This window comes from Equus przewalskii, chromosome 3 (genome assembly GCF_037783145.1).
Source record: "Equus przewalskii isolate Varuska chromosome 3, EquPr2, whole genome shotgun sequence".
NCBI classification, from domain to species: domain Eukaryota; kingdom Metazoa; phylum Chordata; class Mammalia; order Perissodactyla; family Equidae; genus Equus; species Equus przewalskii.
This window is the reverse complement of record NC_091833.1, coordinates 49,920,933-49,993,021: the sequence shown is the minus strand read 5'-3', so window position 1 is coordinate 49,993,021 and position 72,089 is coordinate 49,920,933. Positions and strand designations below refer to the sequence as shown.

Genomic DNA, 72,089 nt, shown 5'->3' with positions numbered 1-72,089 from the left:
GCTATATTCCTAGCTCCTATGAGAGTGCCTCCGAGTAGGTAAGGTGTTCATTAACTGTATTTGAATGCACATTGTTAAACATGGTCACCCAAAATCTAATTTCCAAAGCCAATTGGCCTGTTTCATTTTTAATTTTACTACTTGGCATTTAGAGCTACAGACTTCTTCTTTTATGATATTTTCCCTTCTCTAGTAACGGGTTCTCTTCCTGCCTGACCAGTCCTCATTGGTTTCTTTTCTGGGTTCTTATTCTTCTTAAACACAGGTGTGTCCTGACGTTGTCCGTGAGTCTATATCCTCCCCTTTACAACCTTATGCACACACCTGTGTTTTAATTACCATCAGATCTCTTCAGTCTTGCTATCTCTCCAGTGTCCTACAAGACAGGATTTCTTGGATCTTCCACAAGCATTTCATCCTCAATAAACCCAATCTAAACTTGTTAATTGAGACTCGCATTTCCTGATTTTCTCTTATCTTTGTGAATAACATCATTATTCACACAATTGCCCAAGCTGGAAACCTGCAGATTATTCTCAATTACGTTTTTTTCTTTAACCTTCCCTATCAATCTAATTGATCGCATAGTCACACCAGTTTTACATTCTATATTATATAATACGTTGTACCACCATTGCCATGAGCTGCTGCCAGAGAGGTCTTTCTAAAAGCCAAGTGTGATGGTGTCATTTCCTTATTTAACATCTTTGAATGGCTCAATTTGCATAGCTTTCAAAGCCCCTGCCTTCCAGTCCCTCTTCTTTCCTTAACTGTCGTGGTACATCTTCTTTGCTGAATTACGGATGTTGCCCAAATTCGCCACACATTTCTCAACTTTGTGCCTTTCCACAGGCTGTGCTCTGTGCTTGAAGCACTGCTGCTCACTTTGTGCTTTTCCGTGGACTATTTCCTGTATTTGAAGCACATTCTCCTCTTCACTCAGCAAACTCTCATCCATCTTTCAAAATTCATCTTAGTCATCTCTTCTATGAAATTTCCCCTGAATTTCTTTTTCAAGGAAAGCAAAGTGCTCTTTTTGTTTACTCCTATAGTATTGCAGATTATATTGGGACTGGTGTTTCCATATATGTCTTTCCTTCTAGACTTTTAAGGCAATAATTATGTCTTCCCCATCATTGTATTCCCACTACCCAACACACTACTTGACCTATAATGGATGATCGATTAATGTCAGAGTAAAGAAAGAAGAAAGGAAAAACCACATACTTAGGAAACCTATTGTGCCAGCTCAGCCTCCACTCAAAAAGCTTCTTAAAGAGTACAAATTGGAAATAAAAGGAAAAGAGCAACAGAATATTTGTAACAATGATTTCTTTACAAGATTTCTTTTGTTAAATCATGGCTCTTCCTTGTAAATCCTCGGTCTACCTCTTGTAAACACAGGATGGCCATTTGGTCAGCCATATGTCTTAGTTGGTTTCTTAACTTTCTTGGATGCGGGTAAACCTACCCTCCATCATTCATTGATGATCAAAGCATATGGATTTGTCCTTAGTTCAGCAACATCAAATCTCCACCCACCAAGTTATTCTATGGGATCATAAGAATATCAACTTGAATTCTCTGCTAATTCTTAACAGTGGATGCGTAGTTCATTAGTTCTTTATAGGTGTTCCAATTTTACTCTCCCCTCCGACAAGACCACACATATTCTGTGAACTTTGACTACATGATTTGACCTTCATAGAATAGCTTTTACTGAATACATTTAGGAAAGTTACATGAAATAGTTATATGAGATGACACTCACTATCGTATTTATTGTAGAGAAGGTTGTGAAGGACATAATCTCCCGTAGTCTCCCTTATGTTGATCCGTGAGAAATTGCTCTCAGTTTTCATTACTAGGAAATGCTGTGTCTCCTGGGCAACTGATTTATTTTAAGCTCATCCACTCTGTGAATCCTGTAACCAGTAATGTTTCTCCCTCTTTTCAGCTACCAGAAAGTTTAGAGACATACTTGTGGCCCAGCTTCAATAAGTGCATAGTAGTTTATGACTTTCCATTGGCTTTATTTGATTTTCCTATCCTTATTTCCCCTTCACTCAGATTGGCTCATCTATTTATTTTTTTCTCATTTGTGTATTTTTATAAGCTGTCTCAAATCCTTTCATAGTAGCAAGACAGGGCTAAACTAAATTAAATAAAAATACAATTATCTCATTAGGCGTTTGTAGTTCTTTTAGGTGAGAAATAATCCCTTACATACTTCAAGGTGAGTATAGATTTCCTCAGCAGCCAGCTATTGCAAAGCAGATAAGGTAGATATTTTTTTATTTGGAGTGTCAAGGACCCCAACCTCTTCTCAATTAATTATTCCCAGAATTTTGATATTTTGCCTTCAAGAAGAATGATCATAAAATGACTTGGTAAAACATGTAAAGAACAGCCATGTTCTTTACCAGCTCTCTCACAAGTCATGCTGTAACAGCCACATTACCCAGATGTCACTGAGCTCATCCACTCTGATTGCCACCATGCTGTGAGGACAGTGTGGATTGTGACACTGGATGGCCCTTTGCAGTCTGGTGGAAATTCACTGTAACCATGCGAGATGCACCATAGCAAGTTGTTCTTCAGTTATTAGACTGCTATGGTTTTTTAAAAAAGATGAATGCTCATAAAGCAAATGCTTTGACAAAAATTCCATAGTTTGGATGCTTCCGGTGTTTAGATTCCTGGATAAATGATCCTCTACTATACTTCTACAACTAATGAAATAACATTTATTATACATGCAGTATTCTAGGTTCATTGTACATTATTATAAATTTTTAAATTTAATCATCACAATGACTCGATGAGATAGTATCATTTTCTTTATTACAGATTAAGAAATTGTGCTTCAGAGAGGCACGGGATTTACTTTCCTGTTACCCATTAACCAAAGGATAATGACTTGGGTATTAAATTTCAGGAGAGGTAACTCCAGAGATCAGCTCCTTTCCACAACAGCACATTATTTCTCTCCATTCATTCAGGCTCCTTTTCTCCTTTTGGCATAATCCTGGACAATGGGAATATTATGTGTGTGAGTGTATGTGCTTGCACACTCACTCTCACATGGGCACTCAGGGATATTTTGTACAGTGAATCAGTCCCCAGCAGGTAGCAGATAGCTCACTCACTCAAAAGAGTTTAACTGAAAAAGACTCTAGTAAAGAGATTACTTACAAAGGCATACATAGGGCAAAAGATTCCAAAAGGATGGTGAGGTATCCAGGGACTGGCAATAGTGAGACACGTTTGTCACTCTTTGGTCTGAAGGGTCCAAGAGGGGGAATATTGTTACCAGAGCCTAGTGGGGTGCTGGGCCATTTGCTTATGTAATTTGTTTGCTCTTTATGGACTTGCTTACCCCTGGTCTCATACACCATTTCTTGTAATAACAGAATAATGCTGTACAAGTTCAACTTTATGGTTTGTGGAAGAGATAACATCCAGTTCACGACAGGAAGATCAGGTTACGTAGTTGCTTGGTGTGCCAGGCTTAGGCATTGTATCTCTACCAGTCCTAGGGGCAAACCAGAACCTTCTTTTCAAAGATGCTAGCATTGCCTTTACCAGTGAATATCTTGGGGAAGAAGGGTCCACCAGTCCATCTGGAGGGTATCATTAGAGAGTGAGTGAGCAGATTGAACATAATAGGTTCGTTCCAATATTTTCACATCCTTAAGACTTGCATTCCTTTCTCTACAGTATGCCAGACACATTCTGGCATCTCAGCCATATTAGCTATAGGCTACCATTGAGTCAAGCTTCTTTTAACCACTCAGCAAATTGTTGGCACAAATGCCAAGTGCTTGAAGCAACACATTAAATCCCAAATCTCAGGGATGTGCACCCATATCGATGAATTTGGCCCAATCAATGTATATTTCATTCTCCTTGTTCTGACACTCTTGGAATCCACTTGCATGCAAGGTCTCTAGAATTGCCACTAAAATTAGTAGTCCTGATAAATTCCCTGCAAAAGATCCTGCAATTTCTTTCGTGTCTATGCTTTCTCTTCCTGGAGCAGACCTTTTCTGTTCACACTCTACAGGGATCTACTATGGATCTGGAATCAGCGGGGAGAAATAGGGTGGATCCTGAGGGGAATTGGTACCCTTTCTTGAAAGAAAATGCAGTAGGTGAAATCTTTTAAATTATTTTATGCAGAGGAAGTCTGTTCCCTTACAGAAAATGAAAGGCTGCTTCAGTTGGCAAGGAAAATTCAGACAGACTTGGGGATTTTAGAGTTCTCGGCATGATCTGTTTCTGCCAAAAATCCTCATACTGTTTCAGAGTTCCATTTCTTCCTAACCATGGCACTTACCTTAGCATAACTTGATGAGATTGCTTATTTAACTGTTTTTGCAACTCTGCAACCTATGCAATCAGGTCTTGGGTAAGATCTTAACCACGTCTTTCTTACAGGTACATGAAACAAGGATTTTCTTTAAGGATGTCGTAGAGGCATTCTGAGTCTCCCCTCAGTCTTTGACTTGGATGTTTAAGGCTTAAGTTTATCTTCTTTTTAAAGGTCTCCAAGGCAGTCAGAAGTGGCTATATCACGCCCATGGTTTGTCATCCTCATTGTAGTGATAACAGTAAATGTCCAGCTGCTTGCTCTCCCATGCCTTGTTCTCTTGTCCCTTGTCCCGTGCTGCAACTGGAGATAATCTGCATTAGCATAGTGCCTTTGCATGCCATAGCATACCTACAGCATACTTCCTCTTGTTAAAGAGATTATCTGGGGCATCGGGAACCCATCCAAAATCTACACTGAGGGTGTATTTCCTCAGGTCATGCCAATCAGTAGCCAATCACCAATCACTGTGTCAGTTTGTTTTCAAGGAGGAAACAGATGGCACCCTTAAAAAGATGCCCTGAAGAGAACTAATGAAAGGAGTTTTTACAGAGGTATGGGCAAGGGTACAGTACAACAAGGGATGGTGAAGCAGTTAAGTTTTTGTAACAATGAGAAGCTGTTCCATTCATAGACCTGAAGGGTCAAGAGGATGGAATAGTGTTGCCAAGCCTGGGAAGAGGTTGAGTTCTGGGAAGAGAGGCTGTCTGACATGGGCTGCCTGATGGCTTTTGGCAACTACTGCCATAACCACAAGAAGGCAGGGAGAGAGTAGGCAGGTTATTACCCTGACCTCTCTCTTCTCACCATCAATCTCTGATCTGTTGCTTCCCATTGATCAAAACCAGATGGTAAGGGAGCAAGGACTGATGCAGAGACTATCAGTTATAGGCAACTCATCTCTCTTCCACTTCCAGGTAAAAGAAAATGGAGAACATGGCTGCCTGAAATATTTTGCTAAGGCAAAGACTTCCATTACATGTAGTATGCATTTCTTATGCAGTCATGTGCCACGTAACTGCATTTTGATCAACAATGGACTGCCTCTATGACAGTGGTCCCATAGGATTAGTACCTTATAGCAAAAGTGTGTAGTAGGCTAGACCATCTAGGTTTGTGTAAGTACACTCTGTGATGTCCACACAACTACTGCGTTAAAAATCTGCAAAATTAACAGATTAATACGATCTTGAAGGATGACACAGAATGGGGAGGTGGGATGAAGGAAGTATATATTCTAAAGCTCTAGGGGAAAATATATTTTAAAATGAGATTTGATCATATTACAACTCTGAATTAAATAGTCTGACTACAATTTGGCCTTTTAACTTTAGCTTCCTTAAGGGGAAATCTGAGGAGAACATTTGCATATAAGTAATTACTTGAAAATGATGTTTTGACAAGCATAAATGAATATAAAACAACTTGAAAGGTTTCACATTGCACTTAAAATGCCCATGTGTTTAAGGAAGTTAAGATCTACTAGTTGGGGGAAAACATGTTTTGAATTGGATTCATGTTGGAAAGACTTCAAGGTCTCCCTCTGTAATCCAACAAAACCACTTGTAACAATAGTAGTTACAACAGCTTATTGCAAGTACCTCTTTAAGTCTCTCATCTAAGTATAGATCCATGCTGTTTTCCTTTAACCTTGACCGATACGTTTGGATGAGTGGACAGAAAGATTGACTTGGAAAAGATGAAAGAGAAAATACGTATCTGCGATGGCCAAGGGCCTCCGACAGACGAGGAGGGCATGAATTTCTCTTTCATATTTCACTTTGTACTTCCACTTTATAAAGATTACACCTATAAACAAATAAAGTAACGTCTATGAAAAGGACAGGTCACTTGGGAAACTCATGAATTGCATTTTGTTTTATCATCCAATACTTGAATATTTGTGGCATTACTTAAAACACTGACATTACCCTACCCAGTTATAAAATAAAAACACTGAGCATAAAAAATGTATACTTGAAACTCTGACAAACTTACTGTGACCTTTTTCCCTTCATTTAAGGTAATTAAGCCCTAAAACTTTCAAAATCAATTTAAAATTCTCACATATTCCAACGGCCTTAACACTTCTAACGTTGTATCCAAGGCCAGTCCTTTATGGTTTGAGTTTATTTATAAACATTTTCACATATTATTATCTGTCCAGATATATTTTTACAACTTTTAAAGAAAATCTTGGTTGAGAAAGAATAACAAAAGCAAGACTGAAGTTTGACAAATTTTTTATTGGACTTTACGTAGAGTGAGTGCGCATCTCTTTAGTGTACGGTTTGATGAGATTTGAGAAATATGTACACACATATGACCAACACTGCTATTAAGACAGAGCATATTTCCATCACTCCAGAAAACTCTCTTGAGGCCCTTCCCAGTTGACTGTCAACCACAAGAGGCAGTTGCTCTTCTGATTTCTATCACCACAAATTAGTTTTGCCTATTTTAGAACTTCATATTAATTGAATCATACAGTATACTCTTTTGTATCTTTTTTTTACTCAGTATAACGTTTCTGAAATTCATCTATATTCTTGCATATGTCAGTAGTGCATTTCTTTTCAATGCTGAGTAGTATTCAAATATATGAATATTCCACTATGTGTTCATCCATTTTTCTGTTGTGGAGTATTTGAGATGTTTCCATTTTTTTGTTATTGTGAATAAAACAATCAATAAAAATAGTTTTGGACACACGCAGGTATATGCTGGATCTGGCTCGCACTGACTTACTAGAGTGGATAGTGTACATTTCTTCCTAACTCTGTGTTCAGCGATATTATGTTGGTGGCTTAAAAGTGGCCAAGATAGGAGTATGTATACCACAGAAATAGGCAATGCTACAAGTCAGGGCTTCTAAAATTCTTTATTTTTATTAATTATTTAATTTATTTTAGAGCTAGTGGCTAAACATTTACCAGTGTATTACTGGACATTTATTTCCTTTCTCTGAGTAGAGACCTAGGGATGGAATTGCTGAGTCATATGTTCAAGTTTATAAGTTGATAGTTTTTCAAAGTGGTTGTACCATTTTACACTGTCTCCAACAATGTATGAGACTTATAATTGCTCCCCATGCTTGCCAGCATTGGGTGGTGTCATTCTAGTAGGTGTGTAGTGGTATCTCATTAATTCACATTTTACCAATGACTGTTGAGCATTTTTTCTGTACATTTTGGCCAGCGTTTTATCTTCTTTTGGCAACTCTCTGTTCAAGTAATTGCCCATTAATGTATTGGATTGTTTGTATTATTGAGTTGTAACACTTCTATATATATATGTATACATGTAAGATTTCTATATATACATATATATATATTCTGGATACAAATCCTTATCATATATGTGTCTTGTGAATATTTTTTATCTTTTCGTATTTTAACACTATCGTTTGATGATAGTAAATCTTGAAATCAAGTAGTATAAGTCCTCTAATTTTGTTTTTCTGTTACAAGATTGTTTGAACTAATCTAGGTCGTTTACATTTTCATATATGGTTTAGAGTCAGTTGGCACTTTACTTGAGATGGCATTGCCTCTATACTGGGGAGAGCTGACACCAGCACTTTGCATCTGCTTGAAGTCTACATTTTGTAATCCATAAACATGGAATAGCTCTCTGATTTTTAAGACCTTTAATTTCTCTCAGCAGTTTCATAGTTTTTAGCCAAGAAGTTTTCTTTTTTTTTTTTTTTTGGAATTTTAAACATTATTTTTATTATTGCTGTTTTTAGAAGAAAAATGATCCCAAATTTTCTTTTAAGTTTTTTATAACAAGTAAAGTGAAAATATAAAGTTTATTTTTCCTTAGTCTTCCTTTATTTAATCATTTCTATAACATGTAATACCTAGATTTGCCAAATCAACTATGTAATCATCTCTTCCTTCTATTTTTATCAATATATTATCTGAAAACTAAGATAATATCAGAAAATAGTCACTTGTTGAATGAATGAAAGAATCATGAACGAATGAAGATGACTTGAATATACATATATTTCAATGAGAATTTTTAAAGAAAATACAAGATTCTAAGGAATGAAGCCATATGCAGCTAGTATATTAGATAACAAATACTCTTGAAATAGGATAAGAAACTTTATATATTGGAGAATGGTATCAAGACAAAAATATTTTAATAGATTAAAATAAGTAGTTTAATAAAGGAGATACCTTTCAGATCTAAATATGAAACTCTGCACTCAAGGTCAAAAACTCTGTTATATAATGCAGACCTAAGTATGTTGATATTGTTAGGAGGTGGTTGATGAAAACCATATATAAGTGTGCTGTATGGACTTAGACACTTCACTGATAGTTAGTCCTTATGAATAGAAGCATTGCCAATCAAAGGAGAGGGTATTCCTTGTGGATTCTGCAGTGGCATGCTGTGTTAAAATGCGAGAATCACTTGTTAAGAGGGATATTGAAAAATCAAACTGTATTCTGATGATACCTAGGTTGATGGAATAGATCTGAAAACCCTTACACGACAATAAATTGGAGTCTAGAGGGTGTTATGCTGAAAAGGGAAAACTGTGCAATGGACATGTGCGTTCAAATTCTTTAATAGCTGTTACATGGATGCAGATTAAGTTCAGTTTACTCTATTACTCAGAACCATCGAACTTTTAAAGAGTAGTTTCAGCTCAACCAAAGTTAATTTTTTTAGTCAAATAAATTATCTAAACATGATGAAACCTCAATTGTAATTGGTGGAGGAGCCTCCTGATTTGAGTGGAAGGTTGACAGATGACTCTGTCAGCCATTCATTTAACAAATATTTATTAATACCTACAATGTGCTAGATGTTGAAATTTTTTTTTTAAAAAATATCACTGATCATTAATGGTATGTAAATCTAGATTTTAATCTATAAAGAAAATGTTTCTTATAGCCATTTGCTACACATAAATTTTATAATAAACTTGTGATAATTATTATATTACATATGTACAATGGTGTTGAGTGTATACCTGTCTGCAGTTCTGCAGTGGAGTCAGTAATCTGAAAATACTGACATCACAAGACAGGACTTCATTACATTTTATTTATTTATTTTTATTATTTCTTATTTAATCTTCTTCCAACTTTATTGAAGAATGACAAATATAATTGTATATATTAAAAAGCATACAACATGATGATTTGAGATATATATATATATACAGTGTGGAATAATTACTAAGATCGAGATAATTACATCTATCACTTCACGTAATTGGCTCTTTTTTTGGTGTGGGGAGAATGTTAAGACCACCTCTCAGCAATTTCAAGCATATGATCCCGTATGATTAACTGTAGTCACCGTGCTGCACAATAGATTCTCAGAACTATTCTTCCCATGAATGGAAGTTTGTACCCTTTGACCTACATCTCTCCATTTTCCCCTCCCCCCAGCCCCTGATAACCTCCATTCTATCCTGTTTCTATGAAACTGGGTTTTTTTTAGGTTCCACATATAAGTGATACCATATAGTGTTTGTCTTTCTCTGTCTGGATTATTTTACTGAACATAATGCCCTCTAGATTCATCCCATCTTGTTGTAAATGGCAGGATTTCCTTTTTTATGGATGAATAATATTCCATTGTGTATATATACACAACACATTTTCTTCATCTATTCATCCATCAAAGGACACTTAGGTTGTTTCTATATCTTGGCTGTTGTGACTAATGCTGCCATGAACATGGTTAGTGCAGATATCTCTTCAAGATAGTGATTTCGATTCCTTCAGATATACCCAGATGCAGAATTGCTGGGTCATATGGTAGTTCTATTTTTACTTTTTTGGGGGAACCGCCATACTGTTTTCCATAATGGCTGTACCAATTCCCACTACAGTGTATAAGGGTTGCCTTTTCTTCACATTCTTGCTAAACACTTACCTCTTGTCTTTTTGATAGTAGTCATCTTAACAGGCCTGAAGTGATATCTTAGTGTGATTTTGATTTGCATGTCCCTGATGATTATTGAGGTTGAGCATGTTTTCATGTACCTGTTGGTCCTTTGTATGTTTTCCTTGGAAAAATGTCTATTCAAGTCCTTTGCCCATTTTTAAATTGGGTTATTTGCTTTTCTGCTGTTGATTTGTATAAATTCTTTATATATTTTGGATATTAACCCCTTATCAGATATATAGTTTGCAAATATTTTCTCCTATTCTGTAGGTTGCTTTTTCAATTTATTCATTGTTTCCTTTGCTGTGCAGGAAAAAAACCTACAAGCTCTCTTTATGATGTAGTCCTACCTGTTTATTTTAGCTTTTATTGCCTGTGCTTTTGGGGTCTTATCCAAGAAATCATTGCCAAGACTGATGTCAAGCAGCTTACCTCTGTGTTTTCTTCTAGGAGTTTTATGGTTTCAGGTCTAACATTTAAGTCTTGAATCCAGCTTGCGGCTGCTTCAAAGCTTCTGTCAGGCATCTCTGACATACCTTTCTGTGTAAGATAGGGATCTAGTTTCGTTCTTTTGCATGTGGATATCCAGTTTTCCCAGCACCATTTATTGAAGAGACTATCCTTTCCCCATCACATATTCTTGGTGATTTTGTGAAGAATTAGTTGATCATATATATATGGGTTTATTTCTGGGCTCTCTGTTTTATTCCACTGGTCCATGTGCCTGTTTTTATGCCAGTACCATAATGTTTTGATTACAAGCTTTTTTGTAATGTTTGTAATGTTTGATTTCAAGCTTTGTAATATAGCTTGAAATCAGGAAGTGTGATGCCTCCAGTTTCTTTCTCAAGACTGCTTTGGCTATTGGGGTCTTTTGTGGTTTCATACAAATTTTAGAATTGCTTGTTCTATTTCTGTGAAAAATGCCATTAAAATTTTGATAGAGATTTTGGTTGAATCTGTAGATTGCTTTGGGTAGTATGGACATTTAACAATATTGATTCTTTCAATCCATGAACGCAGAATATCTTTCCATTTATTTGTGTCTTCTTCAATTTCTTTCATCAATGTCTTATAGTTTTCAGCGTACAGGTCTTTCACTTCCTTGGTTAAATTCATTCCCCAGTACTTTATTATTTTTGATGCTATTGTAAATGGTATACTTTGTCTGATATCAATATAGCCATTCCAGCCTTCTTATGGTTAGTGTTTCATGGTATATCTTTTTTCTATCTTTTTACTTTTAACCTACCTATATCTTTATATTTGAAGAGAATCTCTTGAAAACAGCATAAAGTTGGATTTTGCTTCTCTGCCTTTTGATTGGCTGTTTAGTATCTTTACATCTAGCATAAATACTGATATGGTTAGGTGTAAGTCTACCACTTTACTACTTGTTTTCTATTGCTCCATCTATCCTTTCTCTTTTTCTGTCTTTTCCTGCCTCCTTTTTAATTAAATGAGTATTTCTTAGTATTACATTTCATCTCCTCTTTTGGCTTATTATCTCATTGTGTTATTTCTTTAGTGGTTCCTTTAGGGATTACAATATACCTCCTTAACCTATTATAGTATGCCTTGAATTGGTCGTACAACGCTTCACGTGTAATGTAAAAAGCATACGTAAGTCAACTTCCATTCATCCTCTGCTCTCCTTTGTGTTGTCATCTGTCTTACTTCTAAACATTATAAATTCCATAGCACATTATTACTTATGTTTCAAATAGCCAACAGCTTTTTTAAAAAATTAAGGAAGTGGAAAAATGTCTAATGTTCTTTATACATTCATGTAGATTTGAGTTTCTGTCTGGTATAATTTCCCTTTAACCTGAATAAGTTCGTTTAACAATTCTTACAGTGCAGGTCATTACTTTTATTATCTGAAAATATCTTTATTGGGTTTAAGTTTTCAAGAAAAATTTTGCTGGGTTTAAATTGTAAATTCATAGTTTATTTCTTCTTCTTGTTTATTATTTTGTCTTATTTTAAAACTGCTTTGCCATTGTTCTCTAACTTGTACTGTTTCTCATGAGAATGCAGTGGTTATTCTATTGTTACTTTCCTATGTGTAATATGTCTTATTCTTCTGGATGTTTTGAAAATTTTACTTTTAATTTGGTTTAAAGCAATTGTGCTATGATATGCCTTGATGTGGTTTTCTTTGTGTTTATCCTGTTTGTGGTTTATTCCTCCATCATGACCAGAATGAGAAGCTGGGATTTTCAAAGCTAAAGTTTTAAATATTCAGTTCCTCCCCAGAAGATGAATAGATGTCCTCCGGGACATTAGCTGTTTGGTGATGGACAATGTTTCCTGTGGGTTTTTATTTTTCATTAAATTTCGGCATTTCTTTGACTATTACTTCTTTTAATGTATTTTTTTTTTCCTGCCAAAATCTCTCTTCTCTGGGACTTCTATTCCACATATGTTAGATGACTTTATAATACTCTGCATGTCGCTGGAGCTCTGTTCATTTTTTTGTCATCTTTTTTCTTTCTGTGCATCAGTTTGCATAGTTTCTATTTACCTGTCTTCAAGATCTTTTGTTTTGCAGTATCCAAATTACTGTTAAGCCCAATTTGGCAAATATTTTAAAATTTCAGATATGTTTTCCTTGTACAATTTTCATTTGCTTTCCTCTCTCTCTTTTAGTTTCCATTTATTTGCTCATATCCCCATCTGTTCAGTAATTTATTCATCTTTGTCTTCAGATTTTTGACCATATTTATCAGAGCTGCCTGAAGCCTTTGTCTGCTAGTTCCAACATGTCTGTCATCTCTGGATCTGTTTCTATTGTCTTTTCCCTCCTATTTTGGTCATATATTTCTGATTCTTCATGTGCTTAGTAATTTTTTATCTTCGTACCAGACAATGGAATGTTATATTGTTGAGATTCTGGACTTGTCTTCCTATCAAGAATGTTGAGTTTTATTCTGGCAGAGAATGAATTTCCTGGCAGCTCAGGGTTTCTCCTGAGGTGTGGGTTTAAGCTTTGTTAGCGTGGGTCTAGAGTACCCCTTAGGCTAGGCCCAGTATAGGCCTACTCCTTACTCATGACTCTTCTGGGGCCTCAACCCTGGGTTGTTGGCACTCTACTGTCTCCCAGCACTGTGTATTCTTTGGTGTTTTCATTCAGCTCACAGTCCTGAAGTAGCTGCTCTTTGCTAGGCCTTTCTGAGTTTGACCATATGCACACAGAGGTACTCAGTCAAAGATTCAAGAGGACACTGATGCAGATTCCTGGGGCTCTTTCTCTTCTAAGCTCCCTTATTTCTGGTACTTTGAGATGTGAATTCCAGCTCCTTCAGTAGTCCCAGGCTTAAATCTCTGTTTCCTATGGCTGGCAAGACTACTGCCCTCTGTTCAGGCTCCATTTCCCTGGGCCACAATTGGACATTGCTCTCAGGTAGTCAACCAGAGTGAATGTGGTGTTTGTGCTTCATGTCTCTTGAGGATCACAGCCCTTAGCTCTCTGTTGACCAAGGCCTGAAAAGAGCTACTTCATATGTTTTTTTCCAGTTTCATAGTTGTTAACAATGGGAGAGTAACTCTAATACATATATAAGTCTATTCCTTCAAATGTGGCTAAAGCCAGAAATTGGGAGTTTCAAAACAGCTCTTTGCTTGCTTGGTAAATGATTGAATATCTTCCAAGACCTTATTGGGTGACTAGACAATATCTTTCAATCACAGAAACATATTTATTGAGCTGTTTCTTGTGCCAGGCCTCATACTAAATGCTTACATATATTTTCTCATTTAATCTTGCCAATAAATCAAGAAAGTATGGGTATTCCTGCTAACTCCATTTTAGAGATGAAAAAAATAAAATTTAGAGTGTAACAAAGACTTGCCCAAGAATCCATATCTGATGAATGGTAGAACTAGGAATTGAATAATAAATCCAGAGAAAACTCTCGAAAACCATGCTAGCTTGATTATTTGATTCCTAAACAAACTGCTTATATAACTAAAGTTGTCCTTTCAATGAAAGTTGCTTATTTGCAATCTCTTTGGGCCCATCACCTTCAAAAAGCCTAGTGATTGTATGTAATAGTTTCAAAAACATCTTTACTATACCTCTAAATATTCAAGAATGGGGAAACTGAAAGTCCTGTAATTGATTTTTTTAAAAAGGGAAATAAATTGATTTCCTTAAACCGGAATAGAAAGGAGGGAAGATCAGTGTGGTTTATTATTTGTCAAAAAATGCAAATGTGTATTTTTTAAAATTAATAGACTCTACTTTTTAGAACACTTTTATATTTACAGCAAAACTGAGCATAAAATACAGAGAATTCCTGCATAGCCTCTCCCGCCACATAGGCAGCCTTCCCACCATCAGCATCCTGCATCACGATGGTACATTCGTTAGAATCGATGAGCCAACATGGACACATCATCATCACCCGAGGTCCATAGCTTACATTTGGGTTCACTCTTTGTGTTGTACATTTCATGAGTTTTGACAAATGTAGAATAACATGTATCTAGCATTATAGTATCATATTTTTCTAAATTAGTAAAAAAACAAAGACAAGTAGCCCGATGCCTAAGCTCGTTGAAGGCTCACTTTTACCTTACAATAGGATCATTGTGGGAACTCAGTTATGAAGCAAAACAGTAACAGTGACTGCAGTCTTTGACAGAGGTGATTACAAAACAGGAAATTGTGTGGAAACACTCACTAAATGTTGAACAGGTTGTCAGTGAGACACACTATTCTTATTACTACATGCTCCGGCTTCCAGTAACTTTTTCCATTATTAAAAAGGAGCAAACCAGCAGACAATAGGCTTTCTTCACTGCTGGGCCCAATGGCTTCTTGTTTTGTCTTGTTGTTTTATGCATCATCCTCTCCAGACTTACTCCTCTATTATTTTCTATCTCAATATGTGCTGTTACTAGTAACCCCAACTTGCCGTGGTGAAATAGTAGAATCATATTTTCCTTCTCCCTCTCTTTTGCCCTCTGTATATGTTTGATTACCAAGGGGTGTGGACCTTGTCTTCAATTCAGCCCTTTTGTCCCTCTCATACCCCCTTAATTCAGGCCATGAGCTGCTCTCACTGCTGTAGTAGACAATTAACCATTTTCCCCACCAGTGAACTCTACTATTTCTATTCCTTCCCCAGACTAGTGTTAGTAAGAATGTAGGTTCAGGTTATTTGAGCAGGACATGAAAAACAGTGGTCTACAAGACAGAGTCTTTCTGTTTCCCATAAATTCCTGGCTGATATGGGAACGCCACTCTACAAAGTTCCCAGAGGTCTGGAGTCTTTCTGTCCCCTGGATCTATAAGCCCTCAGGTTGTCCTCATCTGCATCATGTGAAACAGCTTACTACCTTGCTCTAACTTTAGTTTGTGGGAAGGGAAGAGCACACCCTTGCTTTAAAGGCATGAGCCATAAGCAGCACACATGACTCAAATTCCGGAGTGTAGTCATTTGCCCACACTGGGCTACGATGGAGGCTGGGACCTGGACTTTATTCTGGGTGCCCATGGATCCAGCTACATTCAGGAGTTCTATTACTATAAGAGAAAGGAGAAGAGATGTTAAATGCAATTAGTAATCTCTACCATAACACTCTTGCTAAATAATGGATATAAACCTTAGTCTACAGACTCAGCAAAATACTACATTTTATTCTTCATTTAAATTACACGCCAAGCCTCCATCTGGTTGGGCTTGTGAAAAATTCATCCTCACTCATTCTCAGCACCCACTTCCCTGGCCAGATTTACACCCAGTGTTTAGGGTCTTATGTAGTCCCAAAGCTTGGGGAGTTCTCTCAGATTGTCAGTCATGAGGTCACCCTAGTTTCTGCTAAGATTGTGGCCCCAGCCTGTAGAGATCCTTCAGTTTGATGCCCTGCTGTGCACTCCTTGCCTCACCTGCACAAGGTATCCAATGCAACTGCAGCCCCAAACCCAGGACCCAGCGTCCCAGGTGCAACATATGGCCATTCATTCTGTACTGCTCTCAAACCATCAGTCTCACTCTACTTCTCCAATCTGGGAGAGAAACTTCTTTTTAGCCTGGGGAAAATCTCTCTATCTGATTATCTAAGAGGCACCCTCCCCAAACCCTATGCTCTCAGTGGATTTAAGATTTTGAAAACAAAAGCCAGGAAACCATGCCCCAAGCCTTCTTCAAGACAAGGAAGACGTGCACCTTTTATCTACCTGAACAGGGGAAGAGAAAAGGGGAATCTGTGGGTGAAAACATGAATTAATAACTAAAAGAAAAAGCTCACTAGAGTTATTTTCCTAAAATCAAATTGAATCACGTCCTTGCACTGATTATAATTCTCCATTGTCCCCTGACTCCATCTCCCCAACCCGCTGACATCCTAGCCAACATCTTAATCCCCCTCCACTCAACATCATAGCTCCTCAGCAGGAGGATGTGCGCCTCGCAATTTGAATTCAAAATGCGTTTATAGACTCATCTCATACAAGGTTGAAACTTCCCTATTTTGCCTTGACTCATTTTTGTGCCTTTTATACTTTTGATTCCCTCAGGTTGATACTTCCTACACAGCCTGCTTTCCAAAGCTCCATCATGAAAATTCCTGCTCACTGTTGAAGACTGGCTAAAGTGCTGTTTCCTCTGGAAAGCTTCCCCTAGCACTCTAGGCATCTTAGGGACTTCTTAGGTACCTGAGCCTCTACAGGGCACTCATGCACAGTGGAAGGCTCTCAGGAACTGGGACCACCCCTCCCCCCCCCCTTCTACACTCCCACTGTCCTTTGGTCTGAGCTTCATTAAGAATACACATTGTTAAATGTCTGTTTCATGTACCAGATTGTGATTCCCTCCAGGGCAAGATGATATCTCATTCCTAGATCTAAGCTTGCTTAACAATATACTTGGCACATGAAAGGTGATCAAAGATGCTGTGCTAGGTTCTTAGGGCTGCTGTAACAAATCACTGCAAACTGGGTACACCAACAGAAATGCATTTTCTCACAGTTCTGGAGGCCAGAAGTCTGAAACCGAGGCATTCCCTCTGGACACTAGAGGAGATCCTTGCTGGCTTCTTTCAGCTTCTTGTGGCTCCTAGAGTTCCTTGGCTTGTGTCTGCATCACTCCAATCTCTGTCTCCATGTTCACATGGCCTTCTCCTCTTCTCTCTCCCCATGTCTTCTCTTCTGTCTTTTATAAGGACACTTGTCACTGGATTTAGGGCTCATTCAGGTAATCCAGGATGATATGTTAAAACCTTTTTCCCAATTAGGGCCACATTCATGGGTTTTGGGTGGACATATCTTTTTTTTGAGGGGGGCACAATTCTACCCACTAAAAATTCTTTTTAAAATTAATGAGTAAATGAATGAAAGGGAAAAAATGAACTCTATATGGGTATGTGTTCATATGCACAAAAGATAAAGATAAGAAATATTGCTTTGTTTTTACATTTTTATTTGTTACCTTCTATTTGGAATTTCATTTTGCAGATAATCCATCATTCTTGTTGCTCAGAACTCTGTTGACAGAACTCTGTTACGTTAAATAAGGAGACACAAGTGGGAAATCTATGCAATCATTCTAACTATACTACTTCCTTTTCTGACATGACTATTTTTTTTTCAAAAAAGTATGTTTTAAAAATCTATTTCTTATTTGGCCTTCTTTCTGTCTCCTAGAGTAAGACATAAATTAAGAGACTACTACACAAATAGAACAAGGGTTTTCAAATAGGCATTTCTACATATAGCACCTTACTCTTGGTCCCTCAAAACAAAGTCCACTTTAAGAAACAGGGCTCGCAGACTGCAGCTGTTTCTTCTTGTAGAGAGTTATATTTGTATATTTTTGCAAACAGAACAGGTTGGGAAGTTACAGACCTAGAAAAACATAATAAAAACATCCAGAATCACTTTCTGTTTGGTTTTAATATAGTCATTTTCTCCTTCCACTTTCAATGACTGAAAGATTTAATTTGAGTAATATGCCACAGGAATGTGGTTTCAAGGAGGAGCAATGTCCAAATATCCACCTCTCTCTTCCTCCCTTGAAAAAAAAGCATAATTTACTACAATATACATTGTGAGACTTTGAGATGTTTCCTTCTTTCTGCTGGCATTTGTGTCCTTTCTTATTTCAATAAATAAATACAAAATATATTAAAATTTAATTATAGTTCCCAAAAGAGGACTGTGAGCAAAATACAAGTGTTCTTTTGACGTGTTTCAAAACAATAGCACCACCAAATTTTGTTAGGAAAATAATTTAAATATTTAATATGTGTTTAGCTTTTGTCCATCAATTTATTTTTTCAATATAATTATCTCCTCAGAATGCATATTGAATTTTTCCTAAGAAGCTCATAGATCTTTATAAAGAGCAAATGGAAAACATGGAGCATTGAACTCCAAGCCTTGATTGTGGGGAGACATGGGCGGCGAGGGCATTAGAACACGACAGTCAGTCCTAAGAAGGCAGCAGGCTGGGGAGGGAGGCGTCTGTAATTGCCATAGACTGACTCCCTCCATTCCATTCTGAGCAGCAGGAATGGGCCCAAATCACCTTCTCTCCTAAAAGTTGTGCATTGTCCCTTTACACAATAGTGCCTCCCCTTTTGTCTTCAAGTCTGCCCTGGTTCTTCTTTTAAACTCAAGAATGACAACCCATCTGCTGCCACTTCTTCCCTTAGTGCTCATGGCCTACATATCACTAATTGATCACAATATTCTTTATTATTGAGCCTTTTGCTCAGGCAGCCATTTGCTCACTCAGAAATTGTCCAAGAGACAAAAATGTCACCATTCTTGCTCTAATTCATGAGATGTGGTCCTTAGTCCCTGCCTAGCTTTTGCCAAACTCCTTGCCCAGAGAGGCTGTATCGTGCTTCCTGTCTTCCTGCTAAGAATCACAGTGCCACCACCTGTCTGGCTTGGAGTAGTGCCTGCTGCATGGATTCCCCTGTACTCTCACCTGCTTGCCAGCTTGGAGTCCTTGGGATAGAGACCCACCTGGATCAGGTCAGAGACTACCTGCCTGGACCGGGTCCACAGTTACCTGCCTGGACCACATCTGAGATTACCACATCTTTTAACTACTATGTCCTGGATTTCATTGTCGGGGTAAACCCTTGCATCTGTGTGCCTTTTTGCTGCTCATGGCCTCCCTGCCCTGGCTTCTGCAATAGTCGCAGTAACTGGGACTCCTGAGATCAAGACACATTTTGTTCCAAGAGGATTTTGCCCCCAAACCCAAATATCAGTCTCAGTTGTTTTCTTTGCTATATTCATTTTTGTTAGGATTAAATGCAGTAACTCTTATGAGGCATTTAGCATCGTTCCTAGCATCTAATAATCACTCAATAAATATCAGCTGCTGTAAGTTCTGTTATCATCATAATCATCATCCCTTCTATCAGGATCTCCATCTCAATTCCAGAGAGGCTTCTTCTCAAACCATTAGGAACAGGCTTCAAGTCTCAGAGACCCTCTGGCCATGAATGGACCTGGGGGCAACCATACCTAACAAGCACTCAAATTGGAGCCCACAGCAAGCAATAGCGCTCGCTGCCGTTTACTGAGCTCTTCCTGTGTGCCAAGCACCTTGCACAGCTTATCTTACTGAACCCCCACAGCACCCCCGAATTATAATTCCCATTTTATCGATGAGAAAATGGAGGGGTGGAGAAGCCCACACCCAACAAAAACAACGGATAGCAAAACTGAAATCAAACCCAGACCTTCTTAACTCAAAACTCATTCTTTTGCCGCTGAACATGTTACTTCTCTACAAACAGTCTGCATCCCAGAAGCTGAGCTTAATTTCTCGGATTCCAGATCATCAGGTCTTGTCTTGTGGCCTGTATATTTCCTGCTCAGCCTCATGTTGGGGAATTCCTGAAACTTTCCTCTTACAACCTACCTTTTGATTCCTTTCTTCTCCTCTTCTAGTCTGTCAGCCAGACTCCTACTCCTAGTGGTTAGCCCCTCTGGTTCCATGGCTGGACATGATCAACCTGGAAGACCCAAATCAGGTTTAAATCCCCCAGTTAGCTATTCCAGGCCACATTCCAGCTGTTTCACTCTCTCCTTCAAATTCCTTTTACTCTCCTATTACTCTGCATCCATTGTCACACAATCATCATTCTTAACTATTCCCTGTTTCAAGTACTCATTCAATCATTGGTTCATTTATTCAATGACTTTACGTTTGAGTACATATTATAAGCCAGATACTGAGTTTGGTGATGTGTATGGAGATGGGTAGATAAACTATTTGAAATACCTTAAGGTAATTTTTTTTTTTAAAGATATTTTTTTCCTTTTTCTCCCCAAACCGCCCCCCCACCGGGTACATAGCTGTATATTCTTAGTTGTGGGTCCTTCTAGTTGTGGCATGTGGGATGCCGCCTCAGCATGGCTTGATGAGTGGTACCATGTCCACGCCAGGATTTGAACCCACGAAACACTGGGCCACCTGCAGCAGAGCGTGCGAACTTAACCACTTGGCTGCGGGCCGGCCACTGCCTTAAGGTAATTTTAGTGGGTCAAATAAGAAATATATACAAATATCTATAGTACTCTGTTGAATTAAAAAAATCACAGTGAGAAATAGAGCTAGAAGAATTCAGACAAGGGGTCCGGCCCCATGGCCCAGTGGTTAAGTTCACGCACTCCACTTCAGCGGCCCCGGGTTTCACCAGTTCGGATCCTGAGCATGGATATGGCACCGCTCATCAGGCCATGCTGAGGTGGTGTCCCACGTAGCACAACCAGAGGGACCTACAACTAGAATATACAACTAGGTACTGGGGGGGCTTTGGGGAGAAGAAGGGGAAAAAAAAGAATTCAGACAGGGAAGAACCACTTCTACCTGGAAGGGAATGAGGAAGAGAGAATGATTCCATCGAACTGAGGCAGAAGATTTTGAGAGGAGGCTTTGAGAGAAAGGGCCTTCTAACCGGCCGGCGCTGTCTGAACACGGGCACGGATCTTGGTGAGGGCACTGTCAAGGGATGACAAGTAGCTGTGGTTTGACTGGACGTTAGAGTGTATCGAGGAGCATTGTGGGATGGGGTACACGGCGGAGGCCCTAGGAGATTTTTGAGAAGACGTCATCAGAACTGTGTTTTGTATCCCTCCCTCCAAAGACACAGCAAGTCCACTGAAGTTTTAAATCATGTTTTTATACTTCTTTCACATTTCCTCGGATCTCAGCACAAACCTGGACACAAGAGTATTTAATAAATAGCCAAATGACTGATAAGAAGCAAATTGCATATGACAGCTCCATTATATATCCTGCTATTTATCAACTTTCATGTTATTGGGATTAATTGTTTTAATTACAAAGTATAGAGTCTAATTAGATGGACTGATATTTAAGGAAAATACCCTTTGTCTCTGAATCAGTATTGAGCTAAAGATAATACTGTAAGTGTTAGTTTCATCTTCAAAAATATTTATTATGAGAAGAGAAGCTCTAGATGAGCCACATATAAAAATGTGACCTTAATATTTATCATCTTAACCTCATTTTTGTCATTATGGATTTTAAAATTTTGCGTTAACAGAAATATTTTCCTCAAATCTTATCAAGTACCTGGAAAATCTTTTCTTAAGTAGCCATTTTTCTATTTTTCTTTTCTTTAAAAAAATGTGATTCAATCATTTCACACGCTCACTTTTTAAAAAAACTTTTTATTGGGGCTGGCCCCGTGGCCGAGTGGTTAATTTCTCGCGCTCCGCTGCAGCGGCCCAGTGTTTCGTTAGTTCGAATCCTGGGCACGGACATGGCACTGCTCATCAGACCACGCTGAGGCAGCGTCCCACATGCCACAACTAGAAGAACCCACAACGAAGAATACGCAACTATGTACCGGGGGGGCTTTGGGGAGAAAAAGGAAAAAAAAAAAATCTTATAAAAAAAACCTTTTTATTAAGATTATGATAGTTTACAACCTCGTGAAATTTCAGTTGTACATTATTGTCAGTCATGTTGTAGGTGCACCACTTCACCCTTTGTGCCCTCCCCTCACCCCCCCTTTCCCTTGCTAGCCACCAATCACTTCTCTTTGTCCATATGTTTAACTTCCACCTATGAGTGGAGTCATACAGAGATCGTCTTTCTCTATATGGCTTATTTCACTTAACATAATACCCTCAAGGTCCATCCATGTTGTTGTGAATGGGACGATTTTATCCTTTTTTAAGGCTGAGTAGTATTCCATTTTATATGTATACCATATCTTCTTTATCCAATCATCAGTTGATGGGCACTTAGGTTGCTTCCACATCTTGGCTATTGTAAATAATGCTGCAACGGACATAGGGGTGCATGGGACTTTTGGAATTGCTGATTTCAAGTTCTTTGGATAGATACCCAGTAGTGCGATAGCTAGGTCATAAGGTATTTCTATTCTTAATTTTTTGAGAAATCTCCATACTGTTTTCCATAGTGGCTGCACCAGTTTGCATTCCCACCAACAGTGTATGAGGGTTCCTTTTTCTCCACAACCTCTCCAACATTTGTCACTTTTTGTTTTGGTTATTTTTGCCATTCTAACAGGTGTAAGGTGATATCTTAGTGTAGTTTTGATTTGCATTTCCCTGATGGTTAGTGATGATGAGCATCTTTTCATACCACATGCTCACTTTTTAAAAATTTTATTTATTTAATTTTACTTTTTTGCTGAGGAAGATTAGCCCTGAGCCAACATCTGTGCCAGTCTTCCTCCACTTTGTATGTGGGCCACTGCCACGGTTTGGCTGATAAATGGTATATGTGCTCTCCCAGGACCCAAACCTGCAAACCCAGGCCACCGAAGTGGAGCGCACTGAGCTTAACCACTATGCCATGGGGCCAGCCCCACACACTCATTTTTAATGTTATAAAAAAAGATATCAGGGGCTGGCCCCGTGGCCGAGTGGTTAAGTTCACGCGCTCCGCTGCAAGCGGCCCACTGTTTCATTGGTTCGAATCCTGGGCGCGGACATGGCGCTGCTCATCAAACCACGCTGAGGCGGCGTCCCACATGCCACAACTAGAAGGACCCACAACGAAGAATATACAACTATGTACCGGGGGCTTTAGAGAGAAAAAGGGGGGAAAAAAAAAACTTTAAAAAAAAAAGATATCATGTTTTCACAAAGCTAAATCATCAGAACTAGCCATTTGTACAGGACCAGAAGGTCCAGGAAAACCAACCGTTCACACGCTCTGGACCCCAGGCACGAATGACTGTAGAAACATCTGAGCTATTCAAAGACCATGAAAGCAAACAAATAAACAAGGCTTCTTCTATTTCCACCCAGGATTCCCTCGCTGAGCTATGTTTATCTTCCCAAGGCCAAGAAAGAGGGGCTGAAAGACAGAAAAGATTGGGGTATCAGTGCTCTCAAACAAGTTTCTTTGTCGAAGGCCCTCTTGTTGGGGTGGAGGACCCTCCAACTGCAGCTTTGGTGGAGAAGTGAATGGCATCCTGCTCGCTTATTTGACCTGCGATCCTGCGTGTCAGCCTCTGCTCGCTCTGATGGAGAGGTAGAACTCGGCGTGGGGGGAATGTGCCCCACATTGCAGAACGGGGTGCCGTGTTTACATAACCTGTCCTACCTAAAGTGAAAATGTGCCTTTCTTGGACTAAATTCCTTACTACTGGTCAGTTGTAAAATATACTTTAGGTAAAGTGAAGTTCCACCCAGATAATACTTTGGAAGTAACAAGTAATTACAGACATGCTTGGAACATTTATTTATAACTTTGGAAATTTTCTGAGTGAAAACTGCAAGTTCCCTCAGAGAGGTGGATGGGATGTTTGCATCTACTCTATTGGCCGGCAAGATTTAGCAGGTTGTGCTATTTGCAAATATATTCCTTTTTAGGAAGGAACCATGTGTTTATTTTAAAAATGTCACCAATATTTCTTGCCTCTTCTCGTTTGTCTAACTACCCCTGTTGATTGTACAGGAGACAACTGTGTGTACAGAGAGCTTTCTCTACTTGAGAAATTCTTTGGTCTGCTCTTTTGGAAAACTAATGTCACAGAGCGTCCAATACAGATATTAACATTGGCTGCATCTAGTCCAGTAGCAATGCCGGGTCAGGAGAGATTTGTTGGAGCTGAACTCATTGCATCAAAACTATTTTGCTTTTTTTCTATGCTCAGAAAAACTATAGTTGCAAAGTGAGTCAACATCCTGTAGCATGCCGCAATGTCTCGGGCCGAGCTGTGAGATTTCCTTTCTCATATGTGGTAGCACTGTCCATAGTGTCTCTCATCTTTCTAAATCTGCTCTTCCCAGACGGAGATGGTCTACAAGTTGTTTGTACTGAGTGGTTTTGAGGGGGGGTTAAGAATAGCAAGTACAAGTACATTATTATTATTTTCAGCCCTCTCTTCAAAAAAAATGCCACGCGTCGTATGCATTTACTTTTATGAAGTAAAAATGGTCATTCCCAGTAGAAGTACACGGTGGAGGATGGGAAACAGATGCTTTGGTCAGACTCAAGGACTGACTATAACGTGACATGGAAACAGACAAAAACAAGAACGCACTTGTATAATACTCTGACTTCAAGGAGCTGATTGACCAGAGGGCATGCACACACTTTGTTTCAACAATGTTTTGCTAACACCGATTGGCCTGATTTCCTACCACCGTAAGGAGCCAGGGAGCATTTTATTTCTCCTGTGCATGTGTTTTGACTCCATACTTCGTTTGGGAGATTGGTATCACAGGGAGGTACCCCTTCATTTAGATAGAGAAAAGCAAAGTCTTGAAGGAATGACTGAATAATAACCAAATTGTCAGATCACGAATTTGCTGCAAACATGGAAAAATCCCTTTAAAGTTTTCGTAGTGTAGAAATGACATGTGTCTTAGGATGAGCACCCTAGAAGTAGATCTTGTGAAAAGGGTTTGAGTGCAAGTAGTTTATTGGCAGGTGATCTCAGGGAGCAGAGGTTCCCGGTAGGGTGGGGAATTGAGATGGGAAAGGGAAGGGAGCCAATAAGAAAGGGTGTGTTACTGAGCAAGGTACTGATGCAGGTGAGTAGGCTCAGTCCCTCTGAGGAGCTCGGGGAAACAGTGTAGGACACTGAGTTGTCCAACCCGAGGAACAAAGAAGCTAAGGGATGTATCTGCAAGATTTCATCTTTCGTTGGGGACTGCCTTCAGGACATTAACTTCCCATTTCTTCTGGCTTGCCCTGAGCAAGGGTGGGTGTGCCTCTGCAGCCCAAAAGAGCTCCCAGGGAAAGAGCGACATTGCCTTTGGCTTGTATGGGAATCAGAGGAGTTGTGGGTTATGAGTAGACGGTGTTGCAGCAGAATGCTAATAACTTACTTACCCAAAAAGGTGAAAAAGCAAACGGATATATTGATGTAAATGAATGAATGAGTAATTTGAAATTTTGTTGAGAAATGTTATATTTACAGGATTTCAACATACCTTTTCAGAAAATATCTATTAATTACAAAGGGGAAAAGATTACATTTACAGTGGGGAAGACTGTCAAACCACCTGAATCAAGTGACGTAAGTTACCATGACCAGGCAGGAGACAAATTAAAACCATATGCCACCCGATAGAGGCAAGGAGAACACAGCCTCACTTCTATGATCTTGCTGCCAAAGAAGCACGATCTGACTGTAATCCTGGAGGAACATCAGACGAACTCCACTTAAAGGACATTCTACAAACTGTAACCTGTTCTGTGACCTTTAAAAAGTGTCAAGGTCATGAAAGTGAAGGATGGACTGAAGAATTGTTTCAGATTGAAGGCGTCTAAAGAAATACGACAACACGTATCCTACAACATGTGATTCTGGACTACATATTTTTCCTATAAAGGACATTATTGGGACAATTGGAAACCTTGAATGAAGCCTGGGAGTTAGATGTAGTGATATATCAGTCTTAATTTCCTAACATTGGTGGTATATTGTGCTTCACAGGAGCGCATCCCTCTTAGTAGGAATTACACACTAAAGCATTCTGAGTTGATGGGGCATTTTGGTAACTTACTCTCAACTGGCTCAGGATAAAAATCTTTCCTTCACCATTCTTCTAACTTGTCTGCAAGTTTGAGATTGTGTCAAATCTGCTTTTTTTTTTTTTAAGTAAGTGATTAAAAAATCAAGGCACAATTATGTAGAATTTATCCACTCCCCTTTCCTTTTAAAAGATCTCTCTTTGATTGTGGGTAGTCCCATATAGAGTATCATTGCACCATTAGGTAAGAACCAAAGAGCCAAATCGGGCACTAGGTACCAGAACTCTGGCTGAATTCTAGTCTTATTGTGCAGCATTTTCACTTTGAATAGCCACAAGAGAATTCCTCATGTGACTATTCATGCTGAGAATGAATTCCCTTACCAAGTGTCCAACTATATTAGGTGAGATATTTCAGGCCTATTCTTAAAGCAGTTTGGAAGAAGGAAAAGTAGAGATTGTGGGCGACGCTGTGGCAGATTCCTGAATTTATATGTGCAAGAATTTCTGTCAACCTCTTTTGTTAGTAAATAACAATCATCCCTTTATACCAGGGCTATTAGTATGCGAAGGAGGTTATTAATACAACTAATAACATCTAGAAATTCCCCAACTTTACTAGAGAGACAATAATCGTGTCAGTGCCTGGCATGATCCTCCTTTGCATAGACGTGTTAGATTGAGCCAGATAGAACAAGAAAGAAACAAGCACACTGTATTCTGTGAATATGAGGAGAAATACCTCTACGTGTTTCGCAAATGGAATACAAATTCAGATCTGCGGTTTCTGAGGAGAATGAAATTCTGAGCAAATTTTAAGATCCTTCTTGTCTGTGCCAATTAAGTGGGTTTTTTGGTACACCTAATTAGAGTGCTTTAAAATTAATTTCTCCTACCGAATTGATAGAGACCTCTATTTATTTATTTTTCAATTCATTAAACAGGTATTTGTGAATTACCATATCTGCCTACTACCACTATTCTAAGCACATCGTAGCAAGCTACACCGCTGTTGAACAGAGCGGTTACACTGCGGGTGAATCTATATGAGATTCTTCTACCTGTTCTGACAACATTGGCTACAGCATCACTACTACAGCTCAACAACTGGGTACATATTACTTTGTCTACTCTAAGAATCTCTTCTCTAAGAAACATCCCCTACGTGCCTCCCTCCATTCACATAATTGTTGTCCCATTCCTGCACTGTGATCCTAGGTCACAGCCGATTGGTTTATTGAGAGTCATGTGACCCAAGCTGGGCCTATCTGTCTCTTCATCAGCATCTGCAAGAGTAAAAGGAGGTGGTTAGACTAGACTTACAAAACTCAAGGCTGTCACTGCCTATTTTTGTGGTTGTTGTTGTTTTTTAATCTAGATTGGGGAACAAAGCTGGGATGCAGAGAGAAAGACAAAGGAATCCGGCCTGCCGAGATGGATAGAAAAGAGAAGTGAGAGAATTTGACAATTTTGAGTTCCTGGTCTTGGTTTGTTCCTAAAGCCCAGTTGCATTTATGACTGAGTTTTATCAATTATTCTAATATCCTTCCAATAAATTTCTCATTTTCTGCTTAAGCTAGATAGATTTGGTTCACTTACTTGCAAGCAAAAAATAAGTTGCCATAAAAGAAATGGAGTGATGAAAAAGACAGACCCTAATATGTGGAGCTTGATGAGTTCACGTGAGAAGAATTGAGAATTCTGCTGCCCCTTCTGTAGGATGGGAAGCTGCAGGTCTTGTGCTGTGGCAAAGCAGGAGCTAAACCATCCTGCTGTCTCTTGGGACTCAGACTTCATGCCCACTGAAGCTTGAGCAATGAGCCCTGGTGGCCACCCAGCAGGATGCCTATGTGTTTAGAAGCTGTAGGCAATGTTGCCTTCAATAATGGCTACAAAGAGAGATTAACTCCCTTCAGGTGGGGCAGTTGGAAAGCAGATAAGGGACAGCAGGTTAAGTGCATAGCCTTGGGGTGAAAAGCCATTTTTCCATCTGAGGCTAGCCAGCAGAGGCTGTGAAACTGGAGATGCTGAAAGTCCTGCTGGGTTGCAACTTCCAAATTCCCTGATACTTACAAAAAAATAATGGCATTGTTGAAGAAAATGAGGGATTTAAGGTACTTGAAATGGAGATATTTGGGGGAAACTAGAAGAGTCAGAAAGCACTGTGTCTTCCTTCAAAAACCCCTCTGCTGCAAATCCGCTGCCATTCAGAAGACTCGATGCTTCTCTTTGACCAGCATGTGGGCAGTAATCGGTACAGGGATGGACAAAGCACCCCAGGAAAGATCAATGCCACCATCACCCCAGCCTGTCACAGAATCCTGAGGCTGATTCTGTACAGCTCAAAGCTAGCAGAAAGGACAGAGTATTCACTTACGTTGTGAAGAAGCCATGAGTATGGGGCCTTGCTTCAACTGGAGATTCAGAGTGTGATGGTAAATCTTTCTGTCATTGATATACATTCTGAAAATAAGATAAACAAGCAGCTGAGTACAGTTTTAAGGGCATTATATTGCAAAACACCTCGTGCCTTGCACATAGGACATTGGGATTTCTCAACCCAAAGGCAACCTCCTGGAACCAATAGGACATGGGACCGTTAAGGTGGTATGGCCCTCCCACAGAAAAATCCTTCTCTATTCTCAGAAATGACCCTAAAAGACTGGACAAGGGAAGTCATCCCAGCAGGGAGAACCTGAGGCAGCCAGATTGGCTCAGCAAAGAATTCACTCTACTCTAATTAAAACTGCTACAAGGTATTTTTGGAGATGAGAACACAGACAGAAAGAAGGTAATATCCTACCCAAGACCACAAAGCTGTTAGAATTGGGCTATGAAGACAGACAGTTTAGTTCCAGAAACTCCATACCTATGGTGTTTACTGGTTCTATTTTTCCTATCTAGGTGAACCTAGAAGGTGAATTCAGTTCTATCACTCAAGATGTGTAACATTGGAGAAGTTACTTTTCTGTGCCTCAGTTTCTCCTCCTTTAAGTTGGAAGGATAATAGTGACTACCTCACAGGGTCATTGTGAGGATTATATGACTAAATACATATGGAGCCCTTAAAAGAGTGCTTGGCACTGCTACTCTGTTGTTGCTGCTGTTATTTATGTTGTTATCAAATTTTAGGTTCTGCATCAAAAGTGTTATTTCTGGGCCTAGGTTTTGCATCCCTAATCAACCCTATTGTGTCTAAAGGATTTGCATGTTGAGCCTCCTCAATGTTTTATGGCCAGGCCTCAACAAACTATTATAAATCATAAATCTCCAAATGGCCCCAAACTTTAGGCGAAGAACCTTTGTGAGGATTAGACTTGTTTGATGCCTTCCACACCAGATCTCATTAACTCCGCCCACTGGAGGGTGTATTTTCATTAGGGAAAGGACTGAATAATAGAATACTCTAAATTTAACCCAGTAGAAAATTCATTAAAACCCTACATGTTACGTGTTACTCAAGTAAACGCGACTTAGTTCTTGTCCTCTTGGAATTCACAATTTTGTAGGGGAGCTTAACACCGTGTGATAAGGGCCATTAGTGGTTTGAGAAGGAGATCAAAGGGAAAGGTGCATTTGGGTGGAAAGTTCCAGGCCAAGATGACAGTGTGAGCAAATGTGTGGAGATTCTGAAAATTCTTTACACATTTGAGAGTGTTGTAGAGTCTAGTGCAGCAAGCTAGAGCATGGCATAAACAGCGGAAGATGCATCCAGAAAGGTAAGTTGGATATTGAATGACGTTTAACTTTCATATTTTTAGGAGTACATATGCTATTACCATTACTAGGAAAAACCCCTAGGAATTACTTTGATGAATAGGTAACAATATTCTAAATTAGCCTCATAATTTTAAGGAGATGAATATTTCTAAAATATTTGGGGTTAGTAGATTATCTTAAATTTCTAAAATATTTCCCATGAATTGTCTTGTATATTACTAATATGCTTAGATACTCTATTTTAACCCAGAAACTGTATATTATCAAGATTAACAATCCAATGCTATTATTCTAAATTACCCTAAGGCTTTGCTCATTACATGCTCAACGGATGATCACCGATTTACTCTTTTTCTTTTTTTTTTTTTTAAGATTTTTTTTAATTTTTTCCTTTTTCTCCCCAAAGCCCCCCAGTACATAGTTGTATGTTCTTAGTTGTGGGTCCTTCTAGTTGTGGCATGTGGGATGCCGCCTCAGCATGGTTTGATGAGCAGTGCCATATCCCTGCCCAGGATTCGAACTTACGAAACACTGGGCCGCCTGCAGCGGAGCGCACGAACCTAACCACTCAGCCATGGGGCCGGCCCCCGATTTACTCTTTTTCTTGATCTCACTGGAATTTTAAAATTTGTCATGATATTGTCTGGAGCATCATTTCCCAAACTATGTTTTATATAAAAAGTAACGTATGGTCAAATTAATTTTGGAAACATCAGATTAAACAAAATTAATGGGCTCTTGATTGTAGGAATTCTCAGGGGCTTTAATATTCTACTATTCATTGTAAAACTCCAGAAGGAGATAGCGTAAATAGTAGTTTTAAAAATCACATGACAAATATGTACTCAGTGGACCACCTAGTGCCATCTTGAGGAAGGCCAGTGTTCTGTGGATGGGTAAAACTACTCGGCACCATCCAGGTTATCACTGGTGCAGGTCAAAGGGCAGCGCAGCAGATGCACAGCTGGCACCCATGTGCGTAGCTGAATGGGGACAATGAATCCCTTTCATTGGAAACCCTCCTTTACGACGGCTTGCAGAACAATAATTAATTTTATTATAGCTTGGATTCTTCTTCTAAGCCATTTTTTTTTCAATAAAATAAATACTACCTACAGGTACTTATTTTTATAATAACCACCTCCTTTATTTCCAGGTGTTTCTGAGCTTGGCAATTATATGTTTCTCTTAGTCACAAAAGTTGGTGACTACTAGGAAATTGGAAGGTACTTTCTGCCTTCAGCCATGTACCTCTAAGCTCCAAAAATACTCTGAGCCTTATTTTCTTCTCTAAGAAAAAAATGTAAAGTGTTCAACTTGAGGTGGTAAAGGGTGAAGGTGTTATGAAGAAGACATTTCCAAAGCCGGTGGAATGTTAGATTTGGGAAGCTTTTAAAAATACTGAGCCTGAAGCCTCATGAAAGACCTCCTAAATCAAAACGCACAGGCAAAGGGCTTGACAAGTTTATCTTTAAAAAGCTTCTCAGGTGACTACAGTGCAATTGGCTGGCGGATTGGCATAGCGCAGCGCCCAGCGTAGATTTGTTAAAGCTTGACACCTTTGTCCCATGACCTCCCTGAAATTCAGGTTTATGTGGCATTTAAATCAGATTTACTTAGAGTGTTTCAAATTGTTATTCTTTTGAAAATAATATAATGACATTCCAAAAAGTATCTCTGATTTTTCTCTCTCTCCGTATGGGTTATCTGACCACATGATATACTGAAGTTTCCTCAGAGTTTTGGTGAATTACATTTTTCATACTTTATACTCCTTTAGAGCTCATCAAGTCTCATGGTTTCAACGACCACCCATATGCAAATAATGTCTTTCCCGAATTTCAGATTTCTATGTCCAATTCCCACTAGACTTCTCCACTTGGATGTCCCACTGACGTGTCAAACACAGCTTGCAGGCCTGTCACGCAGTGCCACTCCTCATTCTGTGCATTCCCTCTCTCAGTTGGCGGCATTGCCATCTACCTAGTTATCCACATCTGAATCATAGGAGCCATTATTTTGTTCTTCCCTAAATTTCATCTCCTACATTCCAGCCAATATCAAGTCCTGATGATTTTCCCTCCTCAGTATTCATTGTAGCTCTACCTTGTTCTGCCTTGCTTGGTCCCCAGGTTCCAAAATCTAGAATTCAGGCAAGTAACAGCTGTTAGAATACTCTTTTTGAACAACACTTGAATACTAATTTTTTATAACATTATAAAATGTTCATGAATGTTCATGAAAAAAAATACTTGTTGAGATAGAAACAACTGATTGACAATTGAACTTGTGAACCACAACCCACTTGAAAATTGAATACCATCTCTTTAGTAATTAACTCCTCAAATCAATAAATATTTTTTATTTTATTGTAAATATTGCTACTTGAAAAAAATGGTTATAATCAGAGTAGGATGAAGAGGTAGAGAGGCCTTTCTATGGGTGTTCTGATGTAAGTTCCAGATTTTTTCAAGATCTTTAGAAGTTTATGCTTTTGCAAAACGTATCATTTCATTAGAGCATTTCTGTCTTGCTTTTTTGTTGCTGTTCTTTTTTCCGATGTATTGTGTGTTTCCTGGTTTCTTTGTTGTTGTGGTGCTTGGATTGAGTTCTAGTTATTGGATGTTAGAATTCACTGTGTGCAGTAAGTAATGAAAATTTCCTCATCAAATGTTCATTATCTACTGTATGCCTGGGGACAGGGCAGGGGACCGACTGCAAAGGGGCGTGATGAAACTTCTCAGAGTGATGAAAACATTATGTCTAGATTGTGGAGATGGCTCCAGGACAGTATGCATTTGTCAAAATTCATCCAACTGCACTTTCCTGTGAGTTATACCTTAATAAACTTGACATTTAAAAAAGCTGCAGGTGCAATAAACTGTGCCTTGCAATTGGGCCTCTCCCCTGGGCGAGGCCTGATGCCCACGAGAGGGAAAATGAAGCACAAAGGTGTGGGGCTGCTAAAAGCATAGTGATGGAGTGTGGACTGAGTGGTGGGGTGTGGACCACTGGAGACCGTGGCACAGGCTGACTGCCCCGGACCTCGGATCTGAGATCTGGCAGCTCGGGTCGTTAGTGCCAAGGCTCCATGGGTGAGGGCCTGAGGCATGCGCCTCCCCTGCCCCCAGCGGAGGTGGCAGGAGGCGAGTTCTGACCCCATGGGGTGGACGGTGCACCGTGGACGGTGCAGCCGAAAGCCCACCGCTCCCTTAGGCCCCCGTGCTCCGCAGGGCTCGGGACGGACACGCCTGAGCCCCCTCTTGCTTTTTAAAGATATTTTAATAGAAATGTGCTGGAGTAGATCAGCCATGTTTTGGTTGGTCGGGGTTTATAAATAGATTGAAAAGAGAAAGAAATGAGGGGCAGGGAGAGAAAGATTCTTCGAAGAGAGCATATTTATATCTGAAAAAGGCAAGAGCGTCAATGTGAGAATAAGGGTTGTAATCAACTAACGAAGCACCTAGGTGGCGGGAAGGAAACGTTGTGCAGACTGTTCCCTAAGAACAGTGGCTTGGTCGTTTCGGGCAGAGGGGAGAAGTGCATTGGATACAGAGCACAGCAGGTTTTGCCTATTTTTAAATACTTTTTTTTTTTTTTTTTTTTGGTGTACGCTAACCAGGTGTTTGTAATTAAACAGGAATGCCTATATTTCTTGGAGGGAAAGCCTATATACAGCAGGATTCTGTGTATACATATTTTTAATTCTATTCATATTATATTACTGAAGAGCAATTTTTATGGAAAGACTATAAAAGAATGAATAAATTGAAGCTTAACACAATGTAACCACTGAAGCAAGACAGACTTGAAGAGAGTAAAGCTGAATGATATTTTTGATTCTTCGAAGGGTTTAAGATTGCCAGCAAACCATGAGAAGCTAGGAGAAAGGAATGGAACCGCTTCTCCTTCACATTCCTCAGAAGGAACCAACCCTGCAGACACCTTGATCTTGGACTTCAAGCCTCCAGAACTGTGAGAAAATAAATTTCTGTTCTTTAAGCCCCTCAGTTTGGGGTGGTTTTATCCGGCAGCCCTAGCAAACACAGTAGGGCTGTGGGAAAATAGAGAGTAAGGGATGTAAGGAATCCTGAACAGGGGTCCACCTCACACCACTCTGCTTATAGGGAATCCGGGAGGTCACAAATTATATTCTTGACCATCCCCACCCCCTGCTAGCAAACACTGATTCTTGATCATCTCCCTCTGCGCCCAGCCCTTGGTGGACATCTTCACAATCACTCCCATCAAACTGTACTGAATGATTTATTTCTCTCTCCATTTATCTCACCAGACCAGGAGCATCTCAGCATAAGGACTCTCTCATTTTCCTTTATGTTTCTTCATTTCTTGTACAAATTCTGGCATATGAAAAGTGCTCAATAAACACTCATTAAATAAATGAATGGAGAATGTGCAGAATTTAATGAGAATTTAATATTTGTAAGCTTTCTGTGGTTTTATAATTAATATAATTCAGTATAGATTAAATCTATACTTCATGATGAAACAGGTGTCAGCAGCCGCCTCCCAGGTGAGCACACCCGCTCACGGTGGAACAGACTCCCAAGGCAGTGCAGGCTGGCTCTCTCTGAGTCTTTTGCCTGTTGTATGAGGCTTGTGCCTGTTTCCTCATCTGAAAGCCAGGAATAATAATAGCCCTGCCTACCTCACAGGGTCGTTGTGAGAGTTAAATGGGCTAACATGTAACAAAGGCTTCTAATAGTGCCTGGCTTAGAGTTAGCACTCGAAGAATGCCAACTCTTATTTTCGTAGTGAAAACTCACTTGAGAAGACTTCTAAAGTCATTCAATAATTTATTGAATGTCTACTATGTGCCTGAGTCACTGAGGATAAAATCAGGGTGCAGGTTTGTTCTCACCACTCACTGAGCTGACAACCTAACAGAGAAAGCAGAGGGTAATGAATAATCACAAAATAAACAAACAGTTTACTTGTTACCATTGCTGTGAACGAGAGGTACCTAGTACTTGCAGACCAATAATGGAGGATTTAACTGGTTGGCAGAGTCAGGGATAAGGAGCTGAGAGCGGAGGTATGAGTAGAAATTGGGCAGTGAAGATGTGAAGAACAGTATTCCATATGGAAAGAGCGTAGGCTCAAAGGCCCTGAGGCTGTAGGGGCTTTGTGGGTTTAACCAAGGGAAAGGAGGCCGGTGTGGCTGGGGTGAAGGAAGGGAGAGAGCATGGCTTAAGATGAGCTTGGGTGAAAACACAGCAGCCAGTTTACATAGACCTTTGTCACCTTGTTAATCATTTGACACAGGGGAACCTGTGAGGGGTGTTGGGTGAGTTGTAAAGAGTGACATGATCAGAGTTTCATTTTGAAAATCATTTGGGGGACCGGCCCTGTGGCTGAGTGGTTAAGTTTGTGCGCTCCACTGCGGCAGCCCAGGGTGTCACTGGTTTGGATCCTGGGCGCGGACATGGCACGGCTCGTCAGGCCACGTTGAGGCGGCGTCCCACATGCCACAACTAGAAGGACCTGCAACTAAGATATACAACCATGTACCAGGAGGATTTGGGGAGATAAAGCAGAAAAAAAAATTGGGGTTTCAGTGTAGAGAATGATGAAGTGGGCACTGAGTGACTGTGGATAGACCCCTCCAGAAGGAGATATGATGGTAACTTCGGCTCAAGTGGTCATAGTAGAAATGGAGACAAGCGATGGATTGAACATAGGTGGTGACGGAGAGAGGGCTGTCAATGACCAGGAGCAGATTGTTGGCATGCACTGTGGTCAGAGAGGGTCCTACTCATCGAGGCAGGACACACCGAAGACAGCTCAGGGGAAGATTATGAGTATGATTTTTAAATATATTGAGCGTTAGGTGCCTTTGAGGCATCCATGTGAAAATGTCTGGTGGTCTGTTGAGTATATGGAGTCACAGTGCAGGGAAGAGTTATGTAAACATGAGCATTATGTAATCAAGCATCTGTTGCCCTGAGGGAAAGATGTAAGGGAGTGAGGATTTTGTGGCTTGACAATACCTCTTGGAATGCAGAGCTGGTCCCTGGGAAAATGTGTCATACTTTCTTCCTTTACAATTTCTATTTTGAGCCCCCAATCCACTGGGTGGCCCAAACTTAACCACAGTCAGTCAGAGACCTAGAAATTTCTTCAGAGCTGTGTCTAAATGGGGGGCTTGAGTGGTGCCAGGTCCCTTGTGGGGAGGCATATGATCCTCAAGGTCATCTGTCTACATAGTTATCCACTGACACACTGCTGCTCTGTAGTCCTCAGTCACCAGTGTACCAGGTGGCAATGAGATGTCCCCCATGCTGTGCATACAATCCCTTCAGGTATAGCAACTCTCTTTGTTTCTTCCTCATCCCACTTGAGAGACAAGAATTATTCTGCTGCTTCTGTCATCACGTGCAGCACAGGAATCTAAGTCTCTCTTTGGCTCAGTGGACCCAGACTCAACATCAGCTCTTCCCTCTTGTCACCTCATCAGGATTCTACTATGGAAAACAGGTGGCATGTGCCCTCTGCTCTCAGGTACCTCAAATTTCTGGAGTCTTCTCACCTCACCAGGGCTCTAAACCAGGAAGTGGGAAACAGAGTTTCTCATTCAGTCTCTCCAAAACCTCTCGAGGATCCAGTCATCTCTTAGGGACTCTAACCCATAAAATGAAGGGGAACAAAGCTCAACTTTCTGTTTCCCGCCCACAGTTTCATTCTCCTTGGTTCGACTCCAGTTCTCTTCGCTCCATGCAGCTTGTAGAATAGTCTTCAAACTTGCCTTTATATTTACACCAGAATTACTCTTGTTTCTCCTTAGGGTTTTGGCTTTTGAAAATCAAATCAGGGAAGATTCCTTCTTTTCTTCTACCTTATGTGTTCCTTTCTTTAAGGATACAAGTTCAGAAGAACTTGGCTTCTCAAACAGAAGTAAAAGAGGAGAAATATGAAAAGGAAGACCAATATTTAAAAAATATCTTCATGCCACAGACATGAAAGCCCCCTTTCTTCTCTACTGGATGATTTTATAATCAGTTTAAATTGCATACGTTATAATGAAAATAATGTTGCATAATTAATCATATGACCAGAAAGAGACTACATTTACATATCATTATGATGCTTTTGTTATTTGCATAAATATTGCTATGGGCTGAATTATGTCCCCTCAAAAAATGATATGTTGAAGCCCTAATCCCCAGTGTGATGGTTTTCGGAGATGTGGCCTTTGGAAGGAAACTAGGTTTAGATGAGTCATGAAGATGGGGCTGTCATGATGGGACTCATGCCCTAAGAGGAAGAGACATTGGAGAGCTTACTTCCTTTCTCTCTCTCTTAACCTGCGTGCACAGAGCAAAGGCTGTGTGAAGAAATGGCGAGAAGGTGGCCATCTGCAACCCAAGGAGAGAGCCGTCACTACACACTGACCCTGCTGGTACCTGGATCCTAAACATCCAGTCTCCAGAGCTGTGCGAAATAAATTCCTGTTGGTTAAGCCACCCAGTCTATGGTATTTTGTTATGGCAGCCTGAGCTGGCTGAAACAAAGCTCAACTGGTATGAAGGTCCATTGCATATGATATTTTCCTTCTAAACTGAATTTAATCAGAATCCTATGAAGCAAAACTAACTGAAACTGTAAAATTCCCTAAAATTAGTGATGTTAAAATCATTCTGTTTCCTTGTCAAGCAAGATCCACAAGATAAGACGTTACTCCAGTTATATTTTATAATACATTTGTTTTCAGTTTCCAAGAGCCACCAAGAACTGCTTATCGGCTTTAGCATTAATATGGGAGGTGAGTTTTTTTTGTGTGTATAAATTATAGATATATATCTTTAAGTTAATTTTTATTGAGTTTATGATAGTTTACAATCTTGTGAAATTTCAGTTGTACATTATTGTTTGTCAGTCGTGTTGCAGGTGCACCACTTCATTCATTTTGTCCACCCTCCATCCCCCCTTTCCCTTGGTAGCCACTAAACTGTTCTCTTTGTCTACATGTTTAAATTCCTCATGTGAATGGAGTCATACAGAGATTGTCCTTCTCTATCTGGCTTATTTCACTTAACATAATTCCCTCAAGGTCCATCTGTGTTGTTGTGAATGGGACAATTTTGTCATTTTTTATGGCTGAGTAGTATTCCATTGTATATATATACCATATCTTAGCCAATCATTAGTTGATGGGCACTTTGGTTGCTTCCACATCTTGGCTATTGTAAATAATGCTGCAACGGACATAGGGGTGCATGGGACTTTTGGAATTGCTGATTTCAAGTTCTTTGGATAGCTACCCAGTAGTGGGATGGCTGGGTCATAAGTTATTTCTATTTTTAATTTTTTGAGAACTCTCCATACTGTTTTCCATAGTGGCTGTACCAGTTTGCATTCCCACCAGCAGTGTATGAGGGATCCTTTTTCTCCACAACCTCTCCAACATTTGTTACTTTTTGTTTTGGTTGTTTTTGCCATTCTAACAGGTATAAGGTGATATCTTAGTGTAGTTTTGATTTGCATTTCCCTGATGATCAGTGATGATGAACATCTTTTCATGTGCCTGTTGGCCATAATATGGGAGGTGAGTTTTTAATGTAATATAGCAGAATTAAAAGAATCACCACATATTTGTTATGTTGTTGGAAGAAGAATAAACATTCCAGGGAAAAAGAAAAGTTAGATTGAATTTTCATGATGTCAAGAAAGATTTGCTCTTTGTTCCATCTACCCTAATGAAAAATAAATTTCTCTAAGTATATAAAGAAAAACAAATCAATAGTTTTAAGATGGTAAAAGTATGGCTGGACCACACGGATGTTTTCTGTTTGAGGAGTATCTCTTGTGAAGTTGCACTTCAGAGCTTGGGATGTGATTGGCTGTTAACATGTGAAACTCAGTTAAATGTGTTTTAGTTAATCATAAGGGTACACAATGAATATATCTGCAGGAAAGAAGGTTAAGAGAATAATATAAAAATTAGAATGTAGACTAATTTCTTTGGAATCCTTTCATTTGATTAGTTTTGATAATCCATTACAATGCTCACTGTTCAATGCTCTGATGCTAAACTTCAGTGGATAACTATTTGCCTTTCAATATCACCATGTATTAGTAGGTGAAAATGAATTTGCTTTATGAAAAGAGGGCACAAAAGATAGGCAAGGGTTTTCTATCATCTATACTATTTTTTTCCAAAATAAATAAACTTTAATATAAAGTAGGTGGGAACTGATATTCCAGGAGTCTATAAATTTTTTCTTAGAACTAGCAAGAGATGCTAAGTAACATATCCTTAATTATTTGATTTTGTGAAAGAATTCAATACAGATGAAGACAAATTTACAAAATTCCCTTAACAGTTATTTGAACAAAAAATTCTCAGATTCTTAATTAATTTAGAATTTGCATTCTTTAGTACATTTACATTCTTCTTTCAAATATCTTTGAGTGATTTTTCTAAAATTCTTCTTAACTTTCAAACATCTTTTGAAATAAGGCTACGGACCTAATCTCTAGGTCAATATCACGTCATTGCTCTAATCTATATCAGGAAGAGCCGTGATGCCTTAAAAATAATTAAGCTCTAGCCAAAAAACCCAGTACCCAACTATGAAAAAAAAACCATATTTAACATTGGCTAACTCAGATCACAGACATGTTTAGCTCTTGGTTTTAAGGCTTGTTACCTTCTCCTTTTATTAGGTCTAATATATATCTTTTTTAGCCAAGAAGAAAGACCGTGTTTTGATTTTTTTTTAAGTCAGAAATAAGTTCCCATGAAGAGAAGATAACTCATCAACTTTGTGGCATTCTGTGGAAAAGAAACTGTGGGCTACTCAAACCGTCTCTTGAATCTCTGGGCAGCCACAAAGCCAGTCTTGGCGAACAGATAGAACATACGTTTCAAAGTTTGCCAAATAAAGACAGCTGCTGCCTGGGGTTTTATAGCGCACCGTGGCTGTATTTCCAAAGCAATAAAAACCAAAAATCAGTCTAATCTGAGCCTGATGACAGTGGCTGTCAGATTCAAAGATGTGATTGGCATATTCTTTCTTTCAGTGCACTTAACTATAACTTCCAATTATTTCATTTTGGCTTTCTTATTAATATTTTTATCCCTATAACCAGAATATAGACATGAAACCATGTCTGTCTAGTTCAATGGTTTATTTCCAGTATTAGCAGAGTAGGGGGCACATGACAAATAGGCTGGTAACTCTATGCTCTGTTTTTATCCTCCCCTTATTGGACTGCCATTTTATAGAGTGCTTCAAGAAATTAAAGTACAAGGAACTTCAAATTTGAACCTACTGACATGAAATCAACATTTTCCCCTTCTCAGCCAAAAATCATCCAAAAGACACAAAGTGAACAGAAGACGGTATCGCAAGGGAGGAAATTGGGAGAAGATAACACAGTGAGAGAACTAACTGATGATAGGATCCACTTGCTATAGATATCAAAAAAAAGCCCTGCATATTTTATAATTTGCAAAATTGTGGCGAACACCTTCAAGTGCAAAAACAATATCCCTTGTTTGCAAGGATGTAGGAGGCAGAGGTGGGCTATAGCTAGAAACTGGAGGCTCCATCTACTTTACTTGATGCCAGAAGCAGAGCAAGTATGGCAGAAGGAAATGTCACGTGGAAAAGCCGTGTTTCCAGGAAGCAGTGTTTCTTTATGGCAGGAGGAAGAATGCAGGATATGAATTGTGAAGGAGAAACTACTGCCTGTCTCAACTGTTTGGGAAATAGTAAAGACATGTAAACTCTCTCACAAATCCCTAGATCATAAGAAAAATCTCAAGTATCCCGGAACAAGGCTCTGGCATCTACCTCTTTCATAACTTCTTTCAAAGAGCTGGTTCAGAAAACTAACAAACAAACAAAAACCTTTAATAATGAATAATTGAGAAGGATTAGTACAGAATCTATTCTGTAGATCTGAGTCTGAGTCTAAGGTCATCCTTCTTGGTAACAAAATTACATGTCAGAAGATAATGTAGCAATAAGTACAAAATTCTTAAGGAAAGAAAATATATCCAAAGAGTTCATACATAGCCAAACTGTATTTCATGTATAAAGAAAAGAGATAAGCTGTTTTAAAAATATAAAAATGCAAGAAACACACATTCTTCAAGAAGGAGTTCCTTAAGGTCTTGAAGAAGTCATATATCACCAACTACAGCCAACCTAAAGATAACTGAGAACATGAAAGCAAAAAAGGGGTCAATATCTTTTAAATATCTTCATGCCATAGAGGAGAGAACATTCGTCTGGGGGACCAAATGCTGCTTTCCCGTTCTTGCAAGTATCCCCAGTCTCTCCAAGTGATTCCTCAAATTAGCACTCTTCCCTGGCTTGGGCTTCCTAAAATGGGAGGATGTGAGTATGAAACTGTTGGCAGCCAACTGTTGAGAGCTTGTCTTCAATGGGAGAAAATGAAGCCAAACTACAGAGGAAAGCAGAGCCGAGAAATGGAAGCCTCATTATTAGGAAAGAGCACTGTTAGCAGAGTTGGAACTCCTGGTTTCACTTTTAGTCACTGTTCTAGGCACTAGGGATACACTGTTGAAGGGGTGAGGCAGAAATCGACATGTATACAAATGTGTGTGTGCGTGCATGCATGCGTTATAGTATCAGGCGGTAATAAATGCCATGAAGGAAAATAAACAGTGTATGTGGGGGTGGGGGTGGTTTTTGAAGAATGACCGAATAATGCTGCAATGAACATAAGGGTGCACATACCTTTCTGAATTAGTGTTTTCATGTTATTTGGGTAAATACCTAGAAGTGGAATAGCTGGATCATATGGTAGTTCTAGGTTTAATTTTTTGAGGAATCTCCATACTGTTTTCCATGAGGGTTCCCTTTCTCCATCTCCTCTCCAACACTTGTTATTTCTTGTCTTTTTAATAAGAGCCATTCTGATGGGCATGGGGGTTTTATTTGCATTTCCCACGTGGAATATAAACAAACAAACAAATACAGGAAAATTGATGGTTACCAAAGGAGAAGGGGGGAGGGTAAATGGGGTAAAGAGACACACATGTACGGTGATGGATAGAAACTAGACTTTTGGTAGTGAACACAGTGTAGTCTATACAGAAGCAAAATATAAAGATGTACACCTGAAATTTATATAATATTATAAACCAATGTTACTTCAAATAAAAAAATAAATAGATGAAAAGAATGACTGAGATAAAGGCATGATCCTTCATAGGATGATCAGGAAAAGCTTTTCTGATAGAGTGAACAGACACCCGAAGGAAATGATTGCTCAAGTCAGAAGGACATGGACGGAAATGCACTGAAAGCAAGAGAACAGTAGCAATGAGTCCAAAGCGGGAGCATGTCTGACATTTTCGAGGAATGGCAAGAAGGCAGTGTGACTGTGACAGTGAGTGCACAGACAGTGATGGAGGAGGTTGGAGAGGAAGTAGAGAGCCAAATTACTGAGAGCACTGTAGGTTATCGTAATGACTAAATTGCTCTGTAAGAAGAGTGAGAAGCCATTTGGAGGATTTTAGACAGAGGACTGACATGTTCCGGCATTTTTTCAATCTATCTATCAGAGAGTGTAAATCTATCCTTTTTAAAGTATAAAAAGGCTTCAGTGGGAAGTTTTCTTCCTATCCCTAAACCCCCTCTGCCTACTCCCACAAGAAGCCACTGTTAATAGCTTCTTGTGAACTGTCGCAGAGCTTCTTTATGAATCTGCGAGTATATGCAAAACGTTATTGTTATTTTTATCCTTCTTTTTTTACACAAATGGTAGCATACTACGCAAGACTATTCCATCTCACGCTTTCTTATTGAAAACAATGTATCTTGTTACATATGTAAGATAACTTGAAAATCTCCATATCAGCACACAGAGAGTTAGAGGTGAGTTATTCAGCTAGTACCCTACTGATGGGCATTCGCAAATGGTGCTGCCATGACTAGACTTGTACGCACATCATTCCAAATGTGTACACGTATATCTGCAAGATAAACTCACAGAAGTGAGATTCCTTAGTCAAAGGGCATATTCATCTGTGATTTTGCTAGGTTCTACCCCTTCACAGAAGTTGTAAGAATGTAGATTTCCACCAACAATGAATGAAGTTGACTATGATCTCACAGCCCCCCATACCCCAAAATGCTGTTTTAATGATAATAGCTTTTACTCTGTACCAGGAGCTGCTTGCAAGCATGCTATATAAGTTTACCCATTTAATCCTTAAAATACCCACATTATGAGGTAAGTATAATTATGATTCCCATTTAACAAGTGAGGAAATGAAGGGACAGAGTAGTCAAGAAAAGTGTTCAAAGTCTCTCTACTTAGAACTCAGACCCGTGCAGTCTGGCTCCAGACACAGGCTCCTAGCCAGTATTCCATAGAGACACTTTAATTAAATTTTACTCTTTTGCCAATATGAGAGGTGAAAATAGTACCTGTTTGCTTTTTTTGTTCTCTTATGAGCGAGGGACAGCATCTGTTTATAGGGTTAAGAGTCAAATTATAATTCACTTTTCTCTGAACTTCTCATTCATATCATTTACCAGTGTTGTGATATGACTTTTTCTTATTAATTTATGGAAGCTATTTATAATGGAGACATCAGCCCTTTGTCTATGATATGAGTGATGTGAGTAGCAAATATTTCCCCCAATTTGTCCCTTATTTTTCAATTCACTAAGTATATTTTTCCCCATGCGTAAGTATTTGATTTGTATATCATCAATATGGGGTCAAAGAGAGGTTTTTTGAGATAGTTTGGGAAAAACTGTAGGCTTATGTACTTTTGGGAATGATTCAATAGAGCTGGAAATTTTTAAATTAGGAGACAGGTAAGGATTGCTGGGGTGGTGCCTTGAGCAGGTAAGAGCAGGTGGGTCTTAGTGCACAGTAGACAGGATCACAGAAAGTTCATCTATAGTGACATATGGAACAAAAGAGCACATGGGTACACCTGCTAGTATATGGGCTTGGGGGTGATGGAAGTCTGTGCCAGCTTTCTTCTAGATGCTTCATTTTTTCTTAGTGAATTAGCAAAGCAGGTCATCAGCTGAGAGTGTGGCTCAAGGAGAGGAAGACATGAGGCAGTAGCTAGTAGAGAGACAGAATGAATGGACTAGAAACATAGTATGACTGGCAGGCAGCATCAGCAGCCCCCTTGAAATCCACAGTCAGAATGATAAAGCAAGAGCAATCAGTGTGATTTTTCTCCGGGTGTGTCTAGTTGAAAAGATGTAGGACAGACTAGGCAGAAAGGTGGATTTAATCCGAGTTGGGGTTTCATATAGCAAATTCAACCAGGTGAGAGGGGGCAAGTATATATACAATGTGTTGATTAAAATGACGGGCCATGGGATGTAAGCTGTGTAGGGAGGAACAGTATAAAGGCAGATTTAAAGGACTGTTGAGACTGGGGTATTGGGGAAAATGAGCTGGAAATCTAAGGGACGGGCAAAGAGTGGGATGCATGAAATGAACCATGGAGGAACTGCAGGTATTGCAAATGAAACATAGGAAGTTCTGGGAGTGACCGCGGAAGTGTCTGAGGTAGGACATAGGACACAAATCTTTGGGGATTTTTTCTCCAAGCCTCTTTAGGAAGGGAAAGGCAAATCGAAGAGGACAAATGACACTACATGAAACATCAACAAAAATTTGGCATACAGAAAGCAAATGGATCAGAGGGGGAAAAAATGGAATATAGAACAATCAGTACACACACACAAAAACAAATAATGAGAAAAGACGTATGACTTATGAGAGGCGAACCTAAAACATACGGAATACCAAAATGTTGGAAGTAAAGGTTGAAAAATATATATAATGCCAACCTAATCCAGAAAGAAATCTGCTAAAGTTGTACTAATATCAGACAAAGTAGACTATAAGCTGAAAATTATTGCTAGAGATAGAGAAGGACATTTTGTAATAATAAAAAGACCAGCTTATCAGAAAGATGCAACAATTCTAAATTTGTATGGACCCAGTAACTTAACCTGAAATAATACAAATTTTAAAATCACAGACCTTAGAAATAAATGAATTCGTATTCTTAGTAGATTTTAACACAATTCTCTCAGTAACTGATAGAAGAAATGGACAAAAACAACACAGATTTAGAATATTTGAATAGCAGGCTTAACAAACTTGGCCTAATTGACAAATACATAAAATATTGCACCCAATAACTATAAAAAATATGATCTTATCAAGTGCCTATGGCTCATTTATCAAAATTAACCAAATGTGGAAATAAAGCAATTCTCAATAAATTTCAAAGGATTGAAATCAGAGAACAATTGCTGATCATGATAGAAGTTAGCTAGAAATAAAAACAAAAAGAAAACTTAAAAATGTCCATATGTTTGAAAACTAAGCAATATACTTCTAAATAATCCATCAGTAAAAGAAAAAATCATAATAAAAATCAGAAAAATTGTGAAATGCAAAATGATGAAAATACTATTTATCAGAACTTGTGAAACACAGCTAGAGCGGTGCTTAGAGAAAAAATTATAGCCTTAAATACATATTGAAGAAAACAAGAAAGGCTGAAAATTAATGACCTAATCTTCCATCTCAAGAAGGTGGAAAATAGAGATAAAATTGAATCTAAAGGAAATAGAAGCAAGGAAATAATAAAGATAAGAACAGAAATCAATTAAATAGAAAGCAAACATAAGGTACAAATGATCAACAACCAAAAGTTTGTTCTTTATATTAAATTACAAAGCTGACTTGTTGCTCTAGGAGAGTCTCTTAAACTTGATAAATATTTAAAATGCCGATTCTTTAATTCAAAACAGCAGTACGGGTTTAATTATCTTCACAATTTCGATAATTACTATTAAATTTCCCCAAGTTTAAGGTATGCATACTCACTAAGAAAACAATTATGCCACTCCAAATAATTTTGAGTGTTTTTTTTCTATGAAAATATTGTTAGTCTTCTTTCTCAGCGTGCTGGTTTGTTGTCTGGTTTTTAAGCACCAGTGATATCAGTCAGGAGACCACTAGATCCTTGTTGAGACACTGATGGGACATGATGAACCCTTTTATAGTTGCTATATCAGTGATCCAAACACAAAGGAAAAGTTGGGTGCATACCTGTTCCCTCAGCTTTAAATGATTTCTTTCCCAATTTTCAAGTAAAGTTAGTCTGTGACCATCATTCAGAGGCCACACACTTAACTGAACTTTGTGTTTCATTGGCTCTTAAGATATGTGAAATATCTTCCTATCCACTGGCTAAAAATCATTAACAGAATTCTTAACTGTTTCCTTTTTTCTTGACTTGTTGGAGCACACAACGCTTAATAATATTAGAAAATCTGACTAGATTCTGCAAATCTCAAGGCCGTGTCTGAATCTCTTCCCAGCATCCTGCTCCTAGGAATTTGTTCAACGTGAGGAACTGGAATGCTTGTGTGTATCACATAACTGTGTTTTATTCTCTTTGTAACGTGCCATATTTCCAGCAGGTCAGGACCCATGTTTTTTAGTCCTTTCTCCTACAGGACAGCAAAGACTAACAAGAATGAAACCATTGGGTGGTCGCTCAAGCACTGACCTCAGAACTAGTCTCAGAAGTTGGGTGTCCACACCATGAAAAAATAAACACACTCCATCATTGTTGACACTAATTGTGTCCTTCACTTGCGTGTTCTCAGAAGAAAAGCCAAGAATGAAATTGCCGTGAAGAACAAGCTTCTTCTCACAGCTGGGGATGGCCTCTTCAGTAAAGGGTTGAAGTCCCGTTCTAGCCTGGCGTGGGTTAAGTACATACAGCCAACGCCTGTGCTATTCCTAGAGTGTAGAGAAGGAAGGCGAGAAAATCTCCTGGGACAGCGAGCATCCATGACTATGCAGCAAACCTGCTGGCAAAAGGGAAGAGAAAGTAGAAAGTGCAAAAATAGGCAAGAGGAAACTCAATGACATTACTCAGAATTTTCTTTTATGACGCATGATTATCTATGGTTTGTCATCACTTACCATGGTTTTATACACTACCAGATTTGTGAATTATTAACTTTTTGAACACTTAGTCAGAGTTGGACTATTGATTAGTAAAATGTGGTATTGGTCAGTCACGAGCAGAGAAGGTCTCCGTAAAAGGGCCCATTAAACTCTCACACATGCTCTTATATCAGCTTCACTAGGAACAAAGTTGATGTTTAGACTTCCATATACCCAAGGCTGAGCAGTCACACAGGGCCTCATGCTTAGAAGGTCCTTGTCCTTAGAAGTCCCAGGACTTGGTTTAATGCTCTGCTGTCCCTGTCTTGAAATTCTTAATGATTATTGAACAAATGCGTTCGCATTTTCCTTGGTAGTGGATTCTGCAAATTACAAAGGTTGTCCTGCATACATCATCCGTTACCTTCTATGTCTGAGCTTCTTTTCCTCAGGTGAGGAAGAGGGATGCTATTTAGTGAGTAGCTCCTCAAAAGCCTAATACATTACGTAATATGAAGAGGGAGATTTTTTTAATAACAAAAGGCACAATTTGTGGAATTGCATGATTGTACCATGTCATATAGACATTAAATTGAACTATTAGCAGAACAAGGAAAATGTGGTAAAAATATGATTATAGTTAATGACTTTAATATGCTACTCTAGAACAGGATGGTTACTACAGCCAAAAACGTTAAACAAAGACATAGAGAAACTGAGATTTACATTTGTCTATCTGCCTATGGAACATGTACCAGAACCAGTTGTGTACTTAGCCACAAAAAAATGTTAAAACCCAAAACCTTGAGGATTTTATAGCTTATATTTGATTAGTGCAATCCAATAAAATTAGGAATAAATAATAGAGCAGACTCCCACCAAAAATTGAGATAAATTGAATAATTAAATGGAGAGAAAGAATAATACAAATCTTACAGGAAAACTAAGGAAACTTAATATTAGTCTACAGATGATGGAGTCCTTATTTACTAGAAACTGAGAAAGAAAAAAACACACATTTTTAATAAAAATGAACAAACAATGGATTTGGAGAAAATGATGACAGCACAGATTAAGACAAAGTGTTGGTAGCTACAATAAAAATGGCCCAGTAAAAGACATGCAACAGGAAAATAGGCAAGAAATATGTATATTAAGCAATAGTAAACCCAAATATCCCCCGAATATGAAAAGATGCTCCAATTTAGTGAAGTACAGATGAAAGTAATAATGAATATTATTGCACACCTACAAAGATGTAATGAGAAGGGTTCTCTTAGAACTGCTGATGGAAATGTGCATTGTTACTGCTTTTCTGAAAAGCAATCTGGAAACATCTGTTGAAATTTTAAAAATAATGTATATTATTTGATTCAATACCACTCCTGGGAATCTATCTCATAAATCAAGCCTGGAGCACATAATGACATGTGTATAAGGAAATCTACTGTAGCTTCATGAATAGTGGGCGGAGAAAAAAAATAAATGGAAACATAGCTGGTGACCATTAATTGTGTTGTAAATTATTCCAGATTCACACCATGTGATATTTATTAAAAAGAATAAATCAGACCTAAACAATTGACTTGAAGTGACATCTATAAGGTATTAATTGTTGAGTAAAATGTATAAGATGGGTATTCATTTTATAACAATTTTTGTAAAAGAAAAATGATATGAAGGGGCCGGCCCAATGGCATAGCGGTTAAGTTCGTGCACTCCACTTTGGTGGCCTGGGGTTCGTGGGTTTGGATCCCGGGTCCAGACCTATACACTACTCGTCAAGCCATGCTGCTGCAGCACCCCACGTACAAAATAGAGGAAGATTGGCACAGATGTTAGCTTAGGGCCAATCTTCCTCACCAAAAAAAATATATATATATATATATATATGAGAAAAACTTCTGTGTACTATATGGTAGATAAATGTCTGTATATGACTCTATGAGCATAGTGAAGACATGGAAAAATACATACTAAATTTTTATGAATGAGAAAACAATATATGTGGGAGAAGGGGGAGTAGGTTATGTGTGAAGAAAGTAGAAAAGGAGAACCAAAAATGCAAAGAAAAAAGAGACTGTACTTAAAGTAACCAGTATCTATACTACGACCTCTGTTATGCATTAAAGTAAAATTATTCCCATCTATAACAAATAAAAATTAAAAAAAAATAGAAGACCAGAGCCTACTGCCCACATGCAGGTCTTCCAAGAGAAATTCCAGCTGAAGGCAGAACATGGCATTACATCCACCTGGGAACAACCCCAGCTCCTGGTCCCAGCCCCAGCCTCGTTTCTGTCTCATTTCCTTTTTCTGAGTTTTTAGTTCCAACATAAGCTCGTTTGAATTTCCACACATACGTAAGAGACGGGAGCACCTCCAGGAAGGTGGAAATAGTAAGAATTCAAAAAAGCCCAGAAGTGCTTAAAGGTATGAAGTTTCCTTTTGGGGTGATGACAGTGTTTTGGAAGTACATGGAGGTGATAGTTGCACAATATTGTGAATGCACTAAATGCCATTAAATTGTACAACTTAAAATCGTTAGTTTTACCCAAAGTAAAATTTACCTCAATAAAAAAAAAGCATGAAGAATGATATGGGCAAATATATTCCGGCGTGCCATTTCTGAACTTAGCTCAAGAGTCATAGCCACCTGGAAGCTTATGCTAGACATACGTAGATAGTGTGAGATGATCTATTTTAATTATATATCTTAGGTTACCTTTGAAATCTAGTTCCTGAATCTTCCAAAGTTATAGCTCACCTTCATGGGCACAAAGTGTAGTCTAGTGACTAAAAATACATAATCCTCTCTGCAATGTTTACGTATTCAGCTGGTAGGTCCTCAACATCCCGGGATACTGCGTCGTTCTGGGATATAAACTCCTCCCTCATCATTTTCTGAAAAGCCATGCCATAGCACAATTGCCCTAAACCCAGAAGAAGCTCTCCTGATCTTTGGGTCCTCTAGTTCAAGACTCGTGTCCTGGCGCTCCTGGCGATCAGATATCCCAAAAGACCTATGGAAATAAGGACAGACTTCAGAGGTATGTGTGTGTGTGGGCATGTGTGCGTGTGTGTGAGAGAGAGAGAGAGAGAAATTGAGAGAGAGAGAGAGAAAGAGCTCATAACCATGGCCACTGATGCTTGCTCAAAATGACCACATTCCTACTATACTAGGGAATAAACTCTGCACAGCAGCTGTGGAAATTTATGCTCAGAATTGACATCTTCCATCTATATAAATTCCTCAGCTATCTTATGTCAGACCAGAGTCCGTATCTTTATTTATAAACTCTTTTGTACCCACTGCATTAAAATTCAATGTCCTCAGCTCACCATTCTTAAACCAATAGCCAGACAAAAAGGACAATTGTCTCTCAGAATAGTATCCTCAGCGCTACTCACCTCCAAGCCCATTGGATAGTGTTCCCTTCTACTACTGCATTAACTTAAAATAAATCCATCTACTCCTACACAAACACTACAATTGCCATCATGATTCTTCCTGGCTCCCACTCGACCCCATTGTCTCAAACACAGACGATTTCCCTCGGAAATTCTTTGTTACGCATCAACTTACTAGTAACCTTTTCAGCAAGAAAAAGTAGCTTGTGTGAGCTAATTATAAGGGAAAATCTAGTGCAAATGGAAAACTAAATACCATTTATTGACCCAACACCTCCAATGCCTATCCTTGAACTTTTCTCTTTTTCCTAATGTTTTCGTCCCTTTGAGCTTCCTAATACAGTTTTTATTTCGTTAGTTAAAATCCTCTCTTTCCTTACCTTTAATGCTCCTGCTGCCATCTGCTTTCACCATATTCATTCTACATTCTGTCAGTCCTAGATCCGATTTTACTATCTGGCTTTTCCATTCTCATATCTGGGTTTTGAATGCTTCTGGAAAAAGTAACCCAAAAGCGTAGACTGGTGTTGTTACAACTCATTAGTCTATGTCAGGCACATGTTCAGTGTTGGAACTGGAGTTGGTTCTTGACAAACAAGGTACACCCAAGCTGAGGTTAAGGAAGAGCAGAAGCCAAGAATCTTGCAGAGGAAGCTAGTTTGCAGAGAGGAAAATAGAACAGACAAGAGAAGAGAGATCACACGGAAAGAGAGATGTAGACAGAATCAGAGAGACAGGGAGGCTGCCTCTGACATTCCAGTTTCTCTGTGTTGCTCTATAGCTCTCTCTTTTTGAGGTAACTTGAGAAAATTTGTGTTCCTTGAAAACAAATAATGCCTTACAAAATATGGACCTACCTTTCCAGACACTTTCATTTCTGTACCTGCCAGACTGACCGTGCCCAAGTTCACCCTGCTGGGCAATATGGCTTCCACTGGCCACCACTTTCTCAACTAACTCACGCATTTACATTGTGATTTAATTTTTAAAATATGTCTACTTAGTATTTTATCTCTAGATTGTAAGTTCCACATGGTATCCTTCATTTCTTTTTCTGTCCTTCAAAGTTTAGCCTATAATTCTGTGACCATACCCATAGTAAATGATCTCTAGATACTTGTTGAGTGAATAAACAAATGAATAAATGACTTGTTCTTTATTATTCTTCAGAAAGATGATAATACCAAGAAGCTCTAGAGTCTTTGGGCATTCAGAAAGGATAAGAAATGAAAGGGGGGGCTGGCTCCACAGCTGAGTGGTTAAGTTCATGCACTCTGCTTCCGCAACCCAGCATTTCGCCAGTTCAGATCCTGGGCACGGACATGGCACTGCTCATCAAGCCATGCTGAGGTGGTGTCCCACATAGCACAGCTAGAAGGACTTGCAACTAGAATATACAACTATGTACTGGGGGGATTTGGGGAGAAGAAGAAGAAAAAAAGATTGGCAACTAATGTTAGCTCAGGGCCAATCTTTAAAAAAAAAAAAAAAAGCAAGTTGTCTTAGACTTAGGAAAAAAGCAATGAAAGAAGGAGGCCAAATGAAGGAAATACTGGCTGTGTTTCCAGCGAGATTCAAAGGAGGACCAGGAGAAAGGGACAACGGAATGAGCCACTCCTGAGGTCAAAACACAAGGCAAGCAGGAGGGGTCTTCCAGCACCCCAGGTCTCCTCCTTCAACCTCCCCTTCTGCCCTGCCGTTGACATTTGGAGGGTACCAAAATAAAATCAAGCAGAAATATCTAATTATATTTACATTTTAAAGACAGGGGAAAATACATTAGCAGAGCTGAACATTGTTTTACCAGTAACCCTACTACCTGCAATCTAAAAGACATCACATTAGTTAATTTTGTTTTGTTTGCTTTGCTTATTTCTGGAGCTGTGGTTTCTCTTTAGAATAGCTGCAGGGTGGAAACATGTGAATACTTCTGAGTTATTAAAACAGCCACCACAGTCTTCACATTCAAGCATGGCAAATATAAAAGGTGACTCCTATTTCACCAAGCTATGAAAATAATATTTGAGGGAGAAAATAAGAGGAAAGAAGCCTCTACATACTTGCAAGAAATGCCCAAAATTGATCCAACCCTCTGCTCTTCAAAGTGTGGACATCTGAAGAGAAACATCATGGGGCCACACCTTCATTTGGCTAAATATATGGTTTTAAGACACTAAGCTACTCATTTACAGGTTTCTGCTTAAATTTTCAACCACATTTTAAGCACAAAACTTTGTGGTTCCTCAGTTAACAAGATGCCACCGAAGAAAACATTGCTGCACGGGGTGCAGCTCTTGAGATCCTTGGAAACGTCAGAATGTAGCGCCCCCTCCACCTCAGCGTGACCCTTTGGGTTTGGAAGGCACTGGTTTGCTAATGGTTGGTTTCGGGCTGCAGTGTCCCACAAACTGTTTTGTTCTTTTTCTATGGTCTGTGAATGATATGCCTCAAGGGAATGGTGGCTGATATTTTTTTCATTTTCCTCCCTAATTTTCTCACTAAAATGTTTAATTAGTGAAAAGGCAACATATTTATAGACATAATAAAACAGTAGAGGGAAGACTTTTAAATATATGCATAACATGTTATATTTAGACATATACACACACACCTATATTTAAAGGATACTTTGAATTCACACACATGATTTAAAAAACTGTACTGTTAGGTTTCCCTAGGAGATGAGGAAAGTGATCTGGCATATAGACAACAAATTCTTTGAGACGTTCCAAGATAAAAGGAGTAAATGTATGCAAAAATTATAAAAGGAATGTTACATTTAAGTAATTTAAGATCCAAGAAGTGAAACATATTGAAGGCTCATGATAGCACTCTATGTGCACTATCTTATTTCTCATTAGGACTTTAAAATGGGTATCACGATCCTCATATTAAAAATATGAAAACTGAGGCTAAGAGAACCTAAAATGACTTTTAATTCTAATGAAAGATGTATGAACAGTTATGCCAACAATTTCTAAATTTGCTATTTGCTCTTAAACATTATTTAAAAGTGACAATACAGTGAAAATCAGTGACGCAGTATTTTGAATGACAAGACTAGTGCTCTCTAGTCCATTTTGGTTCCCAAAATCCTTAATAGAAATTCCCAAATCAGGAGCTAATGGAGACTCCTGGAATCAGAAAAGAAAGGTCCTGGAATCAGGAGAACAAAGGAAAAGTTAGTGTATTCCATAGGGTTATAGAACTATGAAAATTAACTATAACAAGTGTACGAGAAACATTGTTTTATAGAGTCATTCAGTAAATTGTGTCGTAGATAAAAATAATTAAACACAAAAGTTAATTTAAATTGAGAATAATATTGCATTTTACTACATTTAAGACAAGATTCCACTTAGCAGGTGCTATCTATAAGAATTGGCCACCTAAATAAGTGAAAATGTAAGTTACTTGGGACCAATAATTCTTGGTTACACCTGCAATACTCTATACATTTCCTATGCTGTCAAAAGTTCAAATAAGAAATGAAATCTCCATTCCAACACAAACTTGCAGCAGATATATTTTCAAAGCAGCATTTTTTGGACCTCAATGCAAGTATAAAAAAGTTTTCAAATTTCAAAATTCATGTAACAACAACAAAAAATTCATTTAAGTGATGCAATTGAGGAACTTCCATCTAATTGAAAGTGATTAATCTGTGATGTAATGACAGGATAAAAAGCAAATATGAAGAGAAATCTAATAGAATTCTACAAATGCTTCCAAGTGATGAATATGCTCGATTAAAGTCACATGCTTGTGGAATGGCATCAGTATTTGACAGGACCTATCTGTGTGAAAGGCCATTTTCAAAGATGAAATATGTAAAATCACATTTCATTAACAGATGTCCCTTTGCAATCAATTTCAAAGATGGAGAACACTAATGTTGTACATTTTACAACATCTAAGGGAGAGATGTGTAATTTTTATTTCAGGAAAGAAAAATCCAAAGACTTAACTGACACTGATTTTGAGATTAAGAGATAATTTCTTATCCAATCTGAAATGTTTCTTCTTTGATTTAAAATATTTAGTCCATTAATAAATAAAGCAATTACTGCTGCGTTACATTTGTAACTGTCCTTTTACTGTTTTTTATTTGTCTCATGTATTCTATCTTCCTTTTTATCTCTTTTCTTGCCCTCTTTTGAATCAATCAAGTATTTTTTTATGATTCTATTTTTCTCATCTGTAGGTTTATTAGTTATATATCTGGTAATATTTTCTAAGCGGTGACCCAGTTAAAATGTGTCTCCTTAAATTATTAAAATTTGGAACTTTTACCCCTTCCCAGCCAATAGCAAGACCTTAGAAGGCTTTAAATTCGTTTACTCCTTGTCCATCTTTTGTATCATGTCTTCATGCTTTTTTTTTTTTTTAGGAAGGTTAGCCCTAAACTAACTACTGCCAATCCCCCTCTTTTTGCTGAGGAAGACTGGCCCTGAGCTAACATCCGTGCCCATCTTCCTCCACTTTATGTGTGGGACGCCTACCACAGCATGGCGTGCCAAGCGGTGCCATGTCTGCACCCGGGATCTGAACTGGCAAAGCCTGGGCCTCTGAGAAGCAGAACGTGCGAACTTAACCACTGCGCCACCGGGCCGGCCCCTATGCATTTTTATTTTATATATATTTTGAACTGTATAAGACACTGTTATTATTATTGTTATTATTTATAGTTGATATTAACTTAGATTTATTCACATCTTTCCCCTTTCCATTTCTCTTCATCACTTCCTGTATTTCCACATTTCCTTCCGAGTTAATTGTCCTTCTCCCTGCAGGACTGAGGCACTCAGTCACTCAGCTGTCAGGAATGTTTCTTGCTGACAACTCACAGGTGAGTCCCTCTGAAGGACCTGCCCTCAACCGAAGGAAATTGCGTCATGAAAGATTATACTCCCTGCTAGGGACAGCCCACATCCAAAGACTGTCAATAAAGAGCGGGGAGAATGAAGACTTGGCTCTCCTGCCTTAACTCTGGGCAAGGCTGAAGGGCCATCCCTGCTTCAAAGCTCTCCATGGAATCAGCTGAGACCTCTGTTGCAATGAGTCGCAGCTCAGCTTCTCCATCTGCGGATTCTGCTTCCCTGTTCCACCTACAAGTATGACCCCAGCAAGCGCTCCCCTGTGTATGTCCTACACGTAAATCTCCATGGTTGTGTGTGTGTGTGTTGGGGGGGGGGGGCAGTCCATGTGATCCTGAAAGACTTCTTGAATTTATTGCCATTAATTGTCCCATGGTCTGTACATGTTCCTTACCTGTCTTGATTTTGAATTCAGAGCTTCTTCAGGATTTCCTTCAAAAGAAATGTTAACTCTTGTTTTCTTTCTTGTTTGTTTGTTTTCTATTGAAATTGATCCTATCTGATTGCAATTATCTAAGTTCTTTAGAATTTTTGATTGACCGATGGCACCTTTTTTATAGCACTATTATTTAATTCTCTTTTTTCAGAAAAACTGCTTATGTTTCAGTGGAAATTTGGAAAGAAAGAAAGACAAATATGTTCAGTCCATCATCAGAGATACATGTAGTCAGCCCACTATCTTGAGCTAGAACCTCCTTTCTCTGTAAATTTTTTTCCTCCAAACGTTGAGGTTTTATAGCAACACCAAGAGGCCTTGTGGAGTTTCAGACAAGGGCCTCATTAGATGTTGTAAGGTGTTGATTTTCTCACTTTATTTGACTAATGTTTTGAACTATGTTATTTGGAAATTTAAAATGAAAAATCTTCCTGTCCATATACTTATTTGTACTGTCTTCTCCTTTTGCAATGCCAAAATAAATAGAATTCAATAATTTTCACAAAACATAAGTATTAACAATTTTAAGGAGGAACTATTTTCTCTATATTTATATTTTCCACGAAAATATATCTGACTTTTTAATAGAGGATTTTAGGCCCTGTATACAGAATGGCTATTTACTATACAAGTGGAGGACCTTAAAATGAGAGGCCTTCTTTTTTTTTAAAGTCATTCTTTTTGGTGGGGAAGATTGGCCCTAAGCTAACATCTGTTGCCTATCTTCCTCTTCTTTTTTTTCCCCTCCCCAAAGCCCCAGTACATGGTTGTATATCCTAGTTGTAGGTCATTCTAGTTCTTCCATGTGGGATGCCGCCACAGCATGGCTTGATGCTTGGTGTGTAGGTCCATACCTGGGATCCAAACCGGTGAACCCTGGGGTGCCGAAATGGAGCGTGTGAACTCAACCACTCAGCCACAGGGCCAGCCCTGTGAGAGGCCTTTTATCGGAGAATAAACTCTGATAATATTTAATGCTGCTCAGGGTTCAGCTACTGGCACGGTCATATGATATTTTGTGAGGATTACGTTGGTTCACATTTTCTGGAAAGTAATTTGATAATTAAATTTGAGAACTTAAAAATGTTTGTAACTTTTGATGTAGTAATTCCATTTCTGGTAATCCTCACTGAGGAAATGGTCAGAAATTCTGTTAAAGATATAAATGTAAAAATACTTTCAAGTCATTACATATAACAATGAAATTTTAAAAATAAATATGCAACAATAGGAATAAAGAATTATAGCACATAAATATGGAAGAATATTATGCAGCCACAAAATATTGGGCTTTAAAATCATTTTTAATAATGTAGAGAAGCACGAGAGATATAACCATACACTATATGGTTATATAGCGAGGAGGGAACAGGATTCAGAAAGGTACAGAGTGTATTTCAACTACATTTATAACTAAAAGATGGAAGTTTGTCTGCCCTTACAAAATGTTTAGCTTTTCTCATTGCTAATGTTGTTGTTGTCGGTTCCCCCTAAAAGCTATAATCAATGGTGGATTTACCCAACAGCCACGCTAAGCATATGCCCATAATATCAGCAGAGCGAAGACACCAAAGTCATTTTTTGAAAGGATGTGATATTTCAAATTTGTTTGAAATAAACATCACAGAAAAATCAATTTGTTGAACTATCTTATAATTATTTTATAGTTTTGAAAATATTTTAATATCATATGAGCAGCACCTTAATCTTTTCAGGAATTCTATTACAGACTTCTTTGCTTAGCTAAATTCTCTTAATCTGGGTTATAAGCAAGGTGAGAGTGGTCAGTTTATGTTTATACTTTCCTGCACCAAATCAAAAGTTTGACGGATGCTTTTTCAGAGTGCATCGTGGATTTCATATGTGATGAGACAGCAATTCAGAGGCTGGACCCATGGACTCTGTATGGAATACAGAAGACAGTTCTTGAGACAAAGGGCTATGGGACTCCTATCAGAAGCTATTGAGGAAAGAAGGCAACTAACAGATGTTTAACGCTTGCTGTATGCCAGGCATTGCCAGCTGGTCACCAAACCTGTTTCCTCTTTTTCCTGTTCTTACAGCTACATCACAATTCCCAGCTTCCTCTGTAGTGTGGTGTTGCCTAATGACTGAGTTATAACTGGTGGAAGAGAATGGAAATAATGTACACTACTTCTAGTTCTGGTCTCCCCCCAAATAAAACCTCCCACAGCATGATCCTCTCTCTTTCCCCCATCTGCTAGTTGGATGCTGACGGCCACTATGACTTGGAAACTCACGTGTTTAAGATGTCAGAGCCGTCATCTGCCTGGGCCTATAGGATGGCATGGAATGGAGCTCCCAATCTCACCACTAGCCAGAAAAACCCAGATTGAGATTTTATTTTTTAAGCCACCTAACATTAGGAGATTTAGCCGTCAAAATATGTTTAATTTATTGCATCAATTTGCCTTAATGTAAGTTCAGCCACAGAATCACCCACTTATAACAAAACAAAGTTTTTTAAAATTTATATCATCCCACTATCTACAGGATATGAGCTGGTACTCAAATTATAGCCTCAATATATTTTGTCTGATTCTCATATATAAATGATGGCATCTCCGTTTACATTTAATACAAATTAAATTTGCTATGACCTTAACTAGTACATCTCATTTAACTATTTCACCAATCAAGGTAGGAGTAGGAATTATTTCTTTTGAATTTAGTATTATTTATTTCTTTGTGTTCTGATTTTTCTGATGGAAACTTTTTTCACTGAGGTCATATTGGCTTATATAATTTCAGGTGTACAATGTTACATATCAATTTCTGTATAGACTGCATTGTGTTCACCACCAATAGTCTAGCTTTTATCCATCACCATACATATGTGCCTCTTTACCCCTTTTGCCCTCCCTCAACACCCCTTCCCCTCTAGTAACCACTGATCTGTTCTCCTTATCCATGTGTTTATCTTCCACATATGAGTGAAATCATCTGGTGTTTGTCTTTCCCTGGCTTATTTGCCCTCAAGTTCCATCCATGTTGTCACAAATTGCACAATTTTGTCTTTTTCATGGCTGAGTAGTATTCCATTGTATATATTCCACATCTTCTTTATCTATTCATCAGTTGATGGGCACTTGAGTTGCTTCCATGTCATGGCTATTGTGAATAATGTTGCAATGAACATAGGGGTACATAGATCTCTTTGAATTGTCGATTTCATGTTCTTTGGATAAATACCCAGTAGTAGCATAGCCAGATCATATGGTATTTCTATTTTTAATTTTTTGAGAAAACTCCATACTGTTTTCCATAGTGGATGCACCAGTTTGCATCCCCACCAGCAGTGTATGAGGGTTCCTGTTTTCCACATCCTCTCCAACATTTGTTATTTCTTGCCTTGTTAGTTATAGCCATTCTGGTGGGTGTAAGGCAATGTCTCATTGTAGTTAGTTTTCATTTGCATTTCCCTAATAATTAGTGATGTTGAACATCTTTTTTTTAAAGATATACTTCCGTGTTTTTTTTTTTTTTTGGTGAGGAAGATTGGCCCTGAGCTAACATTTGTTGCCAATCTTCCTCTTTTCTCCCCTGCTCTCCCCAAATCCCAGTACATAGTCATATATCCTAGTTGTAAGTCCTTCTGGCTCTTCTATGTGGGATGCCTCCACAGCATGGCTTGATGAGTGGTGTGTAGTTCCACACCCAGGATCCGAACCAGGGAACCCCAGGCCGCCAAAGCAGAGTGCGTGAAGTTAACCACCATGCCACTGGGCCAGCCCCTTGAACATCTTTCATGTGCCTGTTGGACAGCTGTACATCTTCTTTGGAAAAGTGTCTGTTCATATCCTCTGTCCATTTTTTCATCAGGTTATTTTGTTGTTGTTGTTGAGTTGTATAAGTTCTTTATATATTTTGGAAATTAACCCCTTGTCAGATATATAATTTGTAAATATTTTCTCCCAGTTGGTGGGTTTTCTTTTCATTTTGTTCATGGTCTCCTTTGCCTTGCAGAAGCTTTTTAGTCTGATGAAGTCCCATTTGTTTATTTTTTTCTTTTATTTCCCTTACCTGAGTAGACATGGTATTTGAAAAGATACTGTTAAGACCAATGTCAAAGAGGGTACTGCCTACATTTTCTTCTAGGAGTTTTATGGTTTCAAGTCTTACATTCAAGTCTTTAATCCACTTTGAGTTAATTTTTGTGTATGGTGTAAGATAATGGTCTACTTTCATTCTTTTGCATGTGGCTGTCCCGTTTTCCCAACACCGTTTATTGAAGAGACTTTCCTTTCTCCATTGTATGTTCTTGGCTCCTTAGTTGAAGATTAGCTGTCCATAGATTCGTTGTTTTATTTCTCGGCTTTCAATTCTGTTCCATTGATCTATGTGTCTGTTATTGTGCCAGTACCATGCTGTTTTGATTACTACAGCTTTGTAGTATATGTTAAAGTCAGGGATTATGATACCTCCAGCTTTGTTCTTTTTTCTCGGGATTGTTTTAGCTATTCAGGGTCTTTTCTTGTTCCATACAAAATTTAGGATTCTTTTTTCTAGTTCTGTGAAGAATGTCATTGGGATTCTGATTGGGTTTGCATTGAATCTGTAGATTTCTTTAGGTAGTATGGACATTTTAACTATGTTTATTCTTCCAATCCATGAGCATGGAGTATTTTTCCATTTCTTTATGTCTTCTTTTATTTCTTTCAATAATGTCTTAGTTTTCAGTGTATAGGTCTTTCACCTCCTTGGTTAAATTTATTCATAGATATTTTATTCTTTTTTGTTGAAATTGTAAATTGGATTATACTCTTGACTTCACTTTCTGCTAGTTTATTAGTGTATAGAAATGTAACTGATTTTTGTATGTTGATTTTGTACCCTGCAACTTTGCTGTAGTTGTTGATTTTTTCTAATAGTTTTTTGGTGGATTCTTTAGTGTTTTGTATACACAGAGTCATGTCATCTGTGAACAGTGAGAGTCTTACTTCTTCTTGTCCAGTTTGGAGCCCTTTTATTTCTTCTTCTTGCCTAATTGCTCTGGCCAAAACTTCCAGTACTATGTTGAATAAGAATGGCAAGAGTGGGAACCCTTGTCTTGTTCCTGCTCTCAGAGGAATGGCTTTCAGTTTTTCATTGTTAAGTATGATGTCAGCTGTGGGTTTGTCATATATGGTCTTTATTATGTTGAGGTACTTTCTTTCTATGCCCATTTTATTGAGAATTTTTAACATAAATGGATGTTGCATCTTAGCAAATGCTTTCTGTTGAGATGATCATGTGATTTTTAGTCCTCATTTTGTTAATGTTGTGTATCACCTTGATTGATTTGTGGATGTTGAACCATCCTTACATCCCTGGAATAAATCCCACTTGATCATGGTGTGTGATCCTTTTAATGTATTGTGTTCAATTTGCTAATATTTTGTTGAGGATTTTTGCATCCATGTTTATCAGCAATCTTGGCTTGTAATTTTCCTTTTTTGTGTTGTCCTTGTCTGGTTTTCATATCAGGGTAATGTTGGCCTCATAGAGTGAGTTAAGGAGCATCCTATCCTCATCAATTTTTTAGAATAGTTTGAGAAAGATATGTATTAATTCTTCTTTGAATGTTTGGTAGAATTCTCCAGAGAAGCTATCTGCTCCTGGACTTTTGTTTTTGGAGAGCTTTTTTATTACTGTTTCAATCTCTTTATTTGTGATTGACCTATTCAGATTCTCTATTTCTTCTTTATTCAGTTTTGCAAGATTGTCTGATTGTAAGAATTTATCCATTTCTTCTAGGTTATCCAGTGTTGGCATATAGCTTTTCATAGTATGCTCTTATAATCATTTGTGTTTCTGTGGTATCCATTGTAATTTCTCCCCTTTCATTTCTGATTTTACTTAATTTGAGTCTTCTCTCTTTTTTTCTTAGTGAGTCTGGCTAAGAGTTTGTCAATTTTGTTTATATTCTCAAAGAACTAGCTCTAGTTTCACTGAAACTTTCTACTGTTTTTTTAGTCTGTTTCATTTATGTCTGCTCTGACTTTTATTATTTCCCTTCTACTGACTTTGGATTTGTTTGTTCTTCTTTTTCTAGTTCTTTTAGGTGTACTTTAAGATTACTTATTTGAGATTTTTCTTGTTTGTTGAGGTAGGCCTGTATTGCTATACGTTTCCCTCTTAGTATCACTTTTGCTGCATCCCGCAGACGTTGGTATGTTGTGTTTTCATTTTCATTTGTCTCCAGGTGGTTTTCAATATCTTTTTTGATTTCTTCATTGATCTAATGGTTGTTTGGTAGCATGTTGTTTAGTCTCCACATATTTGTGACTTCTCCAGCTTTTTTCTTGTGGTTTTCTCGATTTCTAGTTTCATCGCATTGTGGTCAGAAAAGATGCTTGATATGACTTCAATCTTCTTATATTTGTTGAAGCTTACTTTATTTCCCAACATATGGTCTATCTTTGAGAATGTTCCATGTGCATTGAGAAGAATGTGTATTCTGCTGGTTTTGGATGGAATGTTCTATATATATCTATTAAGTCCATCTGGTCTAGATTTTATTTAAGGCCACGGTTTCCTTATTGAGTTTCTGTCTGGATGATCTATCCATTGATGTAAGTGGGATATTGAGGTCCCCTGCTATTATTCTGTTGCTGTCAGTTTCTCTCTTTAGGTCTGTTAATAGTTGCTTTCTATAATTTGGTCCCCTTGTGTTAGATGCACATACGTTCATAAGTGTTATGCCTTCTTGGTGGAATGTCCCTTTTATCATGATGTGATGCCCACTTTGTCTCTCATTGTCTTTTTTATCTCAAAGTCTGATTTGTCTGATGTAAGTATTACTACACCCACTTTCTTTTGTTTGCCGTTTGCTTGGTGTGTCATCTTCCATCCCTTCACTGTGAGCCTATGTTTGTCTTTAGAGCTGAGATGTGTTTCTTGGAGGCAGCATATTGTTGGTTTTTTAATCCTACGGCTACTCTGTGTCTCTTGATTGATGAATTCAATCCATTTACATTCAGAGCGATTATTAATATACAAGTTGATCTCTTGTTTTCTGCTTGTTCTACATTTCCTTTGTTTCTTTTCCCTTGTTTTTCCAAGTGCCATTTTAGTTTGGTTGTTTTCCATGATTGTTTTTTCAGTTTTCTTTTTATTTCTGATTTGGGACTCTGCTCTGATTTTTTGTTTTGTGGTTACCATAAGGTTTGTATAAAAAAAATCTCATAGATGAGATAGTCCATTTTCTGATAGCCCCTTATCTCCATTAGCCTAAGAAGATTCCATCCCTCTCCTCTTCCCCTTCTATGTTTTTGTTGTCACAAATTATTCTTTTTGTGTGTGTAGTGCATTTGTAACTAAATTGTTTATAGTTATTTATGCTTATACTAAGTGTTTATAGTTATTTTTGATGCTTTCTTTCCCTTTAGCTTTTATGTTTTATAATTGTTTACTAACTTATTCTGATAGAGAGTTGCAATTTTCTGATTTTGTCTATTTATCTCCTTGCTCTACGCTTTGTAAACCTTTGCCTTTTTCTTTCAGGTAGGAGGCCTCCCTTCATCATTTCTTGTATGGCTGGTCTAGTGGCAATGAACTCCCTCAGCTTTTGTTTGTCTGGGAAAGCTTTTATTTCTCTGTCATATCTGAAGGATAATTTTGCTGGATACAGTACCCTTGGCTGATAGTTTTTCTCTTTCCGTATTTTGAATATATCATTCTATTCTCTCCTAGCCTGTAAGGTTTCTGCTGAGAAATACACAGAAAGCCTGATGGGGGTTCCTTTGTAGATTATTTTCTCCTTTCTTGCTGCCCTTAATATATTTTCTTTGTCATTGACTTTTGGCAGTTTTAATGTTATATGCCTTGGAGAAGGTCTTTTTGCATTGACATAATTAGGAGTTTTATTGGCTTCATGTACTTATATGTCCAGTTTCTTCCCCAGGTTTGGGAAGTTCTCAGCTATTATTTCTTTGAACAAGCTCTCTGTTCCTTTCTCTCTCTCTTCTCTCTCTGGAATATCTATAACCCTTATCTTACATTTCCTAATTGAGTCAGATATTTCTTGAAGAATTTCTTCGATTTTTTAAAATCTTATTTCTCTCTCCTCTGCCACCTGAAGCATTTCTAGGTTTCTATCTTCAAGGTCACTAATTCTCTCCTCCATAAAGTCTACTCTACTTTTTTATCCATTCTACATTATTTTTTACCTCATTAATTGTGTTCTTCATATACAGAATTTCTATTTGTTTTTCTTTTTAGAGCTTCAATCTCTTTGGTAAAGTATTCCTTCTGTTCATTAATTTTATTCTTGAGCTCCTTGAACTGTCTTTCTGAGTTTTCTTGTAACTCATGGAGTTTCTCTGTCATTCTCATTGAATTCTCTGTCGTTTAGATTGTAATCTTCTCTGACTTCAGGTTTGGTTTCTGGAGAGTTGTCATCTTCCTTCTGTTCTGCAGTGTTATTGCAATTCTTCATGGTGTTTGATGAATTGATCCTCTGCTGGTGCATTTGTGGTAGTAACCACCTTTTCTTATTTTGGTACGTCTTTGGTTACTTTGGTTCTGGTCACCTGGGTCTTGTGTTCCTCCAGTGGCTCTTCTTGGGTTCATTCTGCTGTCCCATGCACCACCCACACTGCTGTTCTAAGGCTGTCTTGGGGTGCTGGTTGCACTGCTGCCAGGGGTGCAGAGTTCACTGGTGTCACTGTCACTTCTGAGGTCCTGGAGACCCAGGAACTTGTATACAGCCCCCATTGCTGGTGGAGCTGGTGTTGGTGTTGCTACCACTGGGGGTAGGGTCACTGGTTCTGTTGTGATTCCTGTTGCTTCTGGTCACAGATTCCACCTGCCATAGCTTGAGGTGGAAAGGGGCTGTTTTTGTTGTTCCTGCCCCATCTGCTCATAGTTGTGCTGGTAAAGCCACTGTACGTTTGCATGGGCCAGAGCTGCACTCACTGAAGCACCTTCATGCAGTCTGAACCTTCACCATGCACCATCAGCAAGCTGTTTCTGTGGGCAAGGCCACTGTGGCACAGTGGGAGTTCCCATGGGCCAGGCTACTGCCACTCCACAAGTGTTCGTGCGTGGGCTGGGCTGCCCCCACCTCCACTCAGTCATGCTGGCTGCTGTGTGAGGATCTGTGACCTGGATCACTGCCACTGGGGAGGGAGAGGGAGCCACTCCCCTAGTTCCACTGGTTCCTGGGCATCCATTCCACTCACCTTCAGATGTATAGCTGCATGGATCTCTCAGGCATCCTGTTTTGCTGTGTAGGGAATCCTCTGTTGGTTAATGGATGTCCATTTAGTTGTAACTTAGAGAATAGAGACAAAGGGAACAACTCTCCCCACCGTGATGCTGATTTGGATCCTTGGGAATTATTTTATAAATGAGAAGACTGAGGCTCAGAGTGGTCAATTAATTTATCTTAAGTTACTGAGCCAAAACTTAACCAAAGTACACCTGGCTTGAAGTATGTTTTTCCACAGTACAGTTCTAACAGATGTCTACTCACTCCCATGACAGCTCCCAGTGCAATTGGGTTGAAGTGCTTGTAGCGGATGTGAGAGCACTGCATATGGAGCCTTTGGTGTGTTCTGGAGTTTCCCCTGGTTATAGACCCTATTAAATGCATTGCACTGGCCCTTGTCCATCTCCTTTATGCTCTGATTCTACTCAAGGTAGCCACATAATTAAAGTTTAAGTATCAATGGTCTAACTTCATTACAGTTTAAATTTAAAATTAAACTTATCATATATCCATAAAAAGATGGGTACACCAATGTTCACTGCAACTTTTTTCATGATAGGAAAAAAATGTAAATAAACCAAATGTCCATCAACAGTAGTATAAATACCCAAATTACAGTATATTTGTATAATGGAATATTACTTATCAATAAAACAATGAGCTACTGATACATGCCTCAAAATGGATGGTTATAAAAAGTATTATGCTTGGTGAAAGAAGTCAGACACAAAAGATTAGTTATGATTCCATTTCTATAAAGTTCAAGAGAAAGCAAAACTAACCTATGGGATAAAAATCAGAATAGTAGTTGTCTCTGGCAGACAGAGGGGAATATACCAGAAAAGGATATGAAGGAACTTTCTACAGTAATGGAAATTGGGGTATAAACATTTATCAAAACTTATTGAACTGTGAACTTAAGATCTATGTATTTTACTATATGTATTTATACCTAAATTTAACAAATAAGTTTGCTAAAGGCCCTAAGGTTGATCTATATTCTAATGCTACTTTAAGCCCTAACAGCTGTGAAACCATGCTAAGTGAATCTCAGCAAGTAGGTTTCATTTACTGCACCAACTCTGCCTTACCTGAATGCAACCACAGAATCATTGGCCAAAGTGTTGTATAATTCTGAGGGAAAACAAAATGAAAAAGTACTCTTCTGAGTTAGATGGTCTACAGCATTCAATTTGAAATGACCCCATAGTTGTCCATACAGTGCTGTCTGGCAGGTTGGATGCTGCAGTCAGCCACTGCTCTCCTTATATTTAAGGGTGTCTGAAAGCTTGAAGTGGACCACAGGTTTTTTCCTTGCTGTGCGTGATAAAAGAAGTAATTTGTAGAGCTTGGAACTTTGTTCTGGTTCTAAAGAATAAGGTGAATGTGAACTTGATGGTAGGATAATAGAAGAAAATCTGTAGTAAGAGGAAGGAAAATTGATTTCCAGTGCTCTGAAAATGAAACATATTTGTGTATTTTGGAGTTGGTGAGAACATTTTTCATAAGTCCGAAACAGTGAAAATGTATCTGTCATGTGAACTAATTCTCACTTAACGCCTACTCTGGAATCTTACAGAATTTTCCTGAGAATGTATTTAGTTTTGATCAGTTTGCTGTCTGCTCTTTGAGAAAGCAAAAAAACGTTAAGTGAAGAAATAGTGTAAAAGGCATTGTTTGATGGTTTGTTTAGGCATCTTAGAAGATAGATATCAAAATGTCACTAATAAGCTTTCTTTAGTCTCTTCACAAAGAAATCATGGACAAAGTTCTTGTCTTAATTACCTTTGTATCCCCAGCATTCATTTGGCACTGTGCCTGGTACATAGTAGGTGTTGAAAACAATGGCTGGCTGGATGGATCGATGAATAACAAACTTTAGAGAGTCTATTCCTTGCAACATCACAGACTTACACTTAAGTTCTTAAGAAGAACCTAAGCACGGAAGAACTGGCTTCTATTACTACTGACTCATAGAAATGTCAATATTGACCTTATGATAAGGCTGAAATTAAGAGGCTACAAATATCTTACTTCAACGGTGCCTTTGCAGCCGTTAGGTAGATAAATAAGTCTGCAGGCTGTTGGTGTGTGGAATATTATTGCTTGGCAAGAATATGTTACTGAGAATTGTAATCTTTCTTTCTTCAAATGTTGGTACAAATGAATAGATTGTGTTAATAAAATTCTCTCTTGAAATATGAATTTAAACTTTTAGGAAAAAAATGGGGCAAAAAATTTTCTCCCACTACTGTCATGGACAAGCTTTATCAAGCTTTGAATTTTTTGTGCCTTTCTTGTGATTAGGCACAGTAAGGCGGTTAGTTTCCCCATTAGAACCATCTTTTTCTGCCACCATCTTTACCCCCACCTCCCACCCCCACCTCTGCTACCCCAGCTATTGTTGGTATTATGCTTGTAACTTTTCCATGGGCCCCTGAGCTGGACAGTGATCCCTTGCAATTCAATGCCTCATTCGACACACTCTGCAGCCTTCTTCGTAGTGTCATACATTTGGTTGTTCTCAAATAACCTGTTCTTTTGTGAGGCCCCCTCTAGTTCTGAACAGAATCTACTACCAAATTTAAAACATCCAAATCCATAGGAAACTTCTGTCTCTCATGGTGGCCAACACTTGTTCTACCACGAAAACCAATTCTGGTCTCTATGGGTGGCAGCTTCTCACTGTTTGACACCGTAGCACCAACAAAAGCAAAGTCTCTGCCCATTTACTTTCATAAAGTATGAACTTGAATATGGAGCAGGAGCTTTTGAGCTATTACAGGAAAACATAATTACAAGGAGGACTTGGCTCTGGTTTTGAATCAGCCTGAAATTGTAGGCAAATCCCCGACCCTAGACATAAAGCCACAAGACCAAGGGAGGCCATCATGTCTTCATGCCAGCTCATCAGATTTAAGGAAAAATAAGGAATTCCACGTGCTCTAAAAGATTTTATATCTTTGTTGAATTTGATCACAAAACTTGAATTTTAATGGGCTCTCAAGTCCACCGTCCCATATTTGTACTTACCATTATCCTTATACTATGGGAATATTGAATCCGGCCTATTTTGGCAGTTACTTAATTTTATATTTCTATCAAGGAATGACTATTTCTAGGTTTTTAGATATTTCTATCTAAAAGTGCAAGAAAAAACCCACCGTATTTTACATATAGAGATTACTTTTCCAAAAGAGAGACTTTGCAGGCATCGGGTGAAAATAGGCATGTCAACATTTTTGATAGCGATAGTGATGATAGTAACAAAAGATCATGTTTTCCTTTAGATTTTAAAAATTGTGGGAAAACATGTCATCTCATCTTTTGCCTCTGAGCATAGCTGTGCCTGAAGAATACAAAGATATAGGTAACCACCTTAAGTTTAAAAATTCCTCTAAGAAATGCATTTCTCAGGCATTTAAAACTTTGAATATAAATAGCTGATATTTATTCTTGGAGGTGGTGGGTAGGATTAGGAGGAAGGAGAAACTTATGTCCCTAGCTTCAATTCTGGTATAGTAGGAAGATTTCATCCTCAGTAACAAGGGTCACATACAAGAAAATCGTTTAGTCAGTATCCAATATTTAACAATTCTTTCTAAATGTGCAGTAACACAACAGCAATACAGAGAGTTATTTGGGAAAAGAAAAAAACAATGAGTTAACTAGAAAATATCAAAAGAGAAATTAAAAACCTAAAACTAGAAATTTTTAGGACAGAGAATTGAGATGAAAGCTCAGGTAGGAGAAAAAAATCAGCTGCAAGAAAATGAGACTTACATATAGACATTATTCTTCTAAAAGAAAAAAACTTGTTGGGAATACGCTAGGCCAGAGGCATCCCTAAGAATCCACACTGGACACATTCAAGCAAAAAATACCAAAGTAAATCCCAATAAATGTCCACTAAGTGACCAGCTGGCCTCAGATGTCCAACGGGTGTTGTAACCTTTACAGTTGATGCAATAGAGTGAGCTGTATCATATAAAAGTACAACTGACCACAACTAAAGACTGGCAGGGATTTGTTTTTGTGGAATCACAAACTGTTATTATTGCAGATCATTGCAGAAGGTCCAACGCAATGGAAAACATAAGGACCCCAAAAATAGAACCTCAGCTAGAAACTAAAAACTGTATTTGTCAATTGTGGAATCCCTGAAATAATGATTTCTGAGAACATATTTCTCAGTTCTTCACTAAAGAATGTGCTGATTTGACAAAAATATTAGGCATTTTAACATCACAAAACAAACATTCGTGAAACGTTCAGGTAATTCACAAAGTAACTGAATAATTGGGTAACAGCATGAAACAGAAGGTTCTCTGTTACTCTGGTAAGTAAAAATTTGTTTCTAGCTGAAAACACAAAAAGGGTTAAAGAAAATTATTAAATAAAGAGTAAGGTTATTCCTCAGTCTGTCCATATGAAGAAAAGAGTTCTTGTTTCCTTGATCTTTCCTTAACTCTGGCTGGTATAGATAAAGACAGGACAACCTTCTAGAAATCATTATAGATTTCCTTCCTCATTCTTAGATATTGCAATGGATTGTGGCCCTTCGAAGCTCAACTCTGTCCAACAAAATCTTATTCCTCAGTATTTAATTTCTCTCCTTAGAGGAGACATTAAATTAAATTCAATTTTTCTCCTTAGTGGGTAATAATGAAAAAGAAAGTTGAGAAACACTGACATAGATGGTCTTCCATTCATTCATTCTTAGTCAGTCAGCCATTATTTCAAGAATATTTCTTGAATAAATGCCCTACTTCAGGCAGTGTGATGAGATGTTAGAGATATAATGGTAAATAAGACTCCTCCCCTATACTCAACAACTCCTAATGTATCCAGAGGGCATGAAAGATAAGCAGGCAGCCATGATAGAAAAGGATCAGTCCTGTCATAAGAATGCTTTGGAAACACATAGAAGAGGGATCCAACCCAGCCAACTTGGGGACAGGAATCAGGACAGCCTTCCTGAAGGATGTGACTTCAGAACTGAGTCCTGAGTGACACATCAGAGTTAGACAGACAAAGATAGTACGTACAAAGGCTCTAGGGAAAAGACATAGTGTGCAGGGAGGGAAATGAGATATTTCAGTACGACTTGAGCTTAGTGCGAGGCAGGATAGTGTAAGAGGTGGGGCTGGAGTCATACATAAGACCCAGATCCTGAAGGACTTCTGTGCAACTCTGAGAAGTTTAAGTTTTATCCTGAAACTATTAGAGCCATGGAGGGTTTTAAGTAGAGATTGAAAACATATTATTGGTGTTTTAGAAAGTTTATTTTGGCCATAGTGTGAAAGACAGATTGGAGAGAAAGATAGTAAAGAAGTTCTCATAAATAACCCAGGTGAGACAAGTGGTCTCAAGTAAGACAACAGTGGTATTGGAGGTGTATGGAAGCAAGATCTGAGGGGTGTAGAATTAACAGTAATTAATAGGGCTACATTGATGTGGGAGGGGTAAGAAACAGATAGGTGATAAGGATGACATCCGATTTCTAGCTTGAATAACTGGTCAAACAACAGGAGGTAGGGCAATTGAGAATTTGAGGAAATTTTGGCCCTTCCAGGTAGAGATTCCCATTAGAAGTTTGATAGAGGACCTTGAAGCACAGGAGGAAAATCCATAATAAAAAAACAGATGGGTAAGTGAAGCCATGGGAATAAAAGAGATCACCCAGAGAGACTCTGGAGCATGAGAAGAGGAAATGCACAAGCACAGAACCCTGAAAGCATAAACATCTGACAGCTAGAGTAGCCCATAAGAGCAGTTGAGAAATAGCAGGCAGGGAGGGAAGAGAAAACCAGAGAATGCAGTACCATGCATACCATGCATGTGGTAGGTAGGTAGGTAGAGCTTTTGAAAGAGGAGGAAAAGTGGCATCAATGGCTATCCACACCACCTCGGAAAGTGACTGCAAAGTGTTCGTTCCAGTTAACAAGCAAGAACTCATTGGTTAACGAGAATGAAGTCATTGGGAACATTTATGAGACAAGTTTCCAAAAAGTTGTGGGGGCAAAGGTCATGTTGTCGTGGGTTGAAAAATGAGTAGAAGATGAAGAAATTGTGTCATTAAATGTTGACAACTCTTAAACTTGGTTGTGAAAAGGAAGAGAGAAATATATGAGTAGGTGGGTGGGAATATGCATGGATGAAGAAGTGTTTCTGTTTCTTTGTTTTATGAAAGAGACTTGAAAATTACACGCCAATGAAAGAGAGCCACTAGGGAGAAGCAGATGATACAGTAGGGAGAGAAAGTACCAGGGAAGGCTATAGAGAGATCCACCAGATTGAACCTTCGTTTTCTCTTCCCAAAGCTTGAATAAAGAAGATTTGGAAAGAGATAAACAAGTTCAGAACCTTTCTTTGGAGAAAGGAACCACATCACAGAGAAGAGTCTAGATGTAATCTTCCCTTAAATCTACTACCTGGTAACAGCTATCTGTGTGTTATCCTTTGCCTTCTTTTTGAGAAAGGGCAAGGAATTAATTGATACATCTCGCTAATGTTTACCTGATGTCAGATTCTGTGAGAACTTCCAGTCTTGTGTAAATATCCATAGATGTGGTTTCCCTCACTCCATATACAGCAAGTTAAGTAGAAACAGTCCTTGCCCTCCAGAAACTCACAATAAAAAACAGATGACATGGACACACGCATCCACCACCACCATTACAACACAAGGGCAAATATTATAGTAAGAGAGTATGATGGTTCTTAAACAAGAAATTATATTAGGTACAAGTTCAGTATTTGTTTTTCAAATTCATTTCAAATTCATTTTCAAATTCATTAGGGTTTAGTAATGAATGTTGGCACAGTCAAGATTTGAGCATTTTTCTGATGAAGGGGAGGAAATTTTTCATTTATTCCCGAAAATTCTAGGTTATTAAGCTTTCAATTAAGAGCTACCAAGAGACTTAATGTGAAAATATATTTTTTAAGTAGTTATCTACTTTTTAAACTTGGCTATTTATAAGTCTTATATAGAGCATCTTGAAAGGTATTCTGGCAGGCAAGAAGTAATAAACACGTCGGAAAGGAAAGTTGAGATCAGACTTTTTCAGGTTGACAGTTTTACCAGAGGTCAAAAGCTAGCAAGAGACAGCACCAGGACTCACCTCAGTCTTTGATTCTAAATCCTGTTGTCACAGAATTGTTCGGAAGGGGAAATAGACAACATGCCCATGATTAGAATATTACTACTATAACCCTACAGGAAGTAA

General features: G+C 38.5%; 1 long non-coding RNA gene across 1 annotated transcript; it reads right to left on the bottom strand.

The window, feature by feature from the left end:
• Positions 1 to 27,500: 27,500 nt before the first annotated feature.
• Positions 27,501 to 46,833, bottom strand: LOC139082644 (uncharacterized). The gene is made up of 3 exons (XR_011538851.1): positions 46,534 to 46,833; positions 28,627 to 28,712; positions 27,501 to 27,535 (listed from the first exon to the last, which is right to left on the bottom strand). It is a non-coding gene; the product is annotated as an uncharacterized lncRNA (long non-coding RNA).
• Positions 46,834 to 72,089: the final 25,256 nt, after the last annotated feature.